The sequence below is a fragment of the Anastrepha obliqua genome, chromosome 6 (assembly GCF_027943255.1).
Source record: "Anastrepha obliqua isolate idAnaObli1 chromosome 6, idAnaObli1_1.0, whole genome shotgun sequence".
NCBI lineage: Eukaryota > Metazoa > Arthropoda > Insecta > Diptera > Tephritidae > Anastrepha > Anastrepha obliqua.
In genome coordinates this window covers 57,562,890-57,634,978 of record NC_072897.1, presented here as the reverse complement: position 1 = coordinate 57,634,978, position 72,089 = coordinate 57,562,890, and the positions used below count along the sequence as shown (strand labels likewise).

The window sequence follows — 72,089 nt, the reverse complement described above, 5'->3', positions numbered from 1 at the left end:
CATTCACCAACAGCTTCAATTTGATATCCATATTGTACAAACACATTCTAGGCTCCACGTTATGGTCTCTATCTCGAGATCCTAGTCACGGAGCGGCATGAAAAATACTCTGAACTAAAGCATTTACCAACAGCTTCCATTTGATACCCATATTGTACATACACGTCCTAAGGTTACCCGGGTCCACGTTTTGACCTATATCTCGAGACCCTAGTCATCAATAGGTATGAAAATTACCCCGTATTAAAGCACTTATCAACAGCTTTCATTTGATACCTATATTGTACATACACGTCCGAAGGTTACCCGGGTCCACGTTTTGACCTATATCTCGAGACCCTAGTCATCAATAGGTATGAAAATTACCCCGTATTAAAGCACTTATCAACAGCATTCATTTGATACCCATATTGTACAAATACATTCTAGGGTCCACGATTTGGTCTCTATCTCGAGACCCTAGTCACGGAGCGGATGGAAATACTCTGAACTAAAGCATTCACCAACAGCTTCCATTTGATACCCATATTGTACATACACTTCCAAAGGTTACCCGGGTCCACGTTTTGACCTATATCTCGAGACCCTTTCTACCAATAGGTATCCAAACTATACGGAAACCATCTTCAAGACCTCCTTAACAATGTGTGTAAGTTTGGTTTAATTCGGTGCAAAGACACGGCGGGTCCACGTTTTGGCATATATTTCCAGATCCCAGTCATCAATAGGTATGCAAATTACCCCGTATTAAAGCACTTATCAACAGCTTTCATTTGATATCCATATTGTACAAACACATTCTAGGGTCCACGTTTTGGTCTCTATCTCGAGACCCTAGTCACGGAGCGGATGGAAATACTCTGAACTAAGGCATTCACCAACAGCTTCCATTTGATACCCATATTGTACATACACATCCGAAGGTTACCCGGGTCCACGTTTTGACCTATATCTCGAGCCCTATCCACCAATAGGTATCCAAACTATACGGAAACCATCTTCAATACCTTCTTAACTATGTGTGTAAGTTTGGTTTAATTCGGTGCAGACACGGCCGGTTAGCGAACACACACAAAAAGTTGACTTTATTTTATATATAAGATTTTTTTCAGTTTGTGTCCGAAAAATCCAAATATCTTACGGAACCCTATTTTTTTCCAAAATAAAATGTAATCCATGTTACTCCTGGATAATGTAGTTTTCGAATGGTGAAAGAATTTTTAAAATCGGTCCAGTAGTTTTTGAGCCTATTCGTTACAAACAAACAAACAAACAAACCAACAAACAAAGTTTTCCTCTTTATAATATTAGTATAGATAGAAGATAAATCCTTCATTGAGATATATCTTCACGTATGGGATTATCCAAATAATAAAAATTGCACGAAATAAGAAATATAGCCGTGGATTTGAAAATTACTTTGAAACAAAATTCGTGCTCTTTTTTTTGCTGTATCTATGATTAGATATACAGTGCGCTCGGGAAAACGTCAACTAATTAAAACCACGAGTGTTGACGTTTAACAAAAAAAGAACAAAAAAGGCTTTCAGCCTAACTAAAACTAAAGGAACGCATTTCAAAAGAGATCACATTTCACATACATACTTATGCATCTAAAAAAATCGGTTATTTTTTTCTGTTGTTTTTTCCTTTCCAATACTTGGAGGAGAGCTTTCTCTGGTAAACGTCTTAATACATTTAGGTCATTTTGCTCAACATTCTCGCATTGAGCCCAATCCAAAGCCCGGTTAAATATTTCGAAGCTTCGTTTGGTTTTATTGTCTTTACATTTGTACTCGTATCTAAATCGTTGTCATCATCATCGGTCACTTCTAACTCCTCAGCTTCACACGAATTAGAAACATTACCCAGTAGAAAATCTTCATTCCACTTTTGAATGGATGATACTGTATATAAACCTTAAAAAATGTATAAAGTTACTGGTCGTGTCGTTAAAATAATTTTAAAAAGCGACAAACCTGAGGGTAACAGCTTTCATAGAATCTACTAGATCTGATTTTTTTGCTGTTACCATGATAGAAGACTGTTTCTATAATACAGCTTCGTTATTTTAATTGCGTTTTGATCCATTGGTTGGATAAGTGGGGTTACATTCGGAGGAAAGAACATTGCAACTATGTTTCCATCTTCTGTTTTAAGCTCTAATTCACTTGGATGAGATGGAGCATTGTCTATCAGAAGGAGCGCTTTAACTGGCAAGTCCTTTTTTAAAAGAAAATCTGTTACCTAAAATTAGAAAATCTTAGCTATTAAAAGCGATATTTTTTCTGTGGCAGAACAAATATTAACCTGTGGCACAAAGGATTTGTGGAACCAATCGTAGAAAATAGCTGATGTCATCCATGAGGACTTGGAACTCTTGTACTCAGTTGGGCAGTTAAAGTTTTTGAAAATGCGTGAATTTTTTGCCTTCCCAATCACCAACAATTTAAGCTTATGATTTCCGGAAGCATTAGCACAACATAAAAAAGTAACGCATTGTTTTTCTGTCTTTACGCCCGGAGCAGTTTTTGTTTGAGCACTAATGCATTAACCGGATAATGCTCTTCTCTCTGCTTTACAAACCATTGATACAGGCGCTTTTCCATTTTCGGCAACTCTGATGCTCTAATGTCTTTCTTTTTCCCGGGCCGGAAAGCGTATTATTGACACAGTCCAAAATTTTATTTTTTTTCATTTTCATCTTGCTAATTGTTGATTTTGAGATACCATATTGTTTTGCGAAAGCTACCGCACTTGCACCCTTTTCTAATATAATAAATCCAAAATATTTGCCTTTTCTTGTAATTTAAGCACTTTCGGTTGTTTTGAACACATTTTGGTAATGTGGCACTTACAAGAACAAAAAATAAACTGAACATAAATAAAAAATAGTTTAAAAAAACTAAAAAACACGCTTTTATTGCCAATCGAACTAAAAAGTATAAAATAAATTTTAATGACAAAAAGACCTATAATGAAGTAATAGCAAATCGAACGATCAGTCAACTACCTCACAACAGAATTATAACAAAAATTAAGATACAAATAGAATAATTCAAATTAGAGTTAAAAGCATGGGATGCTTGATATAGTAAATATTACAATCATTCTATTGGCAACTGCCTATGTACAGAAGGTTATGAAAGTGAAGCAAAATGCATCCCACGCTTTTAACTCTAATTTGAATTATTCTATTTGTATCTTAATTTTTGTTATAATTCTGTTGTGAGGTAGTTGACTATGACTGATCGTTCGATTTGCTATTACTTCATTATAGGTCTCTTTGTCATTAAAATTTATTTTATACTTTTTAATTCGATTGGCAATAAAAGCATGTTTTTTAGTTTTTTTAAACTATTTTTTATTTTCTACTTTTTAGTTCGATTAGCAAAAAAGCGTGTTTTTTAGTTTTTTTTTTAAACTATTTTTTATTATGAATGAAAATTATTGTTATCATTGCAGTCAGTGAATTAATGATTCGATATATTCGTGTTATATTTAATTCCTTTCTTATCGACTATGAGTCTAAAGCTATGCAGTTATCGGCCGTGATAAAGAAGTAATCGGGATGAAGAACTTATTTCGTGGAGGGAGCCTGAGAAACGACTACTCCATTAGCCAGTTTTTTTCGATTTTCGTGGTGTGGTGCACTATGAATTCCTTCCACCTGGCCAAACTGTTAATAAGGAATATTATTTGAGCGTTATGCGTCGTTTACGTGAAGCAGTTCATCTAAAAAGACCAGAATTATGGGCTAACAACTCTTGGTTTTTGCATCACGATAATGCACCGTCTCACACTGCACTCGTTCTTCGTGACCATTTCGCCAAAAATTCCACGCATATCGTTCCGTAACCACCGTGTTCACCTGATTTAGCTCCGTGTGACTTCTGGCTATTCCCAAAACTCAAGAGACCACTCCGGGGAACGCGTTTCGAGTCGATTGAGGAGATAAAAGCTGAATCGAAGAAGGTGCTGATATACTATATATCCGGAAATGGACTATTTGGCATGTTTCGGGGATTGGAAAAATCGTTGGCATAAGTGTATTTCATCGAGAGGGGATTGTTTTGAAGGGGATGAAATTGATTTACAAGAATAAATACAAAATTTTCATTTTACAACCAAATTCACCTTACTTTCTGCCCACAGGTAAAAAAAGAAAATATTAATCCTGGCAATCCTAATAAGGATAATGGAAAACTTTTATCAAATTATTGCATTGTCATCGGTCCTTGATAAGTGTGCAAAATTTCAAGTCGATCAGATTTTTAGAAGCCAGTGAAAATTAAGCTCAAAGATTCCGTTACATACATACATACATACAACCCGACGTAACAAAAGTGTGTTAAAAAGACAACACATTGAGATGGAATTTTTTTTCTATTCTACATACATAAATATGTATGTACTTAAATATAAGGGGAATACCCGAATTCTGTACTAATTTCATGAAATAAATGTGTGTGTGTGATCAAAACTGTGTATTTTAACTGTTGCTTAATTCAAAATCTTGATTTATTTAAAGTTGACGTTTTAGAGCTTTGTGGTTTGGTTGACGTTTTAGAGTAGACAATGTAAAAAATTAATGTTTGACGTTTTGGGATGTTGACGTAAACTAGTGTTGACGTAAACTAGTGTTGACGTTTTCCCGAGTGCACTGTATAGTACATACATTTTGCTTATAACAATGAAATAGAGCATTTTTAGCGAATTGCCTGCTTTTGGCTGAGTCGCACAATGTCTTCTCAGCGGGAAAATTTTGTTGTCCGATATATAGACGTATATTGATTGTTTGTTGTCGATTGAAATATTTAATAAAACAAACATATTAATTCTTATTTTATACTTAATTTCATCGAATATATAAAAGCTATGAAAAACTAAAAACAAAAAACCCGAATATCAAGGATTCACCGTGGTATAACCCACTAAGGGACAAATTTTTGCCGTAAGCCGTAACAAATTTAAGCCTATTTTTCTTAAGGAACAAAAAAATATTTTGTGAATCGTCAATTTTTGTCGTAGCAACTGCCGGCATCTTCGTATATACATATGTACGCATATCCATATGTATGTAAATATGTCTTCTTGCTTGCTTGGCTGCGACGTTCAGTGCCTTCTTCGTGGGCACAAATAAAATAAAATATTTTATTTTCCGAAATATAGACGTATTTGGATTGTTGAAATGCTTTAGAAAGAACATTTTAACCTTCATTTTGGACTTTATTTCAAAATATTTTATTTTCCGAAATATAGACGTATTTGGATTGTTGAAATGTTTTACAAAAAACACTTTAAACAGTGCTCTCGCAGAAGCACCAGTAAGCCAGTTGTACATAAAACACATTTATCCATTATCGGTCTCTTAATTCCAAGTTCTTCTGGTTCAGATATAAACAAATTTCATACTTTTCACCATTTCGCAGTTTTGCCCTTATAAATAGATGGTTCCATATGCAGAAGTCCACGCAATTGGGGAAAGTTACTGATCGTCATTCACTTCGGAGCGGCCAGGGCGATTCTTCTGCATATAGTTCAAGCAGCTCAAAGCTTCCGGTATTAGCCCAAGTATCCTCTGGGTAGCTTCCGAGCACCCGTTCGGGAGTGAGCTAACGTGAGAAGGCGGAACATTCCAGGATAGCTGGTTATGCGGTGGGCTTGGGACCCGCCACTTAAAAATCCCCCCCAATGAAAAGATTCAAAAAGCCTCGGATGAGAACTTCCTATACTGATGACGACCCCTGCAAACGAACTAAGGACTACGATTTGAGGGCATGCACCTGGAATATCCGGTTTCTTAAAGGGGAAGCTGCCTCTGCCTGCCTGGTTGATATCCTCGTGAGAGTAATGGCTAACATCACAGCCTCTCAAGAGATGCGATGGACGGGACAAGGCAAGAAAAGTTTAGGACCTTGCGACGTCTCCTACAGCTGCCATATAAAGAAGCACAAATTCGGTGTCGGATTAGTTGTGGCAGAGAGAGACTTCGTCGCCAAGTCCCGTGGTTCACTCCGGTGGACTGGAACGTTGCTATGATCGTTGCTCCCGCCACGACATAAAAATCGTGCTTGGCGTCTTCAACACCAGGTTGGGCAAGGAAGCAATTTTTGGTCACACAGTCGGAAAATTCAGCCTTCGACTGAGATACACCAAGCTACCTGGCTGTCTCCTGATTGGAAACCAAATCAATAATGTTGTGATGGATGGAAGACATGCTTCTAGTGTTTTAGTTGTTCGTACGATCTGACAACCCATCATCGACTCGGATTATTACGTCGTTGCAGTCAAACTGCGCACACACCTCTGTGCAGCAAAAAACGTACATTTCTGATCCTCTACGTACCGCCGCCGAAGAAGAAATCGGATTCCAGCGAGCCCGAAAACACAGTTGGTACGACGAGGAATGTCATGCTGCCGCAGAAAGAAAAGATGCCCCCTATAGAGCCACTCAGCGATCGGGCGCAACGCGAGCCATATAGGATCGCTACAGAGAGTTAAGAAAGGAAGAGACACGTATTATCCGAAAGATGATACGAGAGGCCGAAATACATGAGTCCGAAGAGCTTGAGATACTGGCCAATAGGAACAACGACCGGAAATTCTACCAGAAAGTTCGTCAGCTTACAGAAGACCGGGGCGTTTTCCTGTAAGAACAAAGACGGCGATCTGGTGACTGACATCCAGAGCATACTGAAGCTATGGAGGAAACACTTCTCGAACACTAAACAGTGACAGTTACGCATATCAGAGAGAATGTGAATGAAAGCATGCCTGCCGATTGGAATTTAAGTATGCTCTGCCCAATCCAAAAGAAGGGCGACACTGCAATCTGTGCCAATTACCGAAGGATTAGTCTTCTAAATATCGTCTATAAGGTTCTAGCGAACGTATTGTGTGAAAGGCTGAAGCCCACCGCTTCCCAACTGATTGGACCTTATCAGTGTGGCTTTAGACTTGGAAAGTCTACTACCGACCAAATATTCACAATACGCCAAATCACACACCATCTTTTCTTCGACTTCAAAGCTGCATTCGACCGTACGAAAAGGAGTTACCTGCATGCCGCGATGTCTGAATTATCCCCGCAAAACTAATACGACTATGTAAGATGACGTTGCTCAATAAGAGTAGCGTCCTCAGAATTGGGAAGGACCGCTCCGAGCCGTTTGATACCAAACGAGGTTTCTGACAGGGTGATTCGCTGTCGTGTGACTTCTTTAACCTGATGTTGGAGAGAATCGTACGAGCCACAGAACTTTATCGCTCAGGCACAATTTCTTATAAGAGCGTACAATTGTTGGCGCATGCCGATGATATTGACATCATCGGCCGTAAAAACCGCGCTGTTAGTTCTGCCTTCTTCAAACTGGATGAAGAGGCAAAGCGAATGGGTCTGGTGGTGAACGAGGATAAAAGGAAGTATCTCCTGTCTTCAATCGAACTCGCGTATCGGCAACCACGTCACTTTTGACAGTTATGATTTCGAGGCTGTGAAAGACTTCGTTTATTTAAGAACCAGCATTAACACCTATAACAATGTCAGCCTGGAAATCCAACGTAGAATCTATTTCGCCGACCAGTGCTACTTTGGACTAAGTAGGCAACTGAGCAATAAAGTCCTCTCTTGACGAACAAAACTAACACTCTACAAGGCTCTCATCATACGTATGGAGCAGAAGCGTGGGCGATGACAACATCTGATGAAGGCGGAGATTTTTGGATCTTTGCACGTTGTCAACGGCGAATATCGCAGGCAATGGCACGATGAGCTTTACAACGACATAGACAAAGCGCAGCGAATAAAGATCCAGCGGCTACGTTGGGTAGGTCATGTCGTCCGAATGGATACTAAAGCTCCGGCTCTGAAAGTATTCGCTGCAGTATCAGCTGGTGGTAGCAGAGGAAGAGGAAGGCCTCCTCTGCGTTGGAAAGATCCGGTGGAGAAGTACTTTTCTTTACTTGGTCTGCCCAATTGGCGCTGGTTAACGCGAGAAAAAAGCGACTGGCCTCTTTAAACTCGGCCAAAATAGCGTAAGCTGTTAATGCGCCAATTAAGAAGAGAAGAAGAAATAGATATGTGTGTATGTATGCACCTACATACGAAATATCATCATGGGAACGTAGAAAAACAAACGCATATACAAAAAAACATACACTATTCCCTGCGACAATATTTCCCTATCCCTAATGCACATGTACGGACATACATACATATATGGTAAGTCGCCATACGTATACGGCATGTACCGACACGCCCTCGCCGCAGCAAAAATATCACCATTGGGCAAATTCGGAACAATTCTATAGTTAGCAATATATGTATATGCATGTACATATGTATGTGTATGTACATATGTAATTTAATAACATATTGTAAATAAAAGTATCGTTTATATACTTTGTGAAGATTTTTGAAATAGTAATTATCAAACAAAAAAGATTAAAATAAAATATAAAACATGAATGTACGGAAATGCAATCATTGAGTAAATATCAAAGTAGAGGTAACATACCATAACGGCATAACTTTAACCACAGTATTAACCATAACGATATTTTTGTAATCAATTATTGGTGCCATAGCCATAAGCAGCTGATATTTACATATACTATCACATATTTGTACATCTCGAAGTGTAGAATGCAGCAAATCACAATGCAAGTGGTTATGGTTACGGCGAAAAACCAAAATTCAATTGGTCTCGACCTCTAATCGATTACAGTGTTGCTCATATGTTGGTTCGATCAAGAAATTTATGGCGTTGTGGTTATGACACCTCTACTTTGAGCTTAATTTAATGAATCAATAAAATATTGTAGCCACCAGCACGCTAGAAGTATCAGAACGAGCTCACACATCAAACGCACATATCGAACTCACACATCAACTGACCACAGCATGACATATTTTTCAATTTCCTGCTCATGCCGAATTATTGTCATGCTTCGCAAAAATGAGCCCCGCAACATGTTCGAATGGAAAGGAAGTACCAATACTGCCACCCCCCATACAAAATAATTTATGTTCGAGATTGAAACTCTATGTTATTATCATTCTTACTCAATGGTTGAAGTCACTTTATGTGAAAATGTTGGCATGACTGAATGTAGCAGTTCTGCAAGCAAGTTGGTAGTGCACAACTTCAGCGTTGGGAGAGAGATTTCCTTCGTTGGACCCACGCGTGATTTCGAACAGATGAGTAGTGAGGATGTGCTGCTAACTGATGGATGCACAGTATATATGCATACACCATAGGCCTTGCAGCTTGCATCCGCGAAGGCCTGAATGGCGGTTTCTGCGTAGTATATCACAAACCTTGTCACTTGAACACAATCGGATCAAAGGGACTGGGCATTTCTGACAGGATCTTGCGCTTAGTGATTTTTTTTTATTGATGATTTGGTAGAGTGTATGAAAACATGAAACAGTCTTCTCTTGGGGAACATTTTATACCTAGAGTTTTGATGTACGCCTTTCCGTCAACTGCCAGGCATGGTATATGTTCGAATAGCTCCGTAGGTGGCAGTTTGAAGTTAATTGGTGGCCACTGCTTCGGTGGATGTATTGCGCCACGGAGTGCACTGCCACGTGGCGCCCCTTGGAACGATTTTGCCTATACAGTATTTGCCTATACATTTTGGCTATATCAACCATTAGCACATATCGATGTGTGCGAAATTTGGCAAGATTGCCACGATGTTATTTTGTAAAGCCGGTGCAATGCGAAGGATACTATTAAGAGCCTTTCCGTTTGAGGTGCTACAAGAGCGTCGAACACCACTCGCAGTTTGATACTACAGCTGGCAATTTTTCTGACACAATGGTGGGAATGCATGTGCCCACTTTGGCAACAGCTAACCGTGATCTGGTGGACATGGAACCAATTCCACTAATGTGTATGGCTACCTTGGTTCACCTGACCCTTAGTCTTTGCGCCATGAGTTCGGATATGAAGTTTAGCTGCAACCCGAAGTCCACAGCGCGAGCAAGAAGAAAGCTACCATATGTGTTGTATAACTGCACTAACGCAGTTGCTAAGATGACGTCGTGATGTGGCCTGCTTGTGTGCAGCACAAATGGAGATGTTTGTGATGTTTGTTTGAGCTCTTGACTACTTACAGGTGGCTGTGAGTTTTGATTGAGAAGTGTGTGATGAGCCTCTTTACATTCCTGGCATCGATTGGTTTATGGGCAATTCGACGCTGCATGATTTGATCCGAGGCAATTGAGGCGGCCGCCGTAGCCGAATGGGTTGGTGCGTGATTACCATTCGGAATTCACAGAGAGAACGTTGGTTCGAATCTCGGTGAAACACCAAAATTAAGACAAACATTCTTCTAATAGCGGTCGCCCCTCGGCAGGCAATGGCAAACCTCCGAGGGTATTTCTACCATGAAAAAGCTCCTCATAAAAATATCTGCCGTTCGGAGTCAGTTTGAAACTGTAAGTCTCTCCATTTGTGGAACAACATTAAGACGCATACCACAAATAGGAGGAGGAGCTCAGCCAAACACCCAAAAAAAAGGGTGTACGCGCCAATTATATATATATGTCTAGTTTAAGCATAGGCGAATATTCTTAACTAGAGCGCTGCGTTGTATTTAGCACTGTAAATTTGATGCATTTGAAAGCAGGATACCTGCTGTTTTTGATGCACCGTAAACAGTGTTAAGTTGTTTGTTCCAATTGTATGTGTCGTCCTTAGGATTGAGCTACGAGATCAAATATCCAACTCCATAGCCTCTACTAAGCTAAGACCGTTAATGCGTGCTGAAGAAACACATCCTGCGCGAGGTGGCCCTGCTATGTAAGATGGTCATAGCTCCGGCAAACACACAGTACCGAGTTGCGTCTCTTCTGCTTTCCTCCTCTCCTCTAACCGAAGCTAGCAAAAAGAACAGATCTTTTGAGGAGCAATCTGATCTAGTCAACTAGACAGATGAGACAACGGCAAGCGCACCAATTGGTAATAGGAAGAACAAAAGGAGGAACGCTAACAAACCTGAGTCTGAAGTAAGCAACCTTGGACTCGGACTCTCAATCGCTTGAATGGCTAACTAAAACTGTGGCTGCGATGGCAGTTTTTGAAGGGTATAATTTTGTCATCCAGCAAACGAACAAGATTCAGAATCTGGTGAGGGTGAGCATGCACATCCCTGGGCCTCCAAAAGAGCCACATGCGATTATCTCCAGGCTCCATACCTCAAACGAAGGACTGAATACGAACGCTTCCCACCTGGTTCTTGGTGTGGGCACAGAGTCGTTGAATATCATCTAGGTATGGAACGCGCCTATATCTAAGTCTGAAACGGGTACTCGTTACTGTACTCGATTCAGATATGGGCAAGGTGTTACTTGGAATTGTGACAGTCCATAAGGCACTCAACATTTCCTTTACACAAATTAACTTGCAGCATATAGGCTACGGCTCTCTTATGCTGTAGCCGTGTGAAACTGAACACAAATCCTCAAATAATATTAATTCAAGAACCGTGGGTGTCTAAAGGTCAAATACAGGGCTTGGAAGATATGAAATGCGGTGGGTCTATTTCTTGTAAAGAGAAAGAGATTTGTCCGCGTACGTGTATTATTATGCCAAAAGCGGTTGACTGCAATTCTGCGGCCAAGACGTAGTTGCAGTCAAGCTCTTTAGCTTGATTAGAGGCAAAGAAGTAGATACAATCGTTGTATCGGCCTGTTTTCCCTGAGACTCTATTCTCCCGCCCCTACGAGGGTCTTTATGTAAGTTGTAAGATACGCAGAATTCATGCGAGATGTGAAGCAAGTTTCCAGAACACACTCTGGGGTAGTACGAAATGTAAGTTCAGAAGAAGAAACCATAAACTCAGTGAAGCGAATGTTTTGGAAAGGCATGCTCGGAATGTAGGAGAAGAGAGGTAAGGCTGTCCCCTGGTGAAATTCCGCTTTACAAAACTCCGAAAAACTCCCAGGAAACTTCTTAACAGAGCTCTTATAACTTGGAAGCGGATTGGAATGCCTACCGTGACCTGAGTAAAGAATATAAGAAGGAAATTAGATAATCTGAATTGAACTCTGGAAACTTATGGAGTGAAATGGAGAATTGGAACTGTTCACCGAGGTTATACGAGGTCCTGCAAAGGGACTGGGTGACTAACTGGACTCATTGCTTTAACCGATAACATGATTGGCTCATTACACCTGGGATAGTTAACGAAGCCACGATAAGGTTTACCTTCTCGCTATTCGAAAACTGGCATTTACCCATGCTCAGGGGTGGCGGAGAGCAACTAATGAAGGTTCTAAAAAGAACCTTTACGTCATGTCTTGCGTCCGCGTATGTTCCACTATAGTGGCTTTTGGTGAAAGTCGTCTTAGACCCAAAGCCAGGCAAAGATAACTATGATTTACCAAAAAGATTCAGGCCTGTAAGCCTGACATCGTTTATGCTTAAAAGTGTGGAACGTATGGCTGAGAAGCACATTAGAACAAGGTTTCTAAGTCGCAACCCTCTCAATGGCAGACAACGCGATTTTCAAAGTGGAAAATCTTGTAAATCGGCTTTACATGAGTGAGTAAGCATAATCGAAACAGGGTTGGAAAAACATAGTACACTTTTGGTGTGTTTGTGGACATTGAAGGAGCTCTTCACAATGCTACCTTTGACTTTACGTCTTCTTCTATCAGATGGCATGGATTAGAAGAAATCATTGCCAGACGGATTCACTCTATGATATCAAAGAGATTGCTTGCCACAGATGGAGAAGATGATGAAGGTGTCAAGATTGCGGCTAAGAAGGACTTTTCACAAGGCGGTGTACTCTCTCCTTTTCTTTAGTGCTTTAATTTGGGCTCCCTTCTTAATAATGTGCAGAAAGTTGAACACATCCAAGCTTATGTGGATGATGCGTGCGTACCAAACTCAGGACGGCCACTAGAAGCTATGCAACAAAATGCAGGTAGCTCTAAACAGGATTGAGCATAGGTTCGAATTACAAGGTATTTCGGTGAATCCTATAAAATGTATTGGTATGGGAATAAGTTGCCGTCCTTTTTTAGACAAAGATACGAATTATTTAAATTAAGTAATACATGATATTATGTGAAGTATTGTATGTGCCATTGGAAGCTACAACTTTTCCCCATATTTCAGGCAGCAGACGGATTCCTCTGACAAAAAATTCGAGTTCTTTTGACTTGACCCATTCATTGAGACAGTTTGCGATGCTCTCGTAAGAAGTGAACCGCTCTCCAATAAGCGCTGATTGCATTGATCGTAACAGACGGTAATCCGAAGGAACAATGCCGGGGAAATACGGCGGGTGGGGCAAGATTTCCAAATTCAGTCCCTCTAAATATTTCTGGACCGATTTCGCAAACATCTCTCGATATCCCTCTCCTTCAACTCATGTGACACCCAGTAATCTGCTTTCTGGACCACTCGCATAGCGTGCAAACGTTTACCGACGGTTGATCTGTCAATATCAGCTGCACTTTTCTTTCAGAGGCAATAATACAGCATGACTTCCCGCAAATGCTGTTTTTTCGGGACGAACGTTGACATTTCTGAGGTCAGATAAAAAAGGATCTTTACGCTTAAAACGAACATCAACTACTGCGATCGAGACCTCACATATACACCTTCAAATCACCTGTAACACAAAAATAGTATTAGCAGCGAAACCTCTTTTACCCAATACCCAATACCTTGGTACTTTTCACTAGGAAACGCAATATGGAAGGAGTGCTACTATCCACTTTGAAAGGAGTAACACTGCAACTCTCGTCCAAAGTAAAATAATTTGGGGTAATCCTAGATTGTAAGATGACCTTCAAGCAGAAGGCACTCTCGAACACTACAAGTCTTCTGACAGTGTAAGAGAACCTTTGGCAAGACATGGGGTCCAAGACCGTCGATTACATTAGTTATACATCACTCTGATTTGACTCTTTGTTGCATATGCCTCTGTAGTCTGGTGGAAGGCTACTATGGTTAATTCCAGAGTAAAACCCTTAGCCAGACTACAGAGAAGTGTGTGCTTGTGTATCACAGGTGCTATGAGTACGACATCTGATGATGCCTTGAATGCCATCCTGAACTGGCAACCTTCAAATTCAAAAGGAAGCGATGAAGGTGACGTACAGTCTCAAGCTAAACGTAGTATGGCGAAACGAAGAAAAAAATGGCCACTATCAGATATTCCACCAGTTGTCGGAGCGATGCACATTATTCTCGATGCCAGCAGACAATCGGGTGCCTTACTTTAGCTTCGGTAGGAAGTATGATATTTTGGTCTCATATAAAGATTAATCGTTAGGTCCACAGAGCCTGTTAATAGGATTTTAGCACACTCTCTACGCCGACGGATCCAAAATCAGTGATGGTACCGGATCTGGATAGTACTTAGACGCAGACACTAAATACTACAGGCAGATGGCCACGGTCTTCTTAACGGAAATCTATACCATCTTGAATGTAGCATACTGGCCAATTGAGAAAAAGTAGTGGGGTAGTAGTATTGGAATTTGTAGTGACAGTCAAGCTTCTATAAGAGCCTTTGTTAATTCAATTGTCAATTGTGCATAGATTTAATTGTGGATTGACGACTTCATGAGGTCTACCCATAGAAGACGCTGGTTTAAGTAGGGCTCCCGCAGAGTAGCCAGGTTCTTGGTGAAAGAACCAAACAGGAAATTAACGATTTTTCTCCTAAAACTTAGTAGGAAAAACCTGAGAGTGCTGGTGGGTGTAACCACAGGGCCTAACGCCTGTGGCTAAAATGTGGCTACCATAGGGATCATTGCCGACCCAATATGCCTATCCTGCCGGGAAAACGAAGACACTGACGAGCATTTTCTCTGCAGCTCTCCGGCGTTTTCTAGAATTAGGCTTAGGTTGTTGTATTAGTAGGCTGAGTATGTATAGTATAAAGTTCATACTATTGCTCTTCCGGATCTCTTAAGAACCGTCAATTAATCTAAAAGATTCGCAGAAGAGTGACCTCAAACCAAATTTTTCAGTCCTTCCGTCCCTACTCTATCTATTCTGTCTTTCTATTCCTTCCAACCCCCCACAAACCTAATCTAATCTAACGGCAAACACTTTTTGTTATTTGTGGTTGCTGTGAATGTTGAATAGGACCTTGAAGACTTTGTTGTTGTTACAGCTGATGTACCCTTGTCTAGTGAGCCCTTGCTGTCTTCGATGATGTTCACTGTTTGGATTCGGCGTTCAATGAAATTGGCGAGACCATCCCATGAAGGCAACTGGAGACTTGAAAAGTTTAATTTGTCAGAGTTGGCAGCTATCTCTTCCTCCTATTCCTCTTGCATACCTGGCTCCAATTTTGAGACTATTAGCTGGAGCAGTATGCCCTCAATTTGGGTGGATGAGGCAAAGGACTGCATTGCGCGGAAATGTGAATTGATGGGATCAATAAATTCGCTCAATGTCGACACGTTGCGGCTATATGTACCCTTGCTGTTGAATATGGCTCATTGATACGAATGAAGATGCACCGTTTGTTTCCTCATCCGGTGACGAGCAACTCAATGGCATGTTTGTAGTTGTCGCTAGTAACTTCCAGCAATTGAACCAGCCGAACTTCTCTATGTCCTCTAACTCAGCGTTGTTTAGTACAATAGCTGAGAACATGTTGAAGAAGTACAACGACTCTGTGTAGCTGCCACTAAATTTCGTTAGTTGCAGTTTCGGAAAGCTGTGCCGGGGCGTCATTGTTGACGTGGTTGATGGTGCGACCACCCTTGTGCTGCTAACGATGTCCACCTTACGCAATTCTGATATACGTTCGATGATGACACTCTTGACCTCACAAAAAGAGTATTCGAATGCCGCGAGGTGATCCACTTCCCGCTGATATTCGTCCAGTGATTCGAGCTCTATCTGCAGATGCTCAATTGTGTGAAAGTGGTGATCTACCAGTCGTAGCTTTGTCTCCAACTGGTATGGTGACATGCTTCCCAGCACATGTATATTGGTGAGCAGGTCTATGATGCGTTGAATTAGCCGCTGACGCTGCACAATCTTTTATCGCTGGCTACCCTGAGCGGTGTGGCGCAATCTGAGTTCACACTCACGATGCGAGGTTAGGAAATCCGGCTCGAAGGACCAGGTTAATGAGTAGAGTGGCGTTTCCACTTGCTTTTTCTAACAAGCAAAACTTACTTAAATAAGAACACGAAATTTTTGTATTGTAATATTACTGATAGCGCTGTCATTTCTTCTTCCGCATTTTCCTCACAGTGTTCAAAACTAGGATCCGATTCGCATTTGAACCGGTGGGGTATGCTTTGCAGCATCCATGCCCAGTGGCGTAGAACCCGTGTCAGGTAAAAATCCACTTCTGCGTGTTTTCTTTCTAACCAGCTTCCCTGGAGTGTGTCCAGCGCAGCCCCGACCCCGGGACTCCGAGTGATATCTTATAGCTCTTCCTGCCTACTGCTGTGTCGTTATCCAGTATGCGTTCTTCGAAGTAGCCTCGTATAATTGCTCGCAGGTAAGGCGATACTCCAGTCTTGTCCAATGCGTCCTGGATTTTCGCCCAGTTTGTGGTGTGGAAAGCGTTTTTTACATCCAGAGTCAATAATAAGCAGAACTCTTTAGAACCATGGAGCCATCGGGTACCACTTATAGCCTGTTGCGCAGGTTGCCGTCAACGGCGGATCTTCTTTTTCTTAATCCAAACTGGTTTTCAGATATTGGTTTGACGAAATCGATCTCGTTCTTGAGGCGGTTATAGATGATTCGCTAGACGGTTCCGTGGGGGGCTTGCCGGGTTTGGGCAGTAGAACCAGCCTTTGTCGCTTCCATATCGATGGGATCGCTTCTTCCACGAAGCATATATTAAGTGTAGCAAAGTCGATGTTGCCTGGGCAAAGGTAATTCGCGATGTGCGAAGGATCTCGAAATTAAAGAAATCAACTTTCTTTGTTTAGGAAATAGTGTGTTCACCTTCACTTTATTGTATTTATTCCTTCAGTTTCTTGGCCACCACCTTGTATGCTGCCCCCAAGGATTGCTTTCAGGTTCATTGCAAAACTCATAGAAGCTTTGTCGCTTACTTTCTTTCATTCCTTTATTGCGTGAAGGTACCATGTATGTATGAAAATGTGTAGATGATCCTGTTGAGTATTTAATTATATGGGGGTGTGTATATACTAACGGCCGCAATTTGATATAAGCTACACATAGTACTTATACATATATATGTATGTAATGTAAAAAGATTTAAGTTCGTTTATTTGTAATATAAAAAGATTTAAGTTCATTTATTTTACATTTTTTAACAAGGTAGCACTTGGTATTGGTAATCTTAATTGTATGAATACAATATAAAAAGATTTTAAGTTGATTTATTTAATTATTCTTGACACTCGACTGCTTAACGACTTCTTTCATGCGCGGCTACTTGACAACTGACTATATACTGTACTAGTGCACGCTCAGCCAACCACTGTTACATGCGGCTGTCCTGATCATCGTCATCCGCCTCGGATGACAGCAGCTCTTCGTTGCATTTGGCGTACTTCCAAAGCCTCATGTTGCTACAGCTGCTAGACGTGTTGTTGGGACCCTCTATGTTGGCTGCTTTGCGTACGTCGTATCGACCATTGCGTTTAACTTTGACGATTTCGTATGGACCCAGATATTCGCTGGCCAATTTTTTACCAGCCACAAACTGACTGCGCTTGATCGCCACTAGATCGCCAAGCGTGTAGACTATTTCCGCCTTTCTGCCCTTGTCGAAATTTCGCTTGTAAGTAGCTTGAGTCTTCAGAATTTGTGCCCTCGCGTCATCACGAATCCGCTGTCTGTCGATATCCAAGTTGTCAACCAATTCATCTCGTAAAGCATTTAGAATCGGGCTCTCAACACCGCTTTCATTTTGATACCAAACATAATTTCGAATGGCGACGCCTTTGTCGAGCTGTGAAAAGAGTTTATTGTTTTTTGAACTTCAGATACAAACTTGAACCATGTTGCCGGATCAGCTGCTGAGAGCTTCGAAATAATTGATAAGATCGCCCTATTGACCCGTTCTACTTGTCCATTGCCTCTTGGGATGCTAGTGGTGGTCAAAACGTGGTTTATGTTGTTCTTTGTAACAAACTCGTTAAAATCGTTAGATGTGAATGCAGCACCTTTGTCACTTATGATGCGTGTTGGATTGCCGAAGATCATTGACCACTCGCTCAGCTTCCGGATAACCTCCTCGCAGCTTGTTGACTTTGTAGGGTATAGCAACACAAACTTAGTGAACCCATCGACTACAGCAAATATATATCGGTAACTTTTTGATGTCGCATCCATTGGACCGAGGTGATCGATGTGGATCGTATGCAACGGCAGGTCACCTTCATCAATGCAATTAAGGAAACCTTCCTTATTTCCCAACTTCTTGTTGTACAGGATGCATTTGGCGCAGCTGTTTATGAACTGTATAACCTTACTCTCCAGATGTGGTATCCAGTAAAACTGTTTGATCGCGTGCATCGTCCTCTGCGTGGCAAAATGTCCAGGTTCGTGGGCGTTTCTGATAACTTCGGACTCCATCGATTTCGGGACTGCTAACAACTCTGAACCTTCTAATACTTTGTATATTATATCGGCTTTAATTTTGAAATTTTCATACGGTTTGATTTTCAAGATCTCGTAAATTGCTTTGAGACTTGACTTGTGACTTCTGAAGCAACTATGAGACCTTGCTGTGGGTGTCGGCTTAAACAATTAACATGTTTCATTTTGTCTGCACTTCGATGTTGAGCTTCGTAGTCAAATTATTGGAAATAGAGCACCCACTGTGCAACTTCACGGGGGACATCTTTTTTCTTAAGGGTCTGCTTAAACGCTGCACAGTCCATGACAATCTTGAATTTCGTTCCCAGTAAATAGTGTCGAAACTTTTTAATGCTAGATACGCTGCTTTAACTTCAAGAATGTAGCTATGTTGAGCGGATTCCCTCGGCGACTCTCCAGAAAAATACCGGATGTAGTTGATTTTCGAATTGCTGCAGCAACGTGGCTCCAAATCCATCTTTTGATGCGTCAGTATGCGGTTTTGTGTTCGCGCCTCTACAAAAAATGTGTTGCACTGGTTCTTCTATACGCGCTTCCTTCAGTTCTTGTACACCTTTCCGTTCTTCGACTCCCAATTCAAACTGCTTATTCTTCTTTAAAATATTTGTCAAAGATCGAGCCTTTAGTGCGTAGTTCGGAATAAACTTTCGGAAGAAACCCGTCAATCCAAGAAATGACTGGATTGCTTTTATGTTTTGCGGCGTCGGAAACTTTTTTATGGCTCTAGTCTTTTTTTCTCCTGGTGAGATTCTTCCATTCTCGACTGTGTGACCAAGAAAGTCTATCCTTGACTGTAAGAAACTGCACTTCTTCCACTTGACATTTTCGTTTTGTTTAAACATTCTTCTGTCGTAGAAGCGTAGATGATTATGTCATCGCTATACAAATCCATGATATCTTTGTTAATCAAGTTTTGGAACATGTGATTTACCTAACGGCTGAAAACTGCAGGCGAGTTGCAGAACTCAAAATGCGCTCTATTGAATTCAAATAAACCTTCTTTGGTGATGAGCACCGTGCATTTTTACTCTCTTCTTCTATCTTGACATGAAAAAAAAATACCAGTCTAACGGTTAGACGCGATAGAAGTGAAACCTTCCGTAAAACAAACTGAGAGAGAATGAGACGAAAGCAGCATTAGGAGCGGGATAATTATAGGTTCATTATAATATTGCTATAAAGTTCATATTTTATTTTCTTCATTTTATTGTTATTCATCCTCAATGCTTTCAATTTCAACAAATGATACGAGTGGCTTATGTTTAGTTTTATTTTCTTTTTGTTTTTTTTTTGTCGAAATTCACAACACTTTTCTGCATTATTTTTCGGCATAATTGCGGTAAATATATTATTTAAAAATGAAAATATTTACGAATATAAAAATACGGACGCAATACAGCACACGCGGTTGCTATTATGAGCGTCGTAACGCGTATAATACACAGACGTACTAACATACACGCAAACATTCGTAGGACGCTTGGTTTGAATTTTTTATACATATGTATGTATGCTATACTATGGCCTAGCCTATGTACGTACATACATATTTGTGTTCTGAACTTCCAGCAAAACAATGCTTATTAATATACACATATGCATCTACATTCAACCGCACACACAGGCCACTCACTTTATTCTTGTAAATGCGTATGTCGTCCAAAGCTATAATTCTATGCCTAGCGACTACAAGAACAAAATGCATTAATAGGCGCAGGCGTAGCGGCCATCATCCTAATTGCCATAGCGCTGAACAGTCGCGGCGGCGCCGAACAGTTTCAACTATTGTACTGTGCAACAAAAACTCATCATCAAAAAATTGATTTATAAATTCGAGCTCATAGTTCTAAGAGCAAGTACTTTTATTCATAAAACGAGCCGCCCTTATGCCAATTTTCTCGACAATTCGAAAATAGTCAATATTGGAATATTTCGCGTAGAATTATTTTCCAATATTCAATTTTTGTCAAGTCGAGTGCCCGCGGCTCCGTAAATATGTTTGCACCCATATATGTATGTAAATATATGTTTCTAAATGCTCGATAACCGCAGCTGCCTGTTCAAGGTTACTGTACATTAGGCCGGGTCGATTTGTGGGAAGGCAAAAAAATCGCCCATTGCTCTGTGAAAATCATACTCTAGGGATCAGAATAAGAAATTTTGCCGAAGGAACCATACCTCTAAAACGATTTCTGATGCCCCCCAATATGGGTCGAACTTTTTAGTTTCTTTTCTATAACTCACATTCATTCATTTACATATGTTCTGACTAAATAAATTTCTTAAGAGAAAAAATAGATAATATTATAAATAAATAAAAATAAAGAAAAAACATAGCCATTTAGCTGATTTTTTCATGTAAAGGCCAAAAATGGTGATATTTTGAAATTGGGGGACATCAGAATTCGTTTTAGAGGTATGGTTCCTTCGGCAAAGTTTCTTATTTTGATCCCTAGAATACGATTTTCATAGAGCAATGAGCGATTTTTAAATTGACCCGCCCTACTGTACATGCAATGCTGTGCCTATGAATGCTCGCTGGATTTCTTGAGAAATTTTACCGTATGTTTTGCTGTGGCGAGGCACATATGTACATACACACAACACATATACATATATCCGCATATATACATACATATATAAATTCACAAATTTAAATTTGCTTATGCCATCCTTCTGTGTGCCTGGTAATGAAGCATTTTCTATGCATACATATATATACGTATATCTTTTTTCTTCTTCTTTTTGGTGTCGCTTTTTCGTTTCATCGAGTCTCAAATCACTCCCAACGATTCTAAAGAAGTTTTCACTTCAAAAAACCATTTTCGAGATCCATAACTGTAAAAAACTTTGCTTTCTGCAATTTTTCAAGTACATCGTCAATAACTGGCACCGGGAACCGATCTTTCAGCACCATCGTACTACTGCTGCCGCCTTTCTTTCTTACTACTACGATTCGGCTGGCAAAGTCCGACGTGGATTTCCGCACTATTTTTTGTTGTAACCATTCATCGACTTGTGTACTTATAGCGTTTTGTTCATGATGAGGCAATCGGCTCGGTGAATGATGGAATGGTTTCATTGCAGTATCCGGAACAATACTCAGGGATATGACGCTTTCCTTCGTTACAGCTGCAGGCTTATAATCCGCAATTTCTCGCACTTGCTTTTCGAATCGCGATGGAACCATTATTTCTTTAGATGACTCAACTATGTTGTAAATGTTCGCGTAAATGTTCTTTTATGTTTTGTTGCGACCGCAAGGATATAAGCGAATATCAGTCAGTACCGGACTCAAAACGAAACTTTTTAACGAAATCCCAGCCTAACAACATGTCGTATTGAATTGTGCCTTTTGGCACAATCATCGTCGTTTGGGTTGTGCATATCGCTTCGTATCGCTTTTTTGCAGATCGACACTATTCAATTTTTCGAAAGCTGTTTTTGACATTATCGTAACATCTGATCCCGTATCTATGAGCGCATTAATGTGAACACCGTTCACCGAAACGTCTTTTACGCGTTCTTTTTCAACCACGATTTTAACCACTTTTGACCTGTTTTCGCACTCTTTGGACGTATGTCCGAATTTGTTACACTTAAAGCACTTTGTCTCAGAACGACAGTCCTTTCGTTTATGATTTGGTGATCCGCAATTGAAACAGCGTTCTTTTTTTTCTATAGGTGACTTTTTGTCCGCGACTTGAGGTTTGTCGATCTTGCTTACGCGCCCCCCGTTGTACGATCTTTCGTCTTTGATAAAGTGTTCAAAAATTTCGTATTCTTCTTGTAACGATTTATATGTTTTACATCTGTACAAGAGATGTTTGTTTTCACTTCTTATACGCAAACCATCGACAACGTAGCGAACGATAGACGTTTCCTCAATATCACTTAGTGAGGCAATTTTACGTATGTGTAACAATACGACTCTGTGTTCTTTTTGACACGTTCCGACAGTTTTTTATGCACTTCCGCACTATTGTATTCGGTTATTTGCGTTGACTCTAAGAATAGTTTTGCGACCGACGTCATTTTTGCGCGGGCTTGCACATATTTTTGTTTTGGATTAAGTTTGTATGCTGTCGCGTTAATATGAAATTTTTCGAACCACTTTTTTATTGGTGTACTGCTTCCATCACACTCGGGGATAATTTTCCCGAAGCTTTCTGCACTTATTTTTGTTGTTCTACTGTGCTGCTCTTCTCTTTCAATTTTTTTAGCTGCTGCTGCTTTCCCTCCTTGTTACTGCTGTTTTTGCTGTCGTTTTCGGTTTTCGCTATTTTTATGTGCCTTTAGAACGTGTGTTGTATGTGCTGCCGCTGTTTGCCATCAACGCTGTGCACTTTGCATGTGTTACGCGACGCAACTACCGCTATTTTTATGTGCTATCGCGCGTGTCGCGCCGCAACTACTGTTATTTCTATGTGGGCAACTCCGAGGGCACGAGTCGTACTTATCTCGTACCTAGGGTATTCTTATGGCCTTCTGCTTAAAATCTCATACGCCAATCAGTTGCCACACACACACAACACTTTATTTATGCACTTTTGCTAATTTACCGCACATAAATTTGTTCAGATTATCACACTCCCACGTCTTGTACGTGCATATATGTAGCTACATGATTGTATTATATTTACACTAGTATGTAACCCCCGAAAATCAGGTGGGCTTTTTTCCCACGGAAAGTAAACAGCATATGTGACACTTTTATATACATATATATTAAAAGTTATGATGATTAGCAAAGTGAATATTTTTATTCGTATGTAATATGTAAGAACTTATGCATATGTATAACATTTTTAAAAATTTTTTCAGTTAAATCAGTAATTTTTTTTTTTTAAATTACTTCATTATAAACTACATTTAACGTAAAGTTTTCGTTATTGCCCATTTGAACTCGTATAGTTTCCCAGGATCTAACCCGGCTTAACGCAACATAAAGTTGGCCGTGAGCAAAGCAGTCCTCCTTTAAATGAAGCCCCACCCTTGATAATGTTTGCCCCTGGGCCTTATTTATTGTTATGGCGAAGGCTATTTTAATGGGAAATTGGCGGCGCTTCAACGTAAAAGGAAGTGTGGTTTCGCTCGGCTGCAAATTTATGCGAGGCAATAGAAATCGCCTTCCCTGAGCCTCTCCGCATAACACTTCCGCGTGCAAAAAATTCGGATGCATTTGTTTTATGATAGGTCGTGTGCCATTCACCAACACAATTATACAATTTTTTTTTTTTTGAAATTCGTAAAATTTCTTGGATTTGCAAAAGTAAAAATTTTTTTTCACAGATCTTTACGTTTTAAAAAATTTTAAGAAGAATGGTAAAAAAAATGGTCAAAGTTCATATTCATATATGATTTGATTATGGCTAATATATATACATAAAAATATACATGTACACACATAGAATACAATACAAAGAAAAAAAAACACTTAAAAATGTATATCTGTGTCAAAAAGTTCGTTGATTGGATGGGTAATAGCAGAGAATGTTAATGCAATGAGAAGGTGCAAATTTTACTGTGAGCTTTTTTTAGTACAATTGAGATTTGAAAGATTTGAAGTAAGGGAATTTAGCACACCGAGTTTATAGACACCTCACTGACTTTTGCCCACACAAAAATTAGAAACACCACACATCTTTCACCTCAACACGCAACATATTTTTCACCTCGACATTAAACCAATTACATTTTTACTATTTTCATATTTTTGAAATAATAAGCGAATACGTAAAATTTATTACATAAAGTTCTGAAAGTAATTCATGAAGTTTTTCATTACACACATATGTACATAAAGGAACGTATACTTTATATGTAATTAAATGATGGTATATGATAATATACATAAGTACATAATATGTATGTGCATGTCAATAGGAGGTATTTGCATTCAGAAAAAAGAACGGTTTAAGATAAATCAACACTTATTTTATATTGTATGTCAATTTATAGTTTATGTATTCGACAGCATTTACATACATATGTATATATGTACATTTGTATATGAAAAACAATAATGCACAAGCGCAAGAACATCATATCACATATGCAAGTATGCCCAAATGACCTTGACTTATATATGTACACATGTCACAGCACATCACATTCTTACAAGAAATCAAATACACATACGCACTAGTGAACGAATTTCTTCCTAACAAGTGCAAAAACAATTCTGCTCTGTGTATGTATGTATACCCACTTTATGTCCTAGCATATATACATATGTACATATACGAGTAAACCTACTTGCCTTCTAAACTTCCTACAAAATAATTGTATTCATATGTTACTACATCCATGCACGTTCATACATTCATGCATATATGCGCGAGCACAGCGCTCCCTTCTTGCTTCCGTGTACTTTTGTCTTTCACCAGTCGATATTCCTAATATTATACTTACAAAAACACAATACTTTGATAGACGCGAAAGCAACAGCAAGCGCAACGCGATGGCCGCTTTGCCACCACACATTCTAAAATGTTCTAGAACACAACAAAAACACATACCTCACATGCGCATGTCGCCCAAAGCTAAAATCTAAGCCTAGCGACTACAAAAACAAAATACATTCGTAGACGCAGTCGCAGCGGCCATGATTCTATCAGCGACGGAGCTGAACAATTTAGAACAAAAACAAAAACTTCATTCATAAGTTAGAGCTCATTATTATTATTATTATTATTTATTAGAGCAATATGAAATATAACACTAATTGATAGAGCACACTAGCTACTTAGGCCTACGGTACTATTGTTTTAAATATAACTTTATATGCTATTTTACACGTATAGAAAATTCTTAAGCTTTTTTAATTCGCCGATATTGGTTAAATGCTGTTGATTAGGTTGGTATCTTTTATGAAATTGAATATTTTAAGTACATTGTCTACGGTTATGTTTTTTAGGAGTTTGGAAGGTTGTGTGGAATTGAAGTGGAGTTGTCTTTTGGTGGACAGAGCTGGACAGTTGTCGAGGATGTGTAGTATGCTTAGGTTGTTTCTGCAATATAGGCAAGCAGAAGGGGGTGTGGATGAGAGGAGGTGTTTGTGAGTTAGTTTGGAGTGGCCAATTCTTAGGCGGGTGAAGATACTGGTTTGCGTTTTCGATAGTGTGGATGGGAAAATTGACTTTTTGCATTCAGGGTTGAGGTTAGTGTAAGGGTGGTTGAAATGAGTCCAGGTGTTATGTTGCTGTAAGTGGAGGTAATGGGTGATAAGCTTGAGTAAGTCTTTTTGCATGAGAGGGTTGAACGTGATGACGGGAGAGAGGTGTAAACTTTTGGCTGCAGAGTCGGCATGTTCATTTCCGGTAATACCTTTGTGACTTGGGGTCCATATTATTTTTGTTTTGCCAGGTTTTTTTATTAAGTGGTCGCGTATTTGGGAGATTATTTGTAACTTGGTAGTCGACCACCTGCTAATAGTTTGCCGTTGTTATCAACGACAGCAAAAGTTGTACTGTGGTCGATTTTGGACCCATCGCTAAATAATAGGGATCTATTGGCTAAATCTTTCTTTTTGACTAATTCATTATACAGCTGTTTAAATGTGTCAGGACTGGTGTTATTTTTTTTGAAGGAGTGAAGACTATAATTGATTAAGTTAGGTTGTAGGAGCCATGGCGCCTGGCGGCTTACCGTCGAACAGGTTGGCGGTATTTTTATATCCAGGTCGTTAAGGTCGGAGATGCAATGTCGTATGGCGGACTTTATTTTGTAAGTTCCTTTGTGCATGGAGGCGTTTTTCAAGATATCAAATAGAGGTCTGTTGGTTGTGGTCAATATTTTCGGAATGAGCCTCAAAGTGGCTGTTTTGTATCGTTCAAGGATAGATGGCAGCCCGGCCTCGGCGAGGACGCATTTAATTGGAGATGTTGGGAAGGCGTACACGCTTCTGCGTACTGCCGTGTGATAAGGTTTATTGAGAAGTTTAAGATGAGAGCTGGCGCATCCTCCATATATTGGAAGACCGTAGTCTATTTTGGATAGAATCAAAGACCTGGTTATGTTCACAAGTGTGTTGGTGTGAATATGTAGGTGTTTTGAGGTAAGGTATTTGATTATGTTAAGACGGGCTATAAGGTTTTTTTAAGGTAGATACAATGTTCTTTGAATGTGTACTTGGTATCGAAAATGATGCCCAGTACTTTCAGGTAATTGACATTTTCTATGGTTGTATTCATTGTGTTTACTTGTAGCTGGGGGCAGTTGGATTTTCGACAAATGTTTAGAATTTTGCATTTGTCGTATGCTAAGATCGCTCCTGAGTATTGTCCCCAGGAGTTAATGTCTTCCAGCAATTTCGACAGAGTTCTTTGTACGTTGTTTATGTCTTTAGATTTTGTATAGAAGAACGCGTCGTCGGCATATATTCTGAAGTCTAAACTTTTGTGCACGGATGTGACTTTATTTAACTGTTCAAAGGCTATAATAAAGAGGACTACGGAAAGGGGGGAGCCCTGTGGAATACCGTTTTCAAGTGAGTATATGGGGGAGAAAAAACCGTTTACTCGTGTATAGAATTTACGATTTGTGAGGAATGATTTTATGAGATTGTATATCTTTGGTCCAACTCCCCAGGATGTTAGCTGTTCGATAACGATATGGGCGCCGATGCGGTCAAAGGCCTTTTCAAAGTCTGTAGCCAAGATTGTGACGTGGTTTTTTTTTTTGTTAGGGAGTCTGCAATGAAGTGTTGTAGTGGTAGGAGTCCGTCCAGTGTGCCATGTTGTTTTTTGATGGCGATTTGTTTGTGACTGATGAGATTTTTTTTGTTATGAACCACATTAGGCGTTTGGCGATCATCTTTTCTAGAGTTTTGCCCATGCAGGATAAAAGGGAAATGGGTCTGTACCCGTCGGTTTTGTTTGTTTGCTTATTGGGTTTTGGTATAGGGATTATTGTGGCTGAAAGCCATGAGTGTGGGTAGCAGCCTTGCTGTAGAATTTTGTTGTAGAGGGATAACAGAGATTGTTTGCAAGAAATGGGCAGGTTGTATAGCATAGGGTAGGATATTCTGTCTCTACCGGGTGACTTGCCTTTGGCGTGTTGCAGGGAAAGTTGTAGTTCTGTTGGACTAAAATCAACTTCTAGGCTTTGTGCACCGCCTGTTAGTTTATGAGGGTTATATGTTTGGGATAGTATTGATCTTTTGTTTGTGATATAATTTAATGGGAAGTTGGAGTCATTTGCGTAATCTGACCAAGTTTTTCCGAAGGCGGTGGCAATATCCGAAGAGCTGGAAAGTGTCTTGTTGTTTGGGAGTCGGATTGTTGTAATGGGAATTGGTGGGATGCCTATAAGAGACTTTATGGAGGCCCACATTTTTTTTGGTGTGGAGGTAGGGTTTATTTTTTTTGTGAATTCTGTGATTGATGATCTTTTGGCAATTTTGACGGATTTTTTGAACAGTGCGTTAGCTTTTTTGTACTCTATTAAGTTTGGGAGGGAGGGGGTGGATTTGTATATTTGCCAAAGCTTTTGTTTATTGGTACGAAGAGTGTTTAAGTCTTTGTTCCACCATGTTGAATATTTTCTGATGTGTGAGGTATTACTCTGTGGGATGGCTATATTGGCAGCAATTTTGATGGCTTTTGTAATTTTTGATGCATGTTGGTGAACGTTGGTGGAGTTCCATTTACCGAAGTTTCTTTCACAGAGGAATTGATACAGTTGCCAATTGGCGGCGTCTGTTTTAAATTTTGGCGATTTTTTGAGGTTACAGGGAGGTGAGTTGGTTTGTATTTCACAAAGTATTGGGTAATGATCGCTTCCATATAGGCTTTCGAGTACTTGCCAAGTGCATCGAGGACTTAGATTGGCGTCAACTAGCGTAAGGTCAATGTGTGTGAAAGTGTTGTGTGTAGAAAGGTGTGTTGGGGATCCGTCATTTAAGATGACAAAATTTTTTGTTAAGATTATATTTTCCATCGTTATACCGCGAGGGTTTGGTTTTGGAGAGCCCCATAATGGGCTCCAGGCATTGAAATCACCTAGAAGTAATGTGGAATTGTGGGTGTGGGATAGCAGAGAGAAAATATCGCTCTCAGAGAATTTTTGACTAGGAGGTATTTAGGTATTGATTATTGTGAATGACGGGGAAAGATGGAGTTCGATGGCTATGGATAAAGGCATGGAATTTTGGAATATTATTCTGTGGGGTATATCGCGCTTGACAAGAGGTCTAGCTCATTGTAATTGTTAAAGTATCCTTTGATATTCCACTGTGCAATTTTAACAGACATTGTTATGGTACATAATGTAGGCTATACAGCAAGTAACATACTGATGATATAAAATTACTCTAATTTTAGTGGTTGAGCTTAGTATGTATGGATAAGTGTATGTGTGTGGTGTGATAGATATAGTTTTGTACAGATTTTTGTGGAAATTGTGTATATGTAAATAATAATTTGTATGTAAATATGTTATTGTGTGAACGAGATGGAGTTTTGGTCCTTACTGAGCGTTGTTGCTTTGTCTAGGTATTCTTCGGGTGTTGCCATTGTTGGAGATGTATCTAGTACGTTGTTGTTTGTGGTCGCAGATGAAGCTCTGGAGTGTATTGTTGTGTTTGGTTGTTGTTGTGAAAACGTGTGGATTTCCATGGTACTACTTTTACTTGTTTCGCAGGTAGTGTAGTTTGGTGAGATAATAGGGTAATAGGGATATTTGTAATTTGCATTTGAGGTTCCATGTGTTTCGTTTGCCGGTAGGCATGTGTTTTGGGTAATGGTAGCTGAGATGTGATTGTGGTGTTGTTTTTGTTGGTTGGTTTGTTTTGGTTTCTTTTGTTGATTGTAGGTTTTCTGTGTTATTTTTGGTTATTATTGAAGGGATGATGGTATTTTGTTTTACATTTATTTTTTCTTCAGGTACGTTGCTTTTTGAAGCGACGCTTGCGTAGGATGTGGAGCTGACCTGTATTGGATTGCGGGACTTGTAAATTTTGTTGGCTTCGCGCATAGAGCATTTTTCTTGGGTGTTTATTATAAGCACTTCTTTTGCTTGTATGTATTTCGGGCAGGAGTTGAACGTTGCTGTGTGACCTCCAGCGCAGTTTGCACAGTAGGTTCTGGAACGTGGGGAGGTAGATTGCACGAGGCACAAGCGGGCATGCCTTTACAATGTTTTTGGGTGTGTCCAATTCTTTGGCATATTCTGCAGCGCATTGGGTTGGGGTAGTAAGGCCTGACGGTTGTGTTGATCCACGCGATGTTTATTTTGTCGGGTAGATGGTAACTGTCGAATGTGAGGAGGACGACTCCGGTTGGTTTCAAGGTTCCATCGGTTGTGCGTTGGAATTTGTATGAACTAGAGACGTTGTATTCCTTTAATCCTTCTACTATTTCAGTTTCTGGCACGTTGTTTAAGAATGGAGCATAAACCGTTCCTTTGACGCTGTTGAGTCCTTCGTGGTATTTTGCCGTTATTTCGCATATACCAGGGAGAGTCTAGGAATTTTTTCGCGTTGGTTTGGTTTTTCAATAAAAGTATTAGGCTTCCATCTGAAACTGGAATTATCTTGTTAATGTCTCTGCATATAGCCAGTAAAGATTTGTGGATCGCGAAGATGGAGTAAGCTGAAAGATTTTTTTTTGGGTCGCTGGCTTTCACTATAATGAACTTTGGATCATCCCTTTTGGTGACCGGGAGTTCAGGAAATTCTGGAAATGGATTTTCTGTTTGATTTTTTTTTCTTTTTGCTCGGGGGCTGGGGGATAATAGAGCAAACCTATTATCCTCGAGGTTGGTGGCCCCAGGGGCCATTTGACACTGAATTATGTTGATTGTCTGCGGTTGTTATGTGTGTGTACGGTGAAAGTGGGTAAATTTGAGTAAATTTAGCACAAAGATAATACAAATAGCACAATAACACTAGGTTGCTGTTTAGGCACTGAGCAATAATGTGAAACACTGTAAATATAAATAGCCGAGGATTTAAAATAGTCAATATTGGAATATTTCGCGTGGAATTATTTGCCAATATTTGATAAATCTTAAATTTTTGTCATGTCGAGTGGCCGCGGCTCCGTATGTATGTATGCACCCTTATATGTATGTAAATATGTCTTCTAACTGTTCGACAGTCGCGAGTTAATGCGACTTCCAGCGAATCACACATTGCTGTCCGCAAAGCCGCATATATGTACCTTATGATCAGAAAGTACCGGGAATGTTTAAATTAAACAAAACAGAGTTAAATTTAAGGCAAATTTATATTATCTCCTTCAAAATATGACCCGTCTGAAGCAACACACATGTGCCAACGTTTAACACAGTCCTCCAAACACCCCCGGCAGGCCGATTTGTATTCTCTTTGATCAGTGCGATGGCGCGTTATCATCATGCAAAATCTGAGAATTGTTTGCTCACATTTCCGGCCGTTTGCAACACACAGCATCTCTCTAAGGTTTCAAAACGGATAAATAATAATCTCTATTGACTGTCTGGCCCGATGGAAGGTACTCATGGTGGACTATGCCTTGGCAATCGAAGGAAACAGTCAACATCACCTTCCCGGTTCTTTTTGCTCATAGGGTATACATATCCCATCTTTTCACTGACGGACAAGAAGACGGTCGCAGTTGTTGTTTTTTATATGCATACATTTTGCGTCCGTTGAAGGTTTGTATATATTTGTATACATATGCGTGTATGCGCGTTCGGCTTTCTGGATGCATCCATGGATATTAGAATATTTTCTCATCAATATGTGTATGTAGGTAAGTAGTTCAGATTTGACTGAAGACATTAAATATAGGAATGCATATTCATATGATTGCCTTTATGGCTGTTTAACATATAACTCAATTCAAAGAAGTATGAATAATGTTATATAGAAAATAAATTTCTAAATAACAGGTATTAGAAAAACCTGAATACACTATTTTAAATCAATTCTAATTAAACCAAATAAAAAAATTAAATAAAAATATCGAACAAAGAAAAGTGTGTACAGGACTTGAACCTGAGTCAAATATGGGACGATGTACCGCATACACAACACGTCTTTCATGATCGCGCTAATCTATAATTACTAATGAACTTTTCTAAATCACTCATTTATTCGATTCGCAGTTTTAAATGCACATATTCTGCGTTAGTTGAAAGTTTGTATGCGTAATTATATGCATATGTATGTGTGTATGCGCGTTTGTCTTTCTGGACGGATATTAGAATGATATTTTCTCATCAATATAATTTGGATTTGATGAAAGAGATTAAAGACATATGTACATATTTTCTGTTTTGATTGATTTATATAAAAATCAGGTCATATCCAGTATGAACTATTTAATACCGAAAAGAAATTTATGAAATACAAAAAAAACAGTATTTTAAAGAAATTTTAATTAAAATAAAAACAAAAATTTTACCAAATTTTCCTGGTTTGAATTGTAAAAAAAATGTGCAAGAAAAAAAATATGACTTCAGGACTTGAACCTGAATTAAATACGTGCCAAAAAACAAAACGAATAATTCCGCCGACTTTAGCTTCTGCACCACAAACTAACTGCCGCGCGGCCTTCTTAATCGAAAATTTATTCGCTTCGATTTCCTTAGTAGTGTGCCGAAAAATCTTATAAACTTCCTCAGTAGTTTGGTAAACGCAGAAAATATCTGAATTCCTGTCCTAGCGTGGTAAGTAAATATAGAAACCCTCCACTCGCGTCACTCGCGTGGTAAATATCTGCAATTCCCCACTCGTGAGCAAAGTTGAATTTGAAATTACCTTAGTTTGAATCTACAAATTAGTACTCGAAAAAAGCTCATTTAACATTTGCTTCTTCTCATTGCATTAACATTCTCTGGTAATAGTGTTCTTTTAAATGGCGTTGGGCATCGTTTATTACTATAAAATTTGTCTGAGAATAGCCCAAATACAGTTTACCTTTGAAATAGTATCAAACAAATATCTAATTTGTGTCTCTCTCCTCATTTTTTAAAACTATCTTAAACTTTGAGTTTTGCAAAAAGGATCAAACGCACACAAAATTTTTAAATACATACATACGTTTATATATTGTAGTTCAATTGTACCATATATGAACGAAAACAAAAGTGGATGCTTCTACCAATCATATCCAATACGTGACGTTTCAAACATTTATCACTTACTTACCTGCTCTACTTACTTCGCAGCACCCGTTGGGACTATGTTCATGAATACATATTTATTAGTAAAGAGAACAAAACAGAACAATTATTGAGAATCCAAATGTATACAATGCTATGCTGTGCTAATTAGAAAGAGAGCTAAACAAAGCAAACGTACTCATATATGTACCTATATGCGTATATTTGCGTGTCATCCCGCTTTGCATAGACATCGCTGTTATCAATATGAAAATTTTGATAACTTTACACGCAAGTATTTCATGAACAAATTAACCAATTTTAATTTTTATATTTTTCCGGAAATATGCTCATCAAAACCTTTCTTTTGATATATATTTCATATCTGTACATATTGTAGTTTAGTCAGAATAAGCGCCATGTTTTAAAATAATACTATGGATGACGCAATAGTTCACTTAACTTTTCGAATGTTGTTTGGTCTACTAACTTCTGCAAGCATGGTCTAATCCAAACTAATGTCACATCATCACTCGAATCATATGTTATTGATATCTCTTAAGCCTTGACTTAGTACAAATTAATTCTTTCAAAAATAAGCTCAATCGAATTCTTGATCTCATATCCGTTAGCTATAACACTTCTATATCTGAATGCTTCTCATCCTTCTCACCTGTTGATAAACATCCAGTCACTTTAATGCTTAATGTTGAGTTTTACGAATTTGGGAGAAGTAAACAAAATGAGTTACTTGCTTTCAATTTCTCCTCTTGTGACTTTTCTAGGTTTAACATAATTTTATTTGACATTAACTGGAATGACTTACTTTCTGGGTTAGATATTGCTGAGTGCTATTCTGCCACTAAAGCTCAGTTGCCCGAAATTTTTACGAAATATGCATCACAAATTAAAACACGACTTTTAAGTTTTCGTGGTACACTTATCAACTTAAAGAACCTAAAAATAAATGGAATAAGCTTCATAAATCATTTTTGGAATCTAAGAATTCAACTGTTTAAATAAATTTTTGTACAGGAACCTTTTGGCGATATATTCTAAAAAGTCAAGCGCTGGGTCCCTTCTGCGGTTCGTTTTAATGCAGACATATTCAATTTGTTTGCCGACTTTTTCAAATCTAATTTCACTAGTGATGATACGTACTCGTTTTCTTCTTGCCATGATAATCTACTTTCACCTTTGAATTTTGGCCTTTTAAACCTTGGACATTGAGAATGAAATTTTGGGTTTAAAAACTTCTTCGCAGACTGATCAGGATGGGCTTACCTTTAATTTTTCTTAAAAACTGCCCGCTATGGTCATCCCTCTCAAACGAGTTTTTAATAAATCTCTATCTTCTGTAGTTTTTATCAAAGGTAGGAAAATCACAACTATCACCCCTATTTTCAAAAGTGGAAAAAATAATGATGTGTGCAACTATAGGTCGATCTCGAAGCTTTCTATTATATTTAAACTTTACGAAGGAATTGTAAAAGAAAAGATGTACATTGCACTAACAGCTTAATCTCACCCACTCAGCGTGGATTTATCTTGCGTAGGTCCAACCTGGCTGCATTTGGTGAATATTGCTTTTCAACTTTTGCTGAAGGTTTTCAAGTGTTTACACGGATTTTTGTAAACCATTTGAGAGCGTTACAATTCTATTACGTAAATGAGCCTGGCTTGGTAACAATTGGGGGCGAATTTTCGGAACCTTTCATTGCATCTTCAGGGGTGCCACAAGCCAATATTTTAACCCTCCGATGTTCGGTGTCTTATGATGCGGTAAGTGCATCATAAGGGTCTGTCCAGACCCATACAAATAATGTAAGAAATACGGTTTTAAAAATAATTTTGTTTATTTATTTGAACGGATTAGTATTAGCAATTGGGTTTACAACTATATAGTTGCATGGAATGTTCATTAAGACATATGGGACGATTACATTTGCTGCAGTTATAACGAGTTTTACGTCGCTTTTTCGAAGAAGAAGAAGCACAATGGTAGCACGATGACCGTGTTGAAGCAACTTGAGCATATGATTGTTGCTGTGCTGCTAATTTATTTTAAATTAGTAAATATGAATACATGCATACACATATCTTTATACGCGGAGATATATGTAGGTGTGTATATAATTCATACTCACCTTGATATTGAAAAGATTCATTGCTTGTCTTATATGAGCCATACTAATGGGTTAGTCGCCCGTTCCGTCATATGTGGGATAACTAGCTGCCGTGCCAATTCAATGATAAATGAGCGCCTCTTATCACTCTGCTTTGCCGGATTTAGCTCGTCATAGATGATGAATAAGGCCAAACCGGTAATATCAAGCATATTATAAAACATTGCCAGTGGTCAACGGTTTGTGGAGCGTTTGCACGAATAGCCAGTCAACATTTGATCCATTGTATCTACCCCCGCTTTAAATTTATTGTAGTCCAAAATTTGATCTGGCTTGAATCCTTTCAATGGATCGGTGCTTTGACGGTAATGGGCAGTGGATAACATAATTACTGTTTTTTTCGGCTTTGCCATATACGAGCACAGAGCGATATTATTATTGTGATAACAAAATAAAGTGCTTTTAACATCACGCTTCGGGTTAAGCAATTCATGCGGGATGAAGGTCTTATTTTTTCTTACGGTACCGACGAAAGCCACTCTATGATCCATCAACATTTCTGTCAAGTTGTATGTTGAAAAAAAATTGTCAGCATAAACAGTCCTACCGCTGTCCATATAATTTTCCATCAATTTCATGACGACCCGTTCACCTTGATTCGTTTCTCGCTGGCCACCTGGTGGTTTTCCGGTATAAATTATACCTTTCAAAGGGTAGTTTGACACAGAGTCACAAATCCACCACACTTTCATGCTACATTTTGCCGGCTTACTCGGAATATATTGAGTGAATCGAGTGCGCCCACGATATGGAAATAACTGTTCATCGATGGTTACATGACAATCCGGAGTGTATGCTTTCTCTAAATTGGCCATCAGCGTGAGCCATACATCGTCCAGGGCAGCAGATTTGCTTTGCTTCATCCTCTCAGCACGAGTACCACTGTTATCGAAACGGATGAAAGTAGTTAAGCTCTTGAACCTATTCAATGACATAGTGGCCTTATAAATTGGCATATTGTAACTGGCCCACAATTCTTTCGCTGGCTGAGAATTCGAGTGAAATACACCAGCAATAAGTAGCATCCCAAAAAGAGCATACATTTCGTCTTCGTTAGTCATTACCCAAGAACGCTGTTTATTACTGGGATGCTCTTCATTCCATAGACGAAACGCTTCAACGGCTTTTCTGTTGGTTTCCCGCACAATGATCCTTACGATTTCAGGAGACAGCAATAGCTTGAAAAGAGCTTTATGACTCGGTGACTCTCCTTGTAGTGGCCCTTTACGAATAAAAGTTGTAACATTGTGACAACGAGGCCTTCCAGGTGGTGGAGGATTTGAATTCCACATCTTACCATCTTTCGACCTGTATATAAGGCCCTGGGTAATAGATGTACTGCATGATTCCATTGTGGTTGAAGCCTGAAGGGCGATAGCTTCTCTATACAAATCCTCAATATCATCATGGTTTTCATCCAGAACAGCCTCTAACTCGATTTCCTACTCTATATCTGATGCTTCACCGAAGTCATCTTCATCTGGAAAATATTCATCATCTTCTACATCGCCACTTGTTTCAAATGGATCGGACTCCTGTCCCATAATTTCTTCAATTTGTGCCTGAAGTCGCTGACGTTCTTCCGGACTCGCATTTGCTGCACTTAGATTACGAAGCAAACGCGTCATCACATCAACTTCATCCATATTTACTTGTTCCATTTTATTTAAAAAAACACTTCCCACTAATTAAAAAACACGTGTTCACTTTAATTTTCAAATGTCAACTAAAAAATTATCTCTGCCGCTGCCTCCGCTAACAGTTGAGTTGTTTACACCTAACGGTTAACCAATTTACATGAGAAGCTTATATGGGTCTGCACAGACCCATGTGAGCTTAATTAACGAAATTAGTTTAAAATTATTATTTTTACAACAAATATAGCCAAAATCTTAATTTTGCTACATCATTGTGTTTAGCACACTACATTTTAGGAAGTCATGGACTAAGAAGCCTCAGATATTAAAAATGAAAGATCTACATACATTTAAAGATCGAATGGGTCTGGCCAGACCCATATGAACATCGGAGGGTTAAGGCCTCTTCTCTTCGTACTATGAATTTGAAATTAGTACCTGCTTTTCATTTGCCAACTTTCTTCTGTATGCTGATGATTTGAAAACATTTTCTGCAATTATAAATAATGAAAATGTTTCTATGTTGTAAACGGAAATTAATGCGCTCGTTCGCTAATGCAGTAACTCTGGCATCTCTCTAAACATTAAGAAATGTACTCAAAATATTTTCCACTCATCTTATAGCATTGATAATAATTTACTTCAATCTGTTCATGAATTCAAAGATCTAGGGCTGATCTTTGACTCCCATTATTCATTCAACAGTCACATTAACTTTATTGTATCTACTTCTTCCTCAGTCTTAGGTTTTATACGGCGTAATAGCTCGATGTTCTCGGACCCCTACACTCACAAATTACTCTTTACTTCCTTTGTTTGCTTTAGATTAGGGATTACCTGGAGGGAAATTAATCTTTACACAATGCCCCCGGGGCCAGTTTAGAAAACGAAAAGGAAAAAACCCGAATAATCATCGCCACTACCGATGACCCGAAGTATTTAATAACCACACTTGCACCCGCCTCATGCTTTGTTGTTTATAAAGGTATACAAGCTATTAGCAAAGAAGTAAACAACATCACATCACTACGCGATGGCTGTCTTCAACTCCTTGTAAGAAACCAAAAAATCGCCGGAAAATTCTTAGCAACAAAACATATTCCCGGCGCAGGCGAGGTTAAAGTTACTCTTCACGCCACACTAAACTCCGCCAAGGGCACTATTTACGCCCCCTTTATCTGCCATCTTCCGAATGACGAAATAATTGATGGCCTCAAAGACCAATGTGTATCCGCAGTACACAAATTTACACGATTAGAAAAAGGCTCCCATGTAATTACTGGTGCGGTTCTATTAACATTCGTCAAGTACACACTACCTAACCGTATAGAAGTCGCATGGCGAACCCTTGACGTCCTTCCTACTACCCCAATGTCATGCGCTGCAAAAATTATAGGTAAACATCCCTCATCATCAAATACTCAAGTTTATTGAGTCAAAGTAAATATTAAAACTGAAAATTACACATAAATGTACCATAAGAGAAGCCATCACCACTTACAGAAAAAAAAAATTCCAGTACATCTGGCTCCTCCTCTTTCGCGAGTGGCAAATACAGCGATCAATAACAACAACACCTCAAATATGCAAAAACTCAATGGTACATCTGCCACCTCCTCTCTTTCTCTCCCATTTCTCTCAACCGATCACTCTCCCTCTACAACTCCTCTCCAAACGGACCATTCGACTTTACCATCTCCCCTATTGCTCATAATCCTAACTCGCCCTCCCACCCCGTTACCTCATCATCAATAATGGAACAATAAATACTTATATTATATACTTATCTTCACAAATATCTACAACTTTCTTTTCTTTTAAATAATCAATATTGTATCCATACTTCAATATAAGATTAATGGTTACTTAAATAATTACATCGAACCCGAACTATTAATTAAAACAGATAATCCCTTAGTGATGTTATTAAATGAAACACATCTCCCCAACGATATTTCCGCTCATACCCCCAAAGCTCATATCGGTCATTTCTATAACCTGCCTTGCAATACCTCCTGCAAACAAAGAATTGCCATCCTAGTTGAAAGAAACATACCTCCTAACACCCTCCATGTCCTTCCCTCAAATATCTCCTCCATTTCTATAGAAATTCCAGTCAAACTTTTACTTCAACCGTATATTCACAATTCTCCAAATCTTAGAAAAACCCCATGAAAGGAGAATCGACACACATCATCTTTTCGCAGACTTCAAAACTGCATTCGACCGTAAGAAAAGGAGTTACCTGTATGCCGCGATGTCTGAATTTGGTCTCCCCGCAGAATTAATACGGCTATGTAAGAAAACGTTGCTCAGCACCTGCAACGCAGTCAGAATTGGGAAGGACCTCTCAGAGCCGTTTGATACCAAACGAGGTTTCAGACAAGGTGACTCGCTGACGTGTGATTTCCTTAACTTGACGTTGGAGAGCATCGTACGAGCCACAGAACTTAATCACTCAGGCACAATTTTTTCTAAGAGCTACAATTATTGGCGTATACCGATGATATAGACATCATATCTGGATTAAGAGGCGATGCGAATGGGTTTTGTGGTGTACAAGGATAAAACTATGATATGTACCTTTTATCATCAAACACACAGTCGACGTACTCGCGCATCGGCACCCACGTCACTGTTGACAGTTATGATTTTGCGGTTGTAAAAGACTTCTTTTATTTAGGAACAAGCATTAACACCGATAATAATGTCAGCCTAGAAATCCAACGTAGAATCTCTCTTGACAACAAGAGCTACTTTGGACGAAGTAGGCAAATGAGTAGTAAAGTCCTCTTTTGACGAACAAAACTAACACTCTACAAGGCTCTCATCATGCTCGTCTTATCGTACGGCGCAGAAGCGTGGACGATGACAACTTCCGGTGAAGTGACGCTTGATGTGTTTGAGAGAAAGATTCTGCGCAAGATTTTTGGATCTTTGCACGTTAGCAACGGCGAATATCGCAGGCAATGGAACGATGAGCTGTATGAGCTTTACGACGACATAGACAAGCTGCAGCGAATAAATATCCAGCGGCTACGCCACAGGGGGGAGTATTGTCTCCACTTCTCTGGTTATGTGTTATTAGCAAAGTCTTAACAAAACTTAATAGAGGTGGGGTAAAAGCGGTGGCGTACGCTGATGATGTGGTGCTAATGGCGTCAGGACTGTGTCCTAATACGATCAGTGGGATCATCCAAAGGGCATTAGGCGAGCTTAACTCTTGGGCCACAGGTTGTGGCCTAGGTTTAAACCCACGTAAAACAGAGCTTATGCTTTTCACCACCAGATATAAGGTACCAACTTTTACCCTACCAAATATTAACGGACAAACTCTCTCACTATCACCCAGCACAAAGTACTTAGGGGTAATTCTGGACTCCAAACTAAGTTGGAAATTAAATGTTGAAGAACGGGTAAGGAAGGCAGAAATTGCTTTATATGCCTGTAAACGTATGCTTGGAAGAAGATGGGGTCTTCAACCTAAGCATACATTATGGCTGTATAACACGGTTATACGGCCTATTCTATCGTATGGTTCGGTAGTTTGGTGGAAGGCTCTAGGGAGAGAGTACAATACCAAACTACTCGGCAGAATACAAAGATCAGCATGTGCAATAACGGTCGGTGCAATCAGATCATGTCCTAGAGAGGCTCTCAATGCACTGACACACGTTATTCCAATAGACCTGCATATTAAGAAGACGGCAACCATGAGTGCATTTAGGTTAAACGAAGCGGGCCGCTGGAGAGAAAAAACTTATGGTCATGCTAGTCTATTATTGCGACAAACTCAGTTAATCTCGGTGAGAACTGACTACATCGTCCCGACGGTAACTTTCAATAGGAACTTTGCCACTCTCTTTCCAACTAAGGAAGAATGGAATAAGGGATTCTCTCTAAACAACTTCGACACTACAGTCTATACGGATGGAAGTAAAATGGGCTGCTGTGTTGGAGCTGGTATAGATTCTCACAGACTTAAAATTGAGAAATCTGTGCATCTCCTTAATACCAGCAGTGTCTTCCAGGCGGAAGTACTGGCAATTGGGGAAGCCTGTAGGTTACTAATCGCAGACTTCTCTTTTAAGGGTAATATCGCTATTCTCTCGGATAGCCAAGCTGCAATCCAGGCACTGGGTTCGGCCACAACAACCTCCCAAGTGGTGGAACAAAGTAGGAATAGCCTCACCATCTTGAGTGAAAACCATAAAGTTACCTTAATCTGGGTCCCGGGACATCGGAACATTGAAGGCAACGAAAAAGCAGATGAACTGGCAAGAGGGGGATCTGCCATGAATAATGCTCTTGCAGAATCGGTACTCACACCATTAGGTGCAGTCAAGAGCACAATTTCCCTAAAATACCTCCGAATCGCAGACTGTAGGTGGAAAGTCCAGACGAAATGCAAAATTAGCAGAACGTTATGGCCCACCTACAATCTCAAGCAATCGTCGGCATTAATAAGAATGAAACGACGGGACGCCTGGAGACTAACGGCAGTCCTAACTGGCTTTTGGTCTATCGGAGAACAAGCAGCCAAAATGGGTATCCCTCACAATACATACTGTCACAGTTGCAAACAACCGGAGAAAAAGGAGACAATCTTCCATTTCCTCTGTGAATGCCCTGCCCTATGGAAGGACAGAATGTTAACCCTGGGCTAACCGCTGTTCGAGAATCTCGAACAACTATCTGGCTTAGATGTTAACAACCTAATAAGGTTCCTTAACCGCACAGACTGGATATAGTTATGCTGTAAATAACCGTTAAACAAGTTGGTAACGAGGATGTGGCAACAAAATGGTGCAGAAGCGCTAGTTGGATTCTGGAAGAATCACCACTTTAACCAACCAACCAACCAACGTTGGCTGGGTAATGTCGTCCGACTGGATACAAACTATCCGGCTTTGAAAGTATTCGATGCAGTACCAGCTGGTGGTAGCAAAGGAAGAGGAAGGCCTCCTCTGTGTTGGAAAGATCCGGTGGAGAAGTACTTGGCTTCACTTCAACTGGCGCAGGTTAGCACGAGAAATAAACGACAAGCGCGCCTTGTTAAACTCGGCCAAAGTCGCGTAAGCGGTTATCACGCCAATTAAGAAGAAGAAGACACCTGGAGCAACCTTTGGAGATCTGGCTCAGCTAATCCTAGATGGCGATCAATTGAAGATGCTATACTCAGTTCCAACTGCGTTATTCTTAATGAGGTTCCCCCACCCACTTCTCCACCCACGCTACTTTTACATATGATGGAAATAATAATGGGATGGCGCCTATCGTGATACCGTTACTTTGCTCTCAGCAAATTTGACAATGAGAGACGTTATATTAGCAAAACTACGGCCATTTAGTCTCGGAGTTTTAGTTCTTTCTTCATGACATTTTTCTAGCCTTGAATAATTGACTCAGTTTTATTTAGCTTTAATTTTGTTGACATCTGGTCGCATTATTGTTGGTTTTTTTTCTTGTTCTTTTCCTTTTAGCACTCAAATCTCTCTCTTGCTACTGCAGTGTTGCTTAGCTTTGGATATGAAAATGCACTAAAATGCCCATTTAAAGAAAATAAAATACCAAATTTTTATTGAATTACTACAATTTGTATGCGTCACAAATGGATTCAGGGCCAAATGGAACGATTACACCTCTATGGTTTTAAACCGTATTCAGTAAATTCAAACGTTTTTTCAAATGTGTAAAAACACTTTCAATATTAAGAAGAGTTGAGGGAAGAAGATTTAATATTCTAACATAACCTTAAAACGGGCAAAAAATTAAAATTTCACTTTCAAAATATCAAATTTTATGAGGACCAACAAATTTTCGTTAGCACTAAAATCTTCTCAGAGTGACCTATTTTAACATTCGCTTGTTTAATAATGCAGCTTATTTTTTTAACTTACAGTTTCGGTAGTTTTAAGTGTTCGCATTTTAAGCCAGAATATTCTTCAAAACAGACTTAGCAGACTGGACCAAATTTCAAAGTTTCTGCCTTCTCTACTCCGAATACCTCGCCTTTTCATCCAATATCAACCAAGAAACCTCCAGAATGCATAAAATCATTCGTACCGCAGCTAACCAATCTATCCGCAGCTAACCAATCTTCCATCCCCTCTCTGGTGGAACAGCGAACTCTCGGCACAAAGGCTAAAAAAACGACAACATGGCAACAATTTAAACGAAACCGCTCAGGGATAAATCTTGTCGCCTATAAAAAAAGCAAACGCTCTTTTCGAACGCAAAGCCAAAATTGCCAAAAAGGATTCACTAGCAGCATCTACTCTTCTTCCAAACATATGCCGATAACATTCTCCTATTTTTAATATAAAATTTTCTTACCTTAACTCGACAGTTTCTACTTTGCAGGAAATTCTCTCCAGTTTATCCTCATGGTCCTCTTCCTCCGGCGCTTCCATTTCATATACTAAATCCAAGTTAATACATATTTGCAAAAAACATAATTATAGTTCCCCAATACTCACATTCAACAATACAAATATTCCATGCTTTAGTTTCTTGGAACTGTATTAAACAGCAACTACTTATTTTAATAAAATTGTCGGTATCTCAGAGATAGACTGATAACGAACCCAAACCTTGTAAAATAGCTGTCATGCAAGCGTTCGTTCATTTGCCCAGCTTTTCTGGTCAACGTTGTAAGAGCTCTTATCCTTTCTGTCATCAACTACGCTCATGAAATCCACGGTCATCATGCAAAAAATAATTTAAAAATGCTTGCTGCGCCAAATCATACTGCTATTATAAAAGCCCTTTGGTCATTTCCTACGTCACCCATGCAAATGACTTTGGCGGAATCCGAGCTACCATTCTTGAAAGACAACATGGAGGACAGTATTTGCAAAATTTACGCAAAGCTCACTCTTGGCACCGATTTGACACTTCGTACATTTTCTACTCAGCTACTTCTCGTAACCGTCTTCCAAAATTACAATCGTCTATCTATTCGCCAAAGAAAATAACTTACCACTAAAAAGTCCTCACGTAAAGCTCCCGTGGCTGGTTCAATTCGAAACCTGATAACTGGCGGTTTGTCTTCACTGACGGCTCGAAAGCAGTACACATTACTTTCGCTGTCTGTTTTCGCGAGAAAAACGAACATTCGACCTATTTTTCCCCTTTTGCTCCATCTTAACAGCTGAAGCTACTGCAATATTGCACACTGTCCAACACGCTAATAAAAATACAGGAAAATACATAAATTGTACCGATAGCCAATCCTGTTTTCATGCCATCAATTATTGCAATAACACCAATAACATCATCAGCTGCATTAGATACAATCTCATCTCCTACCCAAATGAGATAAAGATAATGTGGGTACCAAGCCACCGCGTCATCGGCGGTAATACGTATGCAGACAAAATGGTCAAATACACCACTTTCATCCCGACAGTCACATCCAGTATCTTCATTAAGAGCGACATATGCCGCCTAGTTACCCAGAAAAGACGAACCAAGCAGGCCCTACAAGCTTAATTAAAAAAAATTATATTATTATTATAATATATTTACAGTACCCAGGCGACCTAAATTTTAATGGCGTGTTAATGAGGTAAGCTCCCCGAGAAAAGTTTTTTACATTCATGTTCAATCACAAATGATTATATAAAAAAATTTTATTAAAAATTGTGTACCAATTCTCTTGAAAAATGTCATGCGCACTTCCAAATGATAGTTGTGAACCAACCAATCTATTCGGCTACAGCGGTCGACCATTTAATACTCATAACTTATTTAATTTTTAAATAATTAAAAAGTACATACAGGGCAGGCACTCGTTTTAAACATTTCTTTTATTCAATTCAAGGTAAAAAATGTGTGCAAATAATACAAAATTAAGAATGCATTTACTTTTGCCCGATATGACCACCAAGCAGGTGGCCTTCAATATGGCCTTGGGGCGGTGCAGAAACGAATCGCACGCAGCCGGAATGTGACTTGCAGGTATTTTGGCCCACTCGCGCACAATGGCTTTTTTCATTTTGGACCTTGCTCTCCAAAATGGATCTTGTAAGTCAAGCCTTTGAGATCATTTTTCAGTATGCGGTCAGCTATTTTCAGTTCCTTCGCCATTTGATTGGCTCTTCCTCGGGAATTCCGCTAAAGTCGCTGCTTCCCTTTTTGAACGGTATCTTGATGAGAACCTCCACGACGTTATGACGTTTCGCGATGCTACCCGTATCATTGTAACGAGTAATGGTACGATAAACAAAAACTTTATTTACTTTAAGGTGCTTGAGCTCACGAACAATCGCTGGTTGTGATTTTCCAGCCAAATATAATGCAATCACACTATTACGTTTGAAATCCATTGCTGATTTACTTTTTTCGCGCTTACCGTCAACAAAATGCTTCCGCGCTCTTGTAAACAATGCTCTGAACTGTCAGACTAACAGATAACTGACGCCCGTGCATCAGCTGCGCGAGCGGTCTGAAGTTGGTTACACTTCGAGTGCCGGACCCTGTAATTAAAAACTTTTTTAAACCTGGAAAGTAAAGTAGGATATAAGTAGAAAATATACTCCAATTTGTCAGAGCCGTTTCCGAGATTAGTATAGGTTTTTAATACATACGTAAGATACATTTTCCATTAATCCATGTTATCTCTAATTTTATACCATTATTTTGTTTTTAAATAATTAAAATAGCAACCTCATACTTTAGTAGAATGTTTATCTAAAAAACACTTAGTTCAAAATTTTATGTAAATCAGAAGTCGGCTAAGCTTATTTGTGCGAGCAGTACCCTCAACATAAGAGGTCTGTTCAAAAAGTAAGGTGAAGGTTTCAAATTTCGTGGGCTACGTACATTCGACTTAAAACTATTATTATTTTATTATGTTGGTAGACTCGTCTCGAAGATATAATCACGATTTTAGCAATATGTTTAGTATTTTTGTGAGAGGCATAAATAAGAAAAGTGTTTAGTGTGTTCCGCGATTTTCTGCTATCGACTCTCGGCTCTCCTGGATCCTTTCATTGGGACGATTGGGCTTTGGTTTCGATGTCATAACTATATACCCATGATTCGTCACTAGTTATAACCGTTTTAAGCAAATCTAGTTGACGTCATGCAGCAATTCCTGTGCGATGGTCATGCGACGTTGTTTTTGGTCAAAATTCAACAATTTTGGGACGAACTTCACTGCCACACGCTTCATGCCCTAAATTTTCAAAAAGATTGCATGGTATGGGCCAACCGATATGCCGATATGCTCACAAGTTTAATCTCCATTCGCCTGCACCTCGGCTTATATACTTACTTACTTACTTATATGGTCTGATCAAGGATCACAACCCGTTGCCGGATTAAGGCCGCCTGTAACAAGTCCCGCCAGGTGTCTCTGCCTTGCGCGACCTTCTTCAATTTTTTAAACCAAACGTTGATAGGGTTCCCTCAACTTGATCCTTCCCTCGTTGTCCTCTAACTTGCCATCCGAACACTTTCTTTGCTGGAGCTTCTGCGTCCATATACTCGACGGGGTCCAGCCAGCGCAAGCGCTGAATACTTTTGCCCTTCACTATGTCCTCCTCGTCGTGGAGCTCATACAGCTCGTGGTTTATTCGGCGGTAGTAGTTATCGCCAACACGAAGAGCACCGAAGATTTTCCGAAGTATCTTTCTCTCGAATACCCCAAGAACGGCTGCATCAGTCTGTAGAGTGTTAGTTTTGTCAGAGAAGCCTCTGCAACGCATTTGCTACTGAGACCATAGTATAATAACACCTACATATTAGCAAGCGAGATTCATCGGTTTATCTCCAGGCTGATATATAAATTCTTTGACGATTGCAAAGGTATAATTGTCCGCTGAAATGATGGAACCAAAACGCAGTGTATCTTTCCTAGTGGGCAGCATATACTTTGTCTTGTTCTCGTTACCCGCCAGACCCATTCTATTTGACTCTCCTTCGATAGCGGAAAATGCTACGGTAACCTCTCGCTTGCAGTTCCCTATGATGTTAATGTCATCAGCATATGCAAGGAGCTGCACACTTTTGGTGAAAATAGAAAATAGTTCGGTGAACACTGCAGTATCCTTCTATTAGGGAGGTGGATCACACGATAGTTGATCGTCTTGTCTGAAACCTTGCTCGGTATTGAAAGGTTCGGAGAGGTCTTTTCTTACCTTGACAGAGCTGACCGAGATGCTCAATGTCATTTTGCATAAGCAAATCAGCTTATATAAGTTAACACATGAAAACCCTCGCCACAGTGACACCACATAGCAGACGATGGCGTAGCAATTTTGCCAATGTGCAAGCGTGTGAACTGCTCGCGTCAGCGTATTCCCACGCAACCTGAACCAACAATGCCAGCGCGAACTACACCAACAACAGCAACACTGTCACCGAATTTGTGCCAAACATAGGGACAGATGAGTAGGTGAAAATATTTTAAAGTTAGTTGTAATTAGCTCATTAAATAAACAACAGCGCATAGCGCTAAAAATAAAAATAGTGTTTCAATGAGCACATAGTGCTCAATAACTAATAACTAATACCTAGAACATAGTGTTTAACCCTTTCGACCCCAATGCTGCCTGTGAGCAACTTCGGCAGTTTAACAGCTTACGGAAAGCGTTCGTTTTGTTTTTGTCTGTTCGTTATAAATGATAACGGTACTTTTATGTATCTACTCAAAATATGAGCAAAAAAAATATCAGTTGTAGATCATTTAGCGAAGTTATGTTGAATAAACAGCAAGTGCAGCGCAGAAAATATTGCTGTGAAATTCAAAAGAGTTTTTAAAGTGAGTGATTAACTTTTATAATAATAAAAAAAATTAAAAAGTTTATATGCCATGTTTTTTAGCAAGGATTTAGCTTTCTGAAACTGAATTTAAATTTGATTAGTTAAAAATATTAACCAGGTGAGTAATTTTCAAAGTTGCAATGTTGCCTGTGGGCAACCTTGGGCCATTGAAGTAATAAATTTTTTTGTACTTAGTTATGAGACCGAAAGAGAAAGGATTGTCAGATGACGACATTGAGAGGATTGTTAACTTTGATTGGGATGCCTCTTCTGACGACGAAAGTGATGACGAGATGGATGCCATTTCTGCAGTGCTAGAGAAGAATTTGGAAGGGATCGTGCAAAGAGGGGAAACGATGTGATGATGCCAGTAGAATATTTCTGCACTTTTTTTAATAGCCAAGTTTTTGATTTGATCACACAACAAACAGATTTATATGCGCTGCAAGAACACGGCATTGAGCTCAAATGCACTGTTGAAGATATTAAACGCTATATTGGTATTTTGTTGTACATGGGTGTTTTAAAATTGCCTCAACTCAAAATGGCATGGTCAAAAGATTTAAATCTTACCGCTATAACAGATTCAATGCCACGCGGAAAGTTTGAAAAAATAAAACAATGTTTACATTTCAACGATAACACTAAACAATCCAAAAAAGGCGATTTGAACTATGACAAGTTGTACAAAATACGTCCTTTACTAGACAGTCTCAAAGAAAATTTTGGAAAGCTACCCCAGGAAGAACATCAAAGCATTGATGAACAAATCATTGCGTTCAAAGGTATACATTCATAAACGTCATAATGAACATTTTAGTTTAAATTTTTGTTACAGGTCGATCGTCATTTAAACAATACAACCCTGCTAAGCCTCATAAGTGGGGTCTGAAAATGTTTACGCGTGCTGGAACCTCTGGATTAGTGTACGACTTTACGTTGTATGTTGGTGAAGGTACCTGTCCTGCTTATGGATTGGGCCTATCTTCGGATATAGTTTTATATTTGGCTAAAGGTCTTCCTAAGGACAAACATTTTAAGCTTTATTTCGATAATTGGTTTACGTCAGTAAGCCTTCTGATCTCGTTGAAAGAAATGGGCATATTTGCAACAGGAACTGTACGTAAAAACCGCATAAGCAATTGCCAACTACTTTCAGATGCTGAGCTAAAAAAGCGTGGAAGGGGATCTTTCGATATGAAATGTGAAATCAACAATAATATTTTATGCGTCAAGTGGTTTGACAATAAGCCAGTTCCACTTATATCTTCGTGTGAAAGCAATGAACCTGTTGGTATATGCAAACGTTGGAATCCAAAGGAAAAAGCTTATATTGATGTTGCAAGACCTGCGATTGTTGCTTCTTACAATAAGGGTATGGGAGGAGTAGATTTGGCTGACATGCTCATGGAGCTCTACAAGGTCAACCACCGTTCAAATAAGTGGTACATACGAATCTTCTATTGGTGCCTCGGAACATCCGTAACAAACGCATGGCTATTGTATAGAAAGCATTTAAACTTGATAAACCCGAGACAAAAGCATATTCCTCTAATAAAATTTCAACTAGAAATTGCTCATGAGTTGCTTACTGCCACTACTTCGCTCGGAAAAAGGAAAGGCAGACCATCGAATGTTGAAAAAGCTACCTCGATAGTATCCCTGAGCTCCCCATCAAGCAGCGTATCTTCCCAACAGTCCAAAAAGTACAGGTTCCAACCGAATCCTTCAGTCTCACAGCGTTACGATAAAATGGAACATTGGGTAGTCTTTAGTCAAAAGGGACGTTGCAGATTGTGCAAGACAGGAACCCCAATGTCCAAATGCCTTTGCTGTAATAACAATAAAAACTGTTTTTTGTCATATCATACCTAATTTTTCAAAATAAATAAAAATCATTAAAAGTTGTTCGAAAGGAAAAATTTGTTTATTTTGTATACCACCATTGCCCAAAGTTGCTCACAAGCAACTTTCGGTAGCGCTCAAACCGTGGGGCGTGACGACTCAAAATTTTGGGCAACTGCTTCTTAAACAAATACAAAAGGATTAAAATTAAAAAAAAAATTTTCGTTCCACAGGAAAAAAGTTGGGGTCGAAAGGGTTAATAGCAAATAAAAAATAACTGGCGCCCAACGTGGTATTTACGAAACAACTTCTCCAACCGCCTGCCGAAACAATTTCAACCAACGTGGTATTTACGAAACAACTTCAACCCGCCGCTTGCAACTCTTGACATCAACAACATTTCATATAATATTAGTTAATATGATGAACCACCTGTGCATGTAAGTACTCAGTGATCAAAACAAAAAAAAAGAAAGAAAAATTTAGCGAATTTTCACGTAGCACTAAATTGCAATTTAAAGTAACTATTGATATTGTTCCATTTCGTACTCAGACAAACATTAAAAGGAATGAAGAATAGTTGCGGATTTTGGTAACTGCTGCGGCCACCGCAGCTACAGAACGGAGAGTAAATCTCTATTTCCTTACGCTAAGGATTTTAGAGACTCCAGTATCAGTTGAGGGATATCAAGTAGTGACTATAGACCCAGCCGTTCCATGCGAGGAGTCACTCGACATTATATAATCCTTGCTTGAAATCAATGGGGAATTGTGGCGTTATGTAAGTTGGAGGCAAACTGCATTTGCTGCCTATAAATTATTTGAAAATTATCAGAATAGCTCTATAATAAAGAGTAAAATTGTCGGATCGGTCGATCAAGTTTTGTCATCTTTTAACACGGTTTTAAACTTTAATGCAATTATCGTTCGTTTAGATCCTAACGCGGACAAATGACCGGTCTATTAGTAGAACAGGAAATGTCAACCCTTCGACAAAGGAAATTGTCAATTCCCGAGTTATATGATGAGGTCGACGAAAAGTTGACTCTAATCATAAATAAAGTTATTATGTTGAATGAAGCGAACGATAGTTAAATAGCATCCTTATGTCAAAAATATAGGCAGGATGCCCTAAGGATTTTTGTATCCGGTTTGCGAAGGCCAATGAGTGACATTATGCTTTCCTCGCAGCCGAAGGACATGCCTAGTGTCTTAGCATTGGCTCCAGAGTGAGAGGTGGATCTTGCCAGATATTCGTTTGCAAACTCATTCTCCAGCAAAAAAATAATTGCCCAGAATGGACAAAATGGCGGAACGACAATTGCTCCGCGCTTGAAACATTAAAGTTTCTAATTGACACCGGTGCGTCTAAAAGTTATATTAAAAGAATGAATGGCCTGAAAGGTGTTAAGAATGCCACAAACCCCTTCAAGGTCAAGTCCATCCATTGTTGTGACCAAATTAAACAGAAATGCACCGTAAATATTTTTGGCAAAAATTCCCAATTTTTGATTCTTCCATCACTGCAGACATTTGATGGAATTATCGGTTTCGATTTACTTAAAGAAATTAATTCTATACTTGATATGAAAAAAGGTATGCCCCTATATGACAAGGAAAAGGAACATTTACAATATTTTTACTGCCTTGACGTATATATTGTCAAAATACATGAAATTTCTGAGAAGGGAAGTAATGAAAGTATTTCGCAGATCTTGGGGAAACACGCGGTGGTATTTGCCAATGCAAACGAAGCACTGCCATATAATACCAACATAGTTGCTACAATAAGGACAGTGGATAACGAGCCGGTTTATTCAAAATAATATCCGTATAAAATGGCAGCTTTGGAATTTTGTATAAAGGTTTTAAGCTTATTACGAGATGGCATTATACGCCCATCTCGATCGCCCTACAATAACTCCATATGGGTTGTCGAAAAAAAGGAGTAAATGAAAACGGCAAAAAGAAAAAGCGTATGGTAATTGACTTTCGGAAGTTAAATGCGAAAACAACTAGCGACAGGTACTCCATTCCCGATACTTCAGTAATTTTGACCAATATTGGAAAGTCTGAAATTTTCACTACTCTGTATTTAAAATCAGGCTTTCATCAAATCATATTAGCAGAAAAGGATAGGGGAAAACGGCAAGTACGAGTTTTGTAGACTTCCGTATGGCTTGAAAATGCCTCAGGAATTTTTCAAAGGGCGTTATACAGTAGTTTAAGGGACGAAATCGGGAAATGCTGTCACGTCTACATAGATGATGTGATTATTTTCTCTAACAACAAGGAACAACACTATATATGTAGATATAGAAATAATCCTAATAAGACTTTATGAAGCAAATATGCAGGTTTCAATGGAAAAATCTAAGTTTATAAGGAAGGAAGTTGAGTTTTCAGCTAATCAATCAAAAAATGTAAAAATTAAATTGAACAACGACGCATTGTTGTCTTTTGAGAAAGTAAAAAAGATTTTGTCCTCAGAGGACGTGCTTCTCCTGTATCCTGATCATAATCAACCTTTTGATCTGACAACAGATGCATAAGCATCTGTGGAGCAGTGTTATCGTAGGGAGGTAAACCAATTACAATGATTTTGAGAACTTTATCATCTGCCGAAGAACATTATGCAACCAATAGAAGAGAGCTTTTAGCAATTGTGTGGGCTCTTCAAAAACTTCGAAATTATTTGTATGGGGTAAGACATTTAAATATTTTGGCTGGAATTTAGAACAATGTATATTGGGCAATTTTTGGCAAACTATAATGTTTTTATTAATGAAACTTGGTGCAGATGTGAGTGAGGTGTTAAGGAACACTCTTTATAACTCCGAATTATTCGGGAAATAATAATTTTGTAATTATTTGCCTTCAAAATGCCCTCGGGAGCTTCCCTATAATTTGCCACATTACACTATATATTTTTAACACTTCACTAAAATTCACCAAATATACACTCACACGCGTGTTTTTACTGATTTTTATGTTTATATTCGAATTGATTTTATTAAAATTAAATGCAAATTCCTTTGTCCATACAATCACTTTCCAATTTTAAACGCGAATAAGATTGGAATGACAACAGTGTGGTGTTGCCGGATGCCTGCAAATGAAACAAAAACATGAACAAAAAGTAAGAATTTAAGTTTAATGTTAATGATGGGGATGGGGGTTATTGTGCGTCCTTGCTACATACACGCATATGATGTTTTAATTTTGGGTTCAATGGTTTTAACACGGAAAGAAGTTCTACGTAAAAATACTGTGGATTGCGTAGCCGGACTGAGGAGGGTTATTTTTTCGAAGCACGGCCGAAGGCCGCCCACGCGATAAGGAGTTCTACGCAAAAATACTGTGTTAATTAATTTAATTTAATTTTAATTACTTTATTTTTTTTGTGATGCACTTAATGTCATGGTTTTTAAGTTTAAATGAGTTGTACGTTTTTATTTTCAAAAATATTTCTCATCTTAAAATTACAGCAAAAAATACTGCAGTTTTACAATGAACCTTCCACTGAACACCCCTGCATTCGAACTTCGTTTTTATTTCAGGTGTATGGCAACACCAACTTTTCGTTAAATTAGAGAACTTTAGCAATAAATTACTTAAAAACTATAAGCCTCCGGCAGGTTCGGTTTTCAGTTTAACGATGGGGACACACTCCTCTATCCCCCCCTTTTAACCTTTTTTTTTTCAAAGCGATATATATTATACTAAAGTTTTCCCAATATTTTTACTGACCATCAACCCCTAACCTTTGCTGTTTTGGATAAGTATCCAAATACAAAGATAAGGCGTTGGAAACCATTTGTTGAGGAATTTTCACCGAAGTTTTTTTACAAACCCGGCAAGCATAATCTTGTTGCCGATGCATTGTTCCGGCAGCATATAAATGCTGTAGAGGATTCCAATGATTCTTCATCCGTCACGATGCATAGTGAAGAGTCTTTATCGGAAGTAATTCCAGAAGTCAAAACCCCAGTAAACACATTCCTGAACCAAGTAATCCTAGAAAAAGGAAATACCTCAGCAAAAATTATTTTCAAATCAAGGATAAGACATCAAATTACAAATAAAACATTGCAGAATATTATAGCGTTAGTCGGGGAATGCATTAACCCTGACGTTTTAAACGCTATTCATTGCGATTTACCGAAGTTAGGCAAAATTCAAAATAAAATTGTAAGAAAAAAAATCGTTATACTGCGAAGAGGGTAGATGACATTTTTAACGAGGACGACCAGTATAAAATTCTTATGATCGAGCACACACCACCGTTCTCTCCGGGAAAACTTAAAGCAAGTCTTAAATGATTACTTTTTTCCAAACAAGCACAAAAAGTTAAAAGAAATTACATTAAATTATAGAATTTGTAAAAAGGCAAAGTACCAACGACATCCGGCTAATCCCCTCAAGCCATGGGGATATCTATTCCACTGATAAACATCATTTTTGAACCTGTGTAGACAAATTCTCTAAATTTGCCATTGTTATTCCAATTGTCAACGTCAAACTGGCTTTACTACTTATCCTTAATTGTTTTGAAAATCCAAAAAATATTACAATCGATAATGAAAAATCGCTAATTCCCAGACTGTACGGTCCCTTCTTAAGGACCATTTTGGAGCAGAAATTTTTACAACTACTCCTTTCCATAGCATAACCAATGGGCTAGTAGAAAGATTACATAGCACTCTGACGGAAATTGCTAGATGCACTAAATTAGAACAGGCTATAACCGACACTATCGATCTAATCCTTCTAGCTACTTCGAAATAGCATAGATCTATTCACTCGGTAACCGGATGGAAACCAATCGAGTTAATTTCTTCCATGCCCACTAATCTTAGAACAGAAATTAAAGCAAAATTAATAAAAGCTCAGGAAAATAAGTTGAAAACACTCAATAAGGATAAAGTGACGCGAATTTTCAATCCAGGGGATAAAGTGTACGAGTATGTGAAGACTAACAAAAGGATAGTAAATAAGTTTTCTAAAGTTTTTATAGAAAAAGCGGTACAAAAGGATTTAGGTTCCACCGTTCTAATAGATAATAGGAAGGTTCATAAAGACAACCTGAAATAATAATTTTTTATTTTTTTACTTTTCTTTATATTGTATAGCAAAATAACTGATTTTTCAAAATCCAACTATATACCGACAACAGATGGAAAGGTAGCAATTTGGGAAAGCTATGACTACAGTGTGCCATTTAAGTCACCGTACTCTTGTTATATTTGCGCAAATCCCCCTGTAATTTGGCTAAATTTTTGTTAAATTTAAAAAACTTTGATGTAGGCTAATAAACAATATATTTTCTTCTAAGCTACAAAACAAAAACCATTGCTTTTAATTTTAGTCTTATATTATTGCAACGAGCGTAAACATACTCAAATATTTGCGCCAACAAAAGTCTACGTACGTTCTTAGAAACAACGGGGATTTTTGAAAAATGTGTGCAGTAATGAGTAAATTCATTATAGTTGGCATGTTTTGCTTGAGCTATACAAAATATTCGATTTTCATAGACAAAATGCCTCGAAAAGAGGATCCTCGATGATCGTGGAAAAATCCTGCATCTCCACACAAATGGCCAAAAATCTTATGCAGAGATAGCTAAGATTATGGGTAGAAGCGAATCCACTATTAAGACTGTCATTGAGCGATTTAAATACGAAGGGCGTATTAAAAATAACAAAAGATCCGGCCGGCCAACTGCACTTTCCGATCGTGACAGGCGCACAATAAAGCAACTGGCGGGCAAGGACTCATTTTGTAGCGCAGTGCAGATTGCTTCAAAGCAAGGTCGCAACATTGACAAAGGGGTGCACCCGGAAACAGTCCGTAGGGCGGTAAAAACTTTAGGTCCTACACTCCTAGCAAGAAGCCGCACGTAAATTTAATTAATAGGAGGAAGTGCTTGGAGTTTGCCAAAGCGTATGTGGACAAACCAATTGACTTCTGGCGGAAGGTCATCTTCTCAGATGAGTCGAAGTACAATATTATTGGCTCAGGCGGGCGCCTTCGCGTATGGAGGAGACCAGGAGAACCCCTAAATCCGAAAAATACCATAAAAACCATAAAACGACGGCGGAGGTATTATGGTTTGAGGCTGCACGGCTGCAGCAGGAGTCGGAAATTTGGAATTTGTCGACGAAGTGATGGACCAATACGTGTATATTGATATTTTGAGAAAAAAATTAAGAGCAGCGCCGAGAAATTAGGAATAGGTTCCGATTTATATTTTCAGGAAGACAACGACCCTAAACACAAAGCAATGAACACCTGGCTGTACTTGGCCTACAGATAGCGGTCTAATCATCATAACTGACCAAACTGTCGAAATTCGAGGGGCAAACGATTCTTCGGTCCCTATAAGTGGTACTTTTTTAATAAAATTGCATCAGACAATTCCAACACAGTCGACTCAATCAATAGTGAAATTGCTGGCTATAGTAATCACGATTATTGCAATCCTTATTTACAAAAAATGGAGAGCATGTAGAACTGACAGAAATGCGGTAAACGGATAAGCAATGATTGCAGAGATTGCAAGAGTGGCCGCGGACGCCCTTTCTTTTAGGGTGGTGGGGGCGGTCAGTTAACACATGAACACCATCGCCACCGTGTCACCACAGAGCAGACGATGGCGTAGCAATTTTGCCAATGTGCAAGCGTGTGAACTGCTCGCGTCAGCGTATTCCCACGCCTTATAAATCCAAGCTTACCGGCGAATGCTACAACAACAACGTCAGCGAAACCCGAACCAACAATGCCTGCGAGAGCTGCTACAAGAACAACGTCAGCGCAACCTGAACCAACAATGCCAGCGCGAACTGCTACAACAACTACGTCAGCGCGAGCTAAACCAACAACAGCAACACTGTCACCGAATTTGTGCCAAGCATAGGGACAGATGAGTAGGTGAAGTAGTAAGCTGAGTAGTAATTAGCTCAATAAATAAACAACAGCGCATATCGCTTAAAATAAAAATAGTATTTCAATGAGCACATAGTGCTCAATAACTTATAACTAGTATACAGTGTTTAATAACAAATAATACATAACTTATACATGTGCTTAATAACTATCGTTGTTTATTCCAAACAAAGATCGCACGAAGTGAACCCAAATCCAGCTATACCGCCAATTACACAGGTTATTATATCTACCTATTATTATAAATATAATTAGTGCACACACATACACATGTTTATATTATATACCTAATTATAAAAAAAAATAAATTATAACGAATTGAAATTACCCTATTTTTCATTTCTACGGAATCGGCCACATATCGTCGATATACCCCGACAATCGTAATTTCTAGATTTGGCATCTCGTATCTTTTGGCGAGCAGCTTACTAGTAACCTATCTCTTCGTTTAACTCATATAGCGGTAGATCCCGAAAGCATCCACTGACAAACTATCTGCTGTCGCTATCAAGGCTAACTCATATTTTTGTTTTAGCTGCTCGTTCGCTATCGTTGCCAGTCGGTTCGCGAAACTTCACGATTGTAACAGTATTCTTACTTTCGCGTTGCGTAATTTACGCTTTTCGGGTCCTATCCATACCTATGAAGCGCGGAACAGGAGAATAGTTCCATATTTGATGCTTCTATCTAGCGGAGCTCCTTGAGAAAAATGTCTTTAATATATCGGCCAGAGCTTTGCGTATTTCGGAGTTATTTTATAATGGTCTTTCAAAATCTCTTTGTGTTCGAAATGCTCATATTATATATATGTATATAATTGGCGCCTACTCTCTTTTTGGGCGTTTGACCGAGCTTCTCCTCCTATTTGTGGCGTGCGTCTTGATGTTGTTCTACAAATGGAGGGACCTACAGTTTTAAGCCGACTCCGAACAGCAGATATTTTTTTATGAGGAGCTTTTTCGTGGTAGAAATACACTCAGAAGTTTGTCATTACCTGCCGAGGGGCGACCCCTATTAGAAAAAACTTTTTTCTTCATTTTGGCCCTTCGAACCTACATTCTCTCTCTGAAATCCGAATGACAGTCACGCACCAACCCAATTTGTTCAGATAGATTTTTCATTTTCAAAAGATTACCTATTGGAATTTTTGAATATTAATTATAAATAGTTTAATTGTACTTCCTGATTGTACTGATCGGCGAGGCATCTATACCTCGGACGACATGCGGTGGACAAAACCCGGGAACAAGGGAGGAAATCGGATTACAAAAGCTCAGTCAAGTTTATTGAGAAACTGAGCAAACGTCTCTTGTCTTTCGATACGGGATAAGGCGCTGAGAAAGAAGGAAGCATACAACGTCCGAAAATATGTACGAGAAGCAGCATGCTTTGAGTACGACGGTAGTAGAACGCCAGGTTTCCGGATCAGCCTTCAAAGGTGAATACCTCATTTCGAATAAAACCTTCGGAAACGGAGACTGCCGTCGACTTGAGACCTTCAACTTCAAAAGCTGCGGCTTTGGCAACGAAAACGGCAGCCACAACATCAGAAAGACAGAGACCCAATGATAACCAGGTGTCCATTATCGACCGTGACCAGGCGGAAGGCAAAATTACAAACGAAAAGTGGCTACTGGTAGCAGAGAAAATAATGATATTTATTGTCACAAAGATCAAACAAGACTCCACTAAAACAGAGTCAAATGATAGAAGAGACTCAAGGTGGTGGGATGCAGCAACATGGAGGACTTGGATTTTCTTATATCTTGCATTAGGTGTGTTGGAGAACTATGGTCAGGAGGCCAGTTAGACGTGATAACATTAAAGGATGACTGCAATGGTGTGTATTCTACTTCCACTAATTCAGAACGAAACCACCCTCTCACTGATAAGAGGTCAAAACTAAGAGGCGCATTCTGACGATTGGACCATAGTGAGAGGCCGTGGAAGGGATAAGGGAAATAGCAAAGATATCTGGTTGAGCATCATACATCGATCTGAGCAAATCCTCAAACCTACAGCTTGTCTTACCCGAAGAGAAGGATAAGAGCAGCAATGAAACTACAGCCGCTGAAAGTGATGCAAGTTAATTTGCATCACTGTAGCGCAGCAACGGATGACTTGTTGCTACTTATGGAGGAAGAGAGCGTGGAGGTTGCCTTTATAAAGGAACCATGGCTCGTGCAGGGCAAAGTCGCTGCTGATTCCTACCACACAAGGCAAGATAAGAAGTTGCATCTTGGTTAGGAAAAACTTTAATGGCAAATTCATTAACATATATTTCTGGATGACCAGAATGGACGAATAATGTACAAAGTTCTAACTCTTCTGAAATTCAGATAGATAAACTTGCAAGAGAGATTATCTGTGAGACGAAGATAACCTGAACTCTTTCCACCTCTAGAAGTCAGAAGGATCGGGTGGAACTATGCCAATGATATTACAGCAGTCAAATGGAACGATTGATATATTGAACCCCACAGGGAGGAGGGTTCGACTATCAGCTGGCTCATGCATTCAGCGTTAAGGAAACTCTCTAAGTGGGCGACCTCAAAAGGTCTAATGGTTAACCAGCCAGAAGCGAACTAGTTCTGTTCACTAGAAGATGTAAGATACCAGTTTTCAGCTACCGTCCTAAGATGGAGAAACATTAACCCTATCGAACGAAGTCAAGTATCTTGGCATAATTCCGGCCTCAAAGCTTTTTCGAAAGAGGAACAAGAAAGCTTTTAATGCCCTCTTTATCTGTATGAGGACATTTGGCAAAAAATGGGGTCTGAAATCTTACATCAAACCCTGGGCGTACAATGAGATCATCAGATCCATTTTGACTTATGCAGCTTTCGTGTGGTAGGAGGCGGTACAGCCACAATCCTACCTAACGAATCTCATAAAAGTCCAACTATTATCTTGTGTAGGAATAATAGGTGCTCTTTGATCGACGCCTCCTCCATATTACACCCTTTGACATATATGTTAAAGGGATAGTGGCCAAATCAGCTTCCAGGATTAAAGCAGCAGACATGCATCAGTTCTACTCTCTGTGGAGCATTGCAAGATACATCGAAAACAGACTATATGGATCCCAAGATAGATTTAAGCAAAGACTATTAAATACGAATACCAGACAGAAAGGATTTGCATACCCGAGTCATAACAGATGACAGTGGTCACCATATTTATACTGACGGCTATAAGATATTTTTTTGTTTTTTGGCCTTTCTGGGGTTCAAAATGCCTTCGCACTTACAGCGCCCGTCGTCTACTGCGTCGTATGGTGTGGTCGCTAAAACAATCCCTACTCTCCTTCTGGCGAGACACACTTCCCGGGACTACTTTCTATATTACTTCGGGAGGGCTCTGAACGGCATCCATAAAGAACCAATTCTATTCACCCACGTCTGAGTCCGCCATATTTGTAGCCAGCTTTCATGCTGCAGGCTCGTCTTCTTGTGTCTTTATCTGTGCGCCTTTGTTGCATTGTGTCGAGGTCTTTCTTTTTTTCTCGTAGTACGTATTTCTTTCTCGATGTATTTCTTTACCGCACTCCAACTGTCCTCGCATTCGAGCATTTTGTTTATTATTTTGATCGGCACTATGTCGTCAATCTACTCCTTCAGAGCATTTCTTTCCGCGAGTAATCTGTCACAACTAAAATACGTGTGTTCGGCTTCATCGCTCGGCGCTTCGAAGTTATACACTTGGAATCGCTTACCTTGCCCCGCTGATCACAAAGACTGCAGCGACAGAGGCAGTGCGGTATGCTGAGACAACTCTGAGTTGCGCTGTTCATTGCACAGCCTCCAGTGCTTTGCGCTTGGCTTTGCAGTTTAGGACATTTCCCTATACTTTGCAACCGTACAGGAGAATTGAGTTTGTGGCCGCCATAATTAGCCTTCTTTTGCTCTGTGTTGACCCACCGATGTTTGCCGTTAACCTACTTAAACTGAGCAGACATCCTTGTTTCATCCTTGTTTCACACCAGTGCAGGTTTCAAAATAGTCGGATACTTCATTTCCCGTCCAAATCGCAGATCTAGTATTCTTTTAGATATTTACTATCAGGCTCGTTATTTTACTATGTTAGATATTCCCATCTGTCGAAGTTTATAAATCAACGGTTTGCTCGGCATCCTGTCAAACGCCACCTTGAAATCAACAAAATATGAATAAACTTTTTGATTTTCATGAAACTTTAGATGGGCAATAGACGCAAGATTATAAATGTTATCTCCAGTTGAATAGTTTCTTCTAAAGCCGGCTTGGAATTCTGTGAGCACGTTGTTCTTTTCTACCCAATTTGCATGTCTTGCGTTAGTCAATCCCATTAAAACTTTTGCGATAGAATTCATAAAAGATATTCCCCGATAGTTCTTGGCTGCATTTACATATCAATTTGTAAAAGTTGGGAAAATTATTGTTTTTTCGAAAGTCTCATCTATTCTTCCGTTTCTATAAAATTAATTTGCCTGTAGATATTTTTGCTTATAGTCTGCAATGTAAGATTTTCTAAAGTCTTTCAGATATTTGAAGGATAGCTCTCTAGCCTTAAGACATTTGAAATTGAACCATGCATTTTCAAAAGTGATTTTAAAATTTCTGGCAGGTGACTGTGGCACTGACATTTTTATTACGTTGGCAAGCTTCCCCAGATCCATTATTTCTCCTCCATTTTTAGACTTATTTAGATATTGGTACAGTTTTAATTGATAATTTATTCTATATATCTTTTTCTTTAAGCATTACCTTCGGCAATAAGTTGATGTTTTCCAATTCGTTTAGTGCCATATTTATTTTTAATATTAATTTAATTGGCATGTGGTCTGACCACGCTTTTGATTCAACTTCGAACCTTTCAATGTCTTTTAAAACTTTCTTGAGAGACGGCACATATATCCTTTACAGAGTTATCAACTGCACTTATGTAAGTCAAATTGCCTTCCTCATCACCTGCCATTCAATGTAATTAGATAATAATAGATTAATAATAGTCTTCACAGAAATCCATAAAATGTTTGCCTTTATTATTTAACCCTAGTAAGATAACGCTATTGTCTACCCCTAAAAAGGTAAGGATACGTCTAAATGATGCATCATCTTTTTGTGTCAATTAAGGGTGGAATAAAAACAAAAATTACTAAGTTTTTAATTGAGATCATTTATTTCATTTATTTTCATTATATTTCAAATAAAGTAAACAAAAACATAAAATAATACATAACGTAAAATAAATAATAAAATTCATTTTGTCTTACAAAACGTAACAAAAATTAGGCAGTTTTCACATAAGGACACAAATTGATTTCTTAAATCGAAATGAATGGAAATTTGTTAATTTCATTTGCACAACAATGCATCGAGTAATCATTCAAAATAAAAAAAAAGGTAGAATCGAACAAGTTTATATGCACGTGTTGCAAACTTGATTTTGGTGCTCTCCACACAGAGTTCTTTTACATACGACGCATACCTTCTTAGACATGCGTCTTATTTTAGACGAACAGAAACCACAGTATTTTCTTTTTTTTGGTTCTTGTTGATCTGCACTGCCTTCTCGATCACTGTTGGTATCATCTGGATAGGCGTTTAGAACACCACTGCTTCTTCCAGCGCTGTCGGTTGAGTTTTGTATGGCAACTTGAATGCTGCTGCACAAAGTTTTTGACAGTAAAGGAATTTCAAGTCTTTTTTTCATCAATGGTGTTGTTAACGATGAGGAAAGTGCCTTCATATAATCTTTACGGCTCAATGGCTTTTTATTGATACTCATTATGTTATGGCAATATATGATATACAAATTAATGAATGCTATATTTAATATGCCATAAAAAACTGCCATCGGCCATCTATTAGTTTTTCTCGAACACGACATAACGGAACACATTTGATCAAATGTATCTACCCCGCCTTTATTTTGGTTACAATACAATATTATATTCGGCTTTCCTGTTGCATATAGTAGTACCTTTCTCATTATTAGATGACAGTAAATAAACCATTTTTGATGGCTTAGGTTTATATGAAAGGAGTGTTAATGGGCCGTCATAGCAAAACTTCGAAGTTCCAACAGGTCGTGTTCGTAAATTTTTCATATCTTCGGGTATTTCACGTTTATTTGATCTTATGGTGACGACAAGAGTTAATTTGTATGGCTGTTTCAATAAACTCTTCGCCAAGGGGATCGACGTGAACCAATTATCACATGATATATTTCTGCATGTACCATAAATTGGTCGTGAAAGCTCTTTTACATAGTACTCTCCCAAAGGGAGATCGCAAGTTTTCGTTGTTTTTCCAAGATAAGGTATCGCATTAAACATGTATTTCGTAGTGCTGTCGCATTTCATAGGTATTTTGAATCAATACTTTCTTGGTTTATTTGGAATGAACATTTTAAAGGGATAGCGACCACGAAATCCCAAAAGCTGCTCGTCAATAGTTGCATGTGAGCCAGGAATGTAGCTGGATTGGCACTGTTTTATAAAAATATTGTTACGCCAAATGGCGTTTAATTTAGATAATTTTCGTCAATTATCAATTGAATTTAATAATAATTTAATTTTAATAAGTAAGGACGAAATTAAATTCGTTTGTAAAATCGCGGGTCAATAATTATTAGTTTTCGGCCCAGTTTTGGATAATGCGATCCATTTCAGCCAGCCATCCAGATCGTAACGTAAATATTAATGGCTGCAAAATTCCTGAAAACATTAGCTGGACCCAGAATTTCATAAGGCTCAAAAGGTAGATATTTTGTTGGGTGCTGAAACATTTTTCGAGCTTTTGGCTGTAGGCCAGATCAAGGCCAGCCCCAATCACCCAACATTGCAAAAGACACTTTTAGGCTGGGTTGTGTCTGGCAAATACGCCTCCAACCAACGTCCTCCTCCCACAGTCAGTAGCACATTATGCCATACTGAAGAAGATCTAGCAAATATAGATTCCATTGTCCAAAGGTTATGGGCGATGGAAGAAATACCTTCAGGGGCTAGTTCGACAAAATTCACACCTGAACAAATAGAGTGTGAAAAATTCTTCGTAAAAACTACTAAAGTTTTGCCGTCAGGAATGCTTTAAGTAAGACTGACTTTCAAAGATAACCGTACGTTACTCGGTAATTCCTATGAAACCGCGGCTCGGCGGTTTCAGGCCCTGGAGAGAAAGACCTTGAAAGATCCAAAACTTCGTCAAATGTATCTGGACTTCATGAGCTCAACAAATAACACTGTGTGACAAAAAAAAATAAAATGAAATATACTTTTATGGAGACCTAGCACAACTTGTTGCTATAGAAAAACTAACCACTAACGTACCATACCGTACAGTGCTGCACTGCACAATACTCCAATAAATATTATGTGTTTATAATGACACTTGTTATCATTTCCATGCTTCGAAACGCGCCCTTATTCCCATTTAGCGTAAGTTATACCTACATACCAAATTAGTAAAAAAAAAAATAAAATCTTAAAACCCGCCCAACTCTATTAATTTTAATTCAATTACAGTCAGATATAGCTCATTCGACGCAAAATTAAAGTTACTACAACAACAAATTCGAAATCGGATGGAAATTGGCGAAGTTAGGAGTGATTCTTCACATCAACCTACTGAAAAACGGTTTTATGGCCATAAAATGAGATTTTGGGGGTATATTGGAAATTTCTCCTATACCATTTTTCTTAGTTTTACTATACCTACAAGTTGAACTAGGTCTCCATAAAAGTATAATATCACTGTCGCACAGTGTAATAAGATCCCGAGTGAGCCACACTACTTTATTCCACATCAATGCGTTCTTCGGCCTGAAAGTACGACGACTAAATTACGCGTTGTTTTCGACGCATCAAGTCGTACCTCTTCTCAAATTGCGTTGAATGAAATCTTGATGGTTGGGCCGACCATTCAAGAAGAGCTGTATTCAGCACTTCTTCGTTTTCGTTTGCATAAATATGCATTTACGGCGGACATTACTAAAATGTACCGCCAAATTCTCATGCACGAAGAAGACAAAAACTTTCAGCTTGTAGTGTGGAGACGGCATCCCTCTGAGCCACTTCAAATCTTTCGACTTAACACCGTAACATACGGCACTTGGCCTGCTCCATTTCTCGCTACACGGTGTTTACAAATGCTCAGCGATGCCAATACAAATATGTATCCACTCGGCTCAAAGGCCATAAAAAGAGATTTTTATGTAGACGACCTGCTTACAGGATCCGATAATTTCGAATCTCTAGATCCTATTAGAAGTGAGGTAGTTAAAATATTAAACTCGGCAGGATTCAATTTATCTAAGTGGTTTTCAAATCACCCATCATTTTTCGGTTGTGAGAGTTCTGAGAAGGCCTTAAACTTCAATCACACAGACTCTACAAAAGCACCTGGAGTCCATTGGTTGCCGAAGGAAGATTTGTTTTGGTTTGTCTTAAATGAAAACTTTACCAGTTTACGAGCCACTTAGCGAAACATATTATCAGTTTCGGCTCGTCTTTTCGATCCTCTTGGTTTACTTGCCCCACTAGTTACCAAAGCAAAAATCTTATTGCAAGAGCTTTGGCTGCAAAAACTAGATTGGGATGAGTCGATTCCATTGCGCTCGACACCAGCTGGGAAAATTTCAAAGCCAATCTACTGCAGCTACCATCAATAAGCATTCCTCGGTTTGTACATACCGAGTCGAGTGCAAGCTGCCAAATTCATGGCTTTGCCGACGCCTCAATACGAGCGTATGGCTGCTGTATGTATATACGCAGCCAATCGGCTGGTGGAACGAAATGTACGCTGCTTACTGCAAAGTCTAGAGTGGCTCCGCTGAAGACCAAATCTCTTCCGCGTCCACTTGATGGCCAAATTATAGTCACGAATAGCGCCAATGTTGAGTCGGCCAATTGAAAATATAAACTTCTGGACAGACTCCGAAATTTTTTTGCATTGGATCAAAACGCATCCATCTGTATTACAGACCTTCGTTGCAAACAGAGTGTCCGAAATCCAAGAGTTGACGGATAAAGCTACTTGGCGACATGTGCCAACTAAGCAAAATTCCGCGGATCAAGTGTCTCGGGGTTGTAACGTAGACGAATTGAATAATTCTATCTGGTTTAGCGGTCCACAGATCCTCCTAGAAGACCCTGCGTTATGGCCAACAAACACCCACTTTCAGCTCTCTCCAGGAGACGAAGCATTAGAGAAGAAACGGAACGCAACAGTTTTAGTTGCTCAAGCAAATGAATCGCATCCAATTATGGAACTCACCAAAAGAGTATCTTCTCATCAAAAACTGCTTCGTATTGTCGCTTACATATTAAGATGGATAAAACGCATAAGAAGCTCATCTGCGATATTCACACAAATACGGAGGGCTGAGGATATTAAATTAAGTTTCCTCAAAGTCACTCAGGTTCAACATGTTGAATATGGTGAAGAAATTATGAAACTCACCAAAGGTACCACCCCACCCTCAAGTTGACAAAACCTTAATCCGTTTTTGCACAACTACTCGGAATTGTCGCTCTCGTTTAATTTACTCCGAGTAGGAGGTCGCCTATTAAATGCGCCTCTCCCATATGATGCTAAGTTCCCACTGCTCTTAAGCAAGAACTCGCACTTCGTTACCACATACTTACGGTACCTACATTTTCGAAATCACCATGCTGGAGCAAAGGCATTGGTAGCGCTTCTCCGAGACCGAATTTGGCTGGTCAATGCTCGAGAAGCTTGTAGTCGTACCGTTTGAAACTGCACACACTGCTTTCATTATAAGCCGAAGCTGCAAACCCAAATAATGGGAAATTTGCCTGCCGATAGGCTTCGTGCACTACGACCCTTTTTAATATGTGGAGTAGATTTTTGTGGTCCCGTATATACTACATTAAAAATACGAGGTAGACCCCCAGTAAAAACATATATCGCAGTGTTCGTTTGTTTCACTTCAAAGGCAGTACATTTAGAACTTGTAACAGCTTTGTCTTCAAATTGTTTTATTTTCACCCTAAAAAGGTTCATTGGACGCCGAGGAATGCCGCGGAAAATATACAGCGACAACGCCACCAACTTCGTCGGCGCCGATCGCAAGCTTTGCGAGCTGAGGGATGCTTTCGAGGCCCAACAAACGGAAGTGCAGAAATACGCAACGGGCGAAGGATTCACCTTCGCCTTTATACCACCCAGGGCACCGCACTTCGGCGGGTTATGGGAGGCGGCAGTGAAGTCCGCAAACATCTTCTCGTGCGCGCAATCGGCAACACGCTGCTGACTGCCGAAGAACTGCAGACCCTGCTCGTCGAGGTCGAGGCCGTACTCAACTCGCGAACCCTGGTACCACTGAGTCAGGACCCGAACGATGGAGAGGCCCTAACACCAGCGCACCCACTAGTTGGGTGCCCCCTTCGAGCGCTGCCACCAGCCCAAGTATCGATGGACCCAATGCGTTGCTGCGACAGATGGCAACTTGTCTGTTGTCTCAAGCAACCGTTTTGGCGACTGTGGTCCAGGAACTACCTGTTGGGTCTTCAACAGAGGAGCAAGTGGTTGCATCCGAAGCGCAACCTCGAGCTGAACGACCTTGTCCTGGTTCAGGAAGACAACACACCACCGCAGCAATGGGTGCTTGGCCGCGTCGCCGCAATCGTAACAGGGCAAGACGGCAAGGTCCGCGTAGCAGACGTGGCAACCAAAGCGGGCGTAACTAAATACCCCGTTCACAAGCTCGCCGTACTGCCACCAGACGTTGAAGGACCATGAGCCTGTCAAGGTGGCCGGTGTTACGCCAAATGGCGTTTCATTTAGATAATTTTCGTCAATTATCAATTCAATTTAATAATAATTTAATTTTAATATAATTTAAGAACAAGTATTATCATCAAATTTGAATTCTATAACTGTTTCATTTAGCTGCAACCGTAAATTTTAAGTTTGCTGTTTATTTTAGTGCAGATAATGACACTATATATGTATAAGTACAGTAATAAAATAACACAGCGTAAAATATATACAATACATAATACATATTTACTTTAATCATATATATAGCCCGTTAGTTAAGTTTAGGCTAAGAAATCCTATAAAAACATGAATTCAAAATTAAAGAGGTCACTTGTAAAGTATAACCGAACGCGCTCGCAGTTTATTTTACTTCCGCGTGATAGAAAGTAGTCAACAGGCAATTGTTATATTCGCGCATTCCCCCAAAATAACTTTATCTTAAACACGCTTAAGATTTTTCAAATATTCCATATATTTCTAACAGGAGTAAATGCGTCGTTTGGTCGAAGTGATTGGCGCAATACCTTGTCATCAAATCTTAGATGTCTAATGGGATAGTCGAATCTATCTCGACTTAATGCTCCTGCATACCGTGTTCCACTATACGTCATATTAAACACTTCTTCAGTTGTGAGGTGAATGTCTTTTAAAACTGCAGTTAGTGTAAGAACTCCAATTAAAGCAAGAATTTCAATGGCATTTGTTTCTCTAAATGTTGCAGCTGTCATATCGTCACGACGCTTTATAGAGATTTCAGCGTTAGTCCATTGAACCACTTCTGTAATTATTTCGTCAGTAAAAAATACGTTGAAGCATTCCTGTGGATCATAAAACGGTTTTGATTGTCGAGTAGGTCTTCTTGCGGTTCTAACTATATTTGTCAACGCAAATCGTATTTCCTTTTGATGTACTACAGCAATGCCCACTTTTACTTCTAAAGGATACTGTTATAATGCGTGAATCGGAAGGAGTAGTATTTGAAGTTTGTGATGGTGACACATTCTCGTCTTGCTCCTGAATATCAACGAGATCATCTTCTACATCACTTTGTATATCATCCTCCAGTAAGACTTTTTCTGTTTCACTTACATTATTAGATGAAGTAGAGTCATCACATAACTGCTCTAATAGACTACTTATTTGTGAGTCATCTAATCTACATGTAGATGACATATTTTCAACAAATCAAAACTAAACAAAAACAAAAATAGAACGCTAAGATAGTGAAACGAAACCCAAAAAGTGCCAATAAATTATATAAACAATATGCAATTCCAAAACCAAAAAGTAACACAAAAGATAATGGTACGTCTTTTCGTCGTATGTTATGATCATAACTCAGAAAAAAACAAACTCACCTCGAAAAAACAACCACCACCACACATCTGCAGCTACTGAAAGAGCAAACTGAGCGTGTGAAGTTTCTCCGACAACAAACAACAGATTGAGAGCGTAAGAGAAAAAATGAGTACGTCATTTCGACGTGCGTTATCTTACTAGGGTTAATACCGCGACTATGGAGCTCCTTTTTCCAATATTTGCTGAGAATGTGGCTGCGTGCATGTCTTCGATATTGCAAAGTAATATTTGCATCTTCCAAGCCACATACCAGCTTTTTTCTTTATTCCACCTCAACCATTTGTTTGCTACTTTCATCCTATCATCTCGGACCCCAATTCGATGTTTAGAGGAAATCGCCATAATATCCTTTTTCAACTGCATCACAACTTTCTTGTCTTGTTGCCGCTCTAAACTAAGATCTCTCCCTACATAGATTGTTGTTCCCGCAAGCTTACTTGAGTTTTCGAAGATATCTCCAATATCCTTTCTGATCTGATTTCTGCCAGCACCGTCATTTTTCCATTTCGCAGATTTGTAAATTTTCTTTGTTGATTTGACAATCGATGCGTCGTTTATCTGTAGTACTTCCACACTTTATCAACTGCCTCCTTGGTCGAAGTATTTACAGTTAGGCCTTTGAAAATTAAATTTAATTGTTTGATATGGTCTTCAAACTGAGCGAGTCTTATTTTATCCAAATTCTTTTCAGCTTTAATTTTTTCTATCTCCTGAGTTAAATATTCATTTTGTTTCTTTAGCCTCGCAACATCACTACTTAATTCATTTAATTTTTCACTACTTTGCGGGTCACTAAGCACGTGTCGCCTATTTGCATGCTGATCTCGAGTGGCATGTGACCTCGGGTCAAAAATGTGACTTCAGTCCTATGGTTGGAGAGTTCCGGGCCGTGGTACTTATCCATATTTGCATCCTTATCATAACTTGATTCAGCTTCTGCTTAGCGTCTTCAGTGTCTGGTGCTGGTATGACCGCCGCTATATCGTCCGCGCATCCCACTAGATATGCATCTTCTGGCATTTCTATGCTCAAGGTCTCGTCGTAGCTCAGATTCCAGAGATCCGGGCCGAGAATAGATCTTTGAGCTGCGCCAGACGTTACTGGTTTTGTTTTCTGGTCATCTGGTAGCTCTGGACAATCCTTAGCATGTATGCAGGTAGTCGAAACCTTTCTTGTTGTGCCTTTTTAATGTCTATTAATCGTAAGCTGTTAAAGGCGTTTCGTACATCAAGCGTTGTCGGGACGTTGAAGCGGTTCGGGTAGTGGTGTTTGAGTTGAGGGCTTCCTACCGCCTTTTCCATTGTGCCAAGGGATGTTTTTCAGTGTCGAAAACCGTATTGCTTTGCTGAAAATCCTTCTGCACTCTCAACAGACTCTGCAAGCATGCGCTGTATGAGTTTCTCAAGCAATTTTCCAGCGCTGTCCATCATGCAAAGCGGATGCCAGGCTGACGGTTGCACTGGGTCGCTCTTATCCTCACTGACCATCGTCAGTTTCTGTATTTTCCACAGCATGGGGAGTATGCTTTGAGCAATGCATCTGGTCGGCTTTCAGCCACAAGTTTGAGAGCTTCAGCTGGGATGCCATCTGGGCATGGAGCTTTGTTTCCTGTGAGGCGGTTTTAAGCTCTTCTTCAGTAAAGGGTGGAAGCATCTCGTCCCCTTGGAGGGTCTCGGTCCCCGCACAGCAAAGGGTGCATTGGGAACAGTCTGTTCACTATTTTGCTAATAGAATCACTGTCTAGATGTGGGACTGTGGAGTTGGCGTTTAGCTTCCCCATTACAGTTTTGCTACTCAGTCCCCAAGGGTTGCTATTTAGATCCCCTCGAAGTTCCTCCTATTTCGCCTTCTTACTGGCGATGATTTCTTGTTTCAGCGCTTTTCGGGATTCTCTGATATCAGCAGTTTCCGCCTCTGTTTCTCTGTTTTGTCTGGCTCTGGTGTACCTTTTTCTATTACTGAAGCAGGTTCTTCTAAGCTCTGCTATTTCTGTTGTCCACCAGGACACAGGTCGTTTTCTTGAGCATAGCCCTGCGCGGGGCGCCGAAGCGTCGCAGCTTTTGGCAATGCGCTGCATCATGGCGCTTGCAAGGGAGCCAGTGTCACCACTTATGTGTGGCATAGAGGTAGCATCAAAGTGAACTAGGAACGCTCCCGTGTTCACTTTGGCCTTGTTCCATTTGCAAGTGCCCTTTGGTTTAGGTGTTGGGGTAGGGTCAGTTCTCGCTCTGATTCGGAAAGCGATATACTGATGGTCACTTCCAGTATATTCTTCCAGAACTTCCCACCCGTTGATTGCCCCAGCCAGATTATCAATCACAAGAGTGATTTCCGGGGTGATGTGTTTACATCCTGGTCTCCTCAAAGTAGAGGCGTTTCCTGTGTTTTCTTAGTATGCGTTCTTGATGTGTTCGTAGTAGGGGCGCATGGTGTGTTTACATCCTGGTCTCCTTCAAGTAGTGGCGTTTATCGTGTTTTCTTAGTAAATGCCTTCTTGATGTGTTCGTAGTAGGGCGCCACGGTTTAAAGAATGGCACTGGATCGGGAGTGTACTGAGAACAATTATCCTTTAATTGCTCCTCGAGACTCCCAGTCCGGTGTAGCGTCTTCAAAGCTGAGATCTACGCTTTAGACAAAGCAGCAAAAACGGTTAGAATAATGGGGTTACCTCCTACAAGTCTTACCATTTTTGTTGACAGTCAAGCAGCAATCAAGGCACTGGCCTCAACGTTCATCAATTCAATATGTGTTAAAGAATGTAGGAGGTCTTTACCGCTTATCTAGCAACTTAAATGGACCAAATATCTGCTTGGAGTCAACACATCAATTATAATACAAGCGTCCTCACAGGTGTTATAACAAGTCACTGCACTATTAGTACCTTAGCCACTAAATGGGTGTACCTCACAATGACTTCTGCAGGAGTTGTAGAGATGAAGAAGAAATTAATTCGGTGCAACACCTCCTCTATGAATGTCCTGCACTTTAAAGAAGCCGTATCAAATACATTCGCGATTATTTCTTCGACGACCTGAGAAATTTTCAAAACATCTCCCTATCAAGGTAACTACTAGACCCACCTTAAAAAGATCTGGAGGGATGAAAATCAAATGCACGTATTCCAAGCAACCTGGCTAACCTATCCTAACATAACTTTAACTTAGCCAAAAAGAAATTTTCAGATATTCTGACCGACATCTCGAGATGGTCCATATGCTCAGAAGCGAACCTCTCGCTTAATAAATGTAAATCTTTTCATATATTTAGAAAGCATAAATGTAATAATTTAAATGTAGTATATAATAATACATATATTGTAAATGTGCACAGCACACGTCCTACTTTTAAGGAACACTGTTCAGAGTTAAAAAAGAGTCTAGCGGCCAGGTTTAATATTATAAAGTAGCTCTCATCTAAGTATAGGCCCCAATTAGCCCGCCGCCTTGGTATTTTAGAAAGTCCTCAGTCCTTTTCGGTATAGCAGTATTTCCCAAATCCAACACCAGTTTAATAGAATACCAGACGTGGTTTGAACAGTACGCCGCACCTTTTAGGCATGAATAAAAAATGGTGTACACCGATGGTTCAAAAACTCTGGACCACACCACGTTTGCAGTAGTGTATGCCGATTGTGAACCAATAACGACGGGTGGGCCATGTAAAATTTGCTTTTTGAATTGGCTATAAAAAAAACTAATCAATATTTTTTCAAACTTATTTTTTTATTTTGAAGATTGAATATTGTCATTAATGAATTAAAAATAATGTCGTTCAAATGACTGCCACGACTGGCTTTACAGTAGGCGATTCGATCAACCCAATTTTTAAGCACATTTTCGATTGTTTGGGCTCCAATTTCATGAATGGCAACTTCGATTTCGTGTTTTAAAGCATCAGTCGTCT

General features: G+C 39.3%; 1 protein-coding gene across 1 annotated transcript; it reads left to right on the top strand.

Annotated features, from left to right (window-relative positions):
- Window positions 1-47,465: 47,465 nt before the first annotated feature.
- On the top strand, window positions 47,466-56,032 carry LOC129250568 (piggyBac transposable element-derived protein 3-like). The gene is made up of 4 exons (XM_054890185.1): window positions 47,466-47,626; window positions 47,668-48,053; window positions 48,107-48,713; window positions 55,819-56,032. The coding sequence occupies exons 1-4, from the start codon at window positions 47,466-47,468 to the stop codon at window positions 56,030-56,032; spliced, it is 1,368 nt and encodes a 455-aa protein (XP_054746160.1).
- The last annotated feature ends 16,057 nt before the right edge of the window (window positions 56,033-72,089 follow it).

Excerpts from the sequence above, each read along its gene's own strand:
- LOC129250568 (XM_054890185.1), top strand. The coding sequence starts at position 47,466 with ATGAGACCGAAAGAGAAAGGATTGTCAGATGACGACATTGAGAGGATT. Across the intron at positions 47,627-47,667 it reads GTGCAAAGAGGGGAAACGAT|CCAAGTTTTTGATTTGATCA; the intron begins GTGATGATGCCA and ends TTTTTTTAATAG. Across the intron at positions 48,054-48,106 it reads ACAAATCATTGCGTTCAAAG|GTCGATCGTCATTTAAACAA; the intron begins GTATACATTCAT and ends TTTTTGTTACAG.